Genomic DNA, 57,651 nt, shown 5'->3' with positions numbered 1-57,651 from the left:
GTTCCGAAAGATACGTGCCGAAAAATAAAACACTGAATAATACAGGAATAATTCCTGTATTATTCAAATTGTATTATTCATCCCGAAACCCTACCTAAGACCTCGAGTAACACATGGGTGGAGCATGGAGGGAGCATAGCAAACAGGAAAGAGTCGGGACAGAAAGGATAAAAGGCGCGAAGCACCCTCGGATTCCGGGAGGAAGGAGCTTTGCAAAAGATTTCTTTTGGACTCCGGCACTTGCTAAAGATTTACCTACCTAACTTAAGGAAAGGCCGACTTCTTCTTTCCCTCGGTGGTTCTAAGCTTGCTAGTGCAGTGCAGTGCAGCTTCTACAGGTACATACTTGAGCTCACCTAAGCTAACCGGGTTAACTACCTATGGACGCTGCGACGCTGAAGCTTCCCTACATACCGCTGCAAACTGTACCGAACGGCATCCCGCCCGATTACCTAACCTTCCTTGCTTGCTTGCTTGCTTGCTTGCTTGCTTGCTTGCTTGCTTGCTTGCAGCTCGACCTTCGATCTAACTTTTTATTTTTTTGGCCCAGTGGCCAATAGGAGCGCTTACTTGGGGCACCAGGATTAATACCGATCACCGCTTGAGAGGCACCGTACCGGCTTTTCTTACTGGCTTTTATCACCCGCCCCCCCCTACATACAGCGCAGCGCAGCGTATGTATGCCTGCAGCCACCTGTTGTGTGTATCCAATTTCCGTTGGGAATTTCCCGGAAGGATTTCTTTGGGGGTGAGAGGAAAATACCTACATGGGAATGTGAGGTTGTGGGTCGCACAATGCGAAAAACTTTTTCGAACCACTCAGGTTCCCGGGACGCCGGTACTGCAAGATGCCCTTTTTAAGCCTCATTGCCTTAGGATGAAATATTTCCTATCGGGTACCTAACATCGAGTTTCTTTTTACCACGAAATTGACTATAATATTAGCTTATTCTAACTCTAGTAAAAAGGGGGTCTTTGACTAATTGGTAAGTACTAATATCAACAGAAATTCTCAATTGATCGTCAAAATTGTATATCGAGATAGTGTTTAGGTCTTGAAGCGAGATGGCGCAAATTCTTTTTTTTTCATTGCATGTGACCTGTTGTGTGATGCGCTGGTCTGTCTATTGTTTGGACCGCGAATTTTCCGAATGTCCTGCGGTCTGAGGTACTAAAGTACTTTATCCAATTCGGCGGTAAGCAAGTCACATGATATATGAATTAGTTACCAGTACCGATTCGGAGTACACCATCTTCTGTCTTGTAATCCGTACATACGCGCCAATACTATTTCATATGTAACCAACCTGTCAAGTATATGTATTAAATTTTATTAACGATCATCAGTTGGCTTCTTCAATCAATTGGATATTGTTTCAATTTCAATCTCAATAAGGATGGTTACAAATGATGAAATAAATACCTAAGACATCAACTGTCCGTAATCCTATCGAAAATTCTACCCCAGCCAGCCAGCTACGTGTACACGATACCCCCGGGGAGCTTGGGCCATATTTTACCCCTTAGTGTCTGTTACATACCCCGGCGTGTTACACGTGTAGCTGCGTATCTGGTGCCTTATGGTGCCCTGTCTCCAACCGTTCATCACCGTCTTATGATTTTCGAATATACAAGTCAATAACATTTTGTTCTTTTCTCTTCTTCGAAACTTCTATATCACCCAGCACCTATCATTCTTCCAATATTGCTAGCATTATACACGCAACAGTGCCTTAGGTATGCAGCCGGTTCAGGTTAGGGACCTCCCCTCTTCGGCCTCCTTTTATGCCGCTATCGTCCAACCACTCAAACTCCGGTATATCTCCGCCAACGCCTCGTCCATAGTCTTCGGTGACAGTACTTCCGGTGCCCCGGTCTTAGAAGTCAAGAGGCTTGCCCCCGGCCAACATCTAAGACCATCTCGCGTAATCCTTTCCGCCCAATCACCCTCCGTTGTATCTGCTTTTCGAACCGCTGCATTACGAGCGGAACCCGATATACAAATCGACACGTTCGACGAGGGCCGCGTAGAGGTCACCGACTTTGACGGAAACAAGATAGAGGCTGTCTGCTCCGCTGGATATCGTTCCAGCTTTGCACGTGCGAATTCCAGCGCTTCCCTTTCTTCACGAGAACCTCGGTCCATGATGAAGCGGAGTGCCACTACTTCCGCCGTGGAGCCCCCGCCGCGTGAGGCATCCGGGGGGTTCGGCGCTGGCACCGGCATGGGCACGGTCCTCGGGGCCGCAGCCGTTGGTGTTGCCGTAGGTAGCGCTTTAACCTATGCCTTTATGGGTAACGGCCGTCAGCGTGCTACCCCGCGTCAAGAATACGAAGCCGCATTACAACGGCGCGCATCTTATCCAGACCCGCAGCCGAATGTTCAGCCTAGGTACATCGAGGACAAGAAGTATCCGCCGCTTAGCTACGGAGCACGGTATGCCCAGATTGAGGCACCTGCAAGGAGTAGGGTAGTAGAGGACCTCGACGACCGTGCGAGCCGATACTCAGGCCACTATACCACGGCCAGCCGATCTCGTCGCCTCAGCGAGGCTGGCTCCACAAGGCGGCCGCCCATGACCGCCGACGTAGAGTACATAAGCAATGCCGGTACCAAGTACGAACAAAAGCTCCTAATGGACAGGGAGTACCGCAGCCAGGTAGGCGAGGATGACCGTCGCAGTTACGCGCCATCCAAGTATTCAGCAGCCCCATCAAGGCACACCGCAACACCATCCAAATACGCCGGGGAGTCCGAGTACCGCGGTCGCAGCAGCTCTAAACACAGAGCTCCCCGACCAACTCAAGCCGAGACATACGTCTCGACGCGCAGCAAGCGACCCGTCAGCACGGCACGTCCTCCCACACGGTCGCACAGCCGGGTTTCGGCGCGGGATCTCGATCTCCCCGAGAGCCGCACCGGCTGGGATGACGACGACGATGTAGAGAGTATCGCGCCCGACGACAGCATCAGCTGCGTTGGCGACGAAGGGTACACCAAGCGCACACACCGCCCCGCGCCGCACGGAGCCCCATCGATGGTCAGCCGCTTTCGAAGAGTTGTTAATGAGTTTGACGGCAAACGCAGGCCGTTGTACGGATCCGAGGTTAAATAGGTAGATCGATCGGTGACCCGCATGCTTGTCTCTCTCCCGTGGCAGGGATCACCTTGCTACTTTAAACCACATCTTTTTTCCATCCACCTTTATTTATCTAAACACATACATCATCTATCTCATGACACTCCATACGACAGAAATTAAAACGAACGATACGACATCAGCAATGATAACGATATGAAAGTATGATGCCTCATGGACACAGGTCTGCATACAAGCATGGGCTTTTGAATTTCTTCTACTGGTACATGTGGGACAGCATAGGTACATACCTAGTTAGGTACAACAGCATATGTCTACGGCACAACATTGGGCGGGCTTTTTTTTTCCCTCTTTCCTTTTTTTTCCCTTGATGACAAAAATGAGCGAGCGAGTAAGCAAGCAAGCGATATGAATGGGCGGTCTTTTTCAAAAATATGATTGAATGGTTGCATGAATCGGTCATCTATATATATATTTTCCTTTTGGTTCGGTCTCGGGTTTCGGGTCTCGTCTGGGTATCTTTCACTTCTTATAGCATATTTTAGCAAATCATAAAAACACTATTCCTCTTTTCGGTATAGATATAATTTTACTATTTTAAAATCAGTGTTCTGTTGCTGTTGATGTGTTTTCATTTGGATCGTGTTGAGCTGTGCTAGCTTAGATGTAACACATATAGAGTATCCTTAGAATTGGTGATTTGGTTTATTGTTCTTTCAGGGTATGCCCGACTAGGGACCCTCAGGGGGGTCTTCTAAGCTCACTTTCACTCTTACGTGACACTAATGAGCCTGGTGACCAAGTGCTTTGTGTCACTACCATGAGAACCTACTTCCGCTGGGAGCCATACCGGCCTATTCAGATACAAATAATAGAGCGAATGGAATAGATCTATCAGCCCCTCTCATTGTCTTCTAACGCAGCATCGAAGCGTTTCTACATGACGAGCATTTTGAATTCAAGCAACACTCCTCTTGAGATGGACTAGTACGTTATATACCAAGAAAACGCAATAATACAGCAGTGCTAAATCCTCACGAGAATGAGAACACCCTAGGTATACCTTGCGTATGGCAGTTAGGAATATTTATTAGTATAGATATACAGCAACAGAGAAGAACTGCCTATCGCTCCCTCAAAGTGGAACCACTCACCACGGGCATGTAAAAAATCTAAGCTATGATGAGTTTGTATTGTAACGACCTTTCAAGACAATAAAGGCAAAAGCATCTAAAAAGAGTAAGAAAGAGCAGGTTCGTAATATAATACCAATGGATCGGAGATAGCAGAAAGAGTTAGCAGGCGATATCTACGATCCGAATAAATTTGATTAAGTCCTAGTTAGAAAATACGAGCAAATGATATACTAGCATACAGACAACAATTGAGAGTTGGAAATATAGGTACCTAATCTATCACCTAAAAGGCTACATTTTGAAGGCTATGATTTGAATACCGCTCTAGGAGAATTATGTCGTACTATAGCCCCTGGTTTACGTGTATGTAATTACACCCCGAGCGAACACATCGACAATTATTCACCTAAAACCCAAACATAGCCCATCTATCAAAAGACTCGTACTAATGTATAAAATACAGGAAGCGTTGGTAAGTACGGCGGTCAACTACTATAAAAACACAAATACGTAAACACCATCAGAATAACTTTAGCATTCGAATATTCGCTATTCAGCTGTTATACATTCAAAACCTAAAGCAAAGGGGTATCTTATATATTTCGATCCATCTCTTCTCCTTCTCCATTACTCTCTTACTCTTCATCCACTTCCTCGCTCTCTCCCTCCCTAACCGCGTACCCCTCGACGAAGCCGTCCGGGTCGCACGTCTTAGTGAGGTCGATCTTATTCGCGCTAACCCAGCGCCTGACAGCTTCCCTATCGAGCCTTACGCGGGGAGCCGTCTTCGCCTCCTCTATTTCAACATCTCCATCACTGACGCTACCGCCGCGTCGTTCGGTTGACCCGTTAGCAGTGGCTGTCTCAGTGGAACCAGAACCCGCATCTTCTACAACGCCCATCTCTCGGAGTACGGCGAGGCAGTCCTCGGGCACGATCCACGTGGCTTTGGAGACTTCTTCGACGGTGATTAACGTCCCTTTTTCACCTTCTATATCGTCTTCCCCTTGCCCCTCCGGTATTTTGAGCTCTAGAAGCCACCGTGCAATCTCGCCTGCCCAGAATCGCTTGTACCCCTTCCTACCAAGTTCGGATATAGGTTTCTCAGGCCCCCCTAGAATACCCTCGCGCCGGGAGATTTCGTATGATACACCCATGAGTAGAGCGCCCAGACCCTTGCGCTGCCATGGCGGGAACACTAGGATACACGCCAGATTATTATTATCCCAGGACAGTTTCTCCTTCGAGAAGAAGCCTACTACCTGTGGTCTCGTCGGCGACGTTGGGGTATGTTGGGAAGCACTAGAAATAGTTGTTGTGGATGATTGAGAGTTTGGAATTATATCGGTAGACGTAGGGGCAAGAGAAGGAGACGGTTGTGGGTCGTTAGTTGGTGGGGGGGTATAGACGAGAAGAAAGTAGTTGAACCCCGTCACGTCGAAGAACACCGATTTGTTATCTAGGAATAGCTTCGCGAACAGGGATAAGTTCTGACAGAATAGCTATTAAATAGTTAGCATCAAGTCGTGACAAACTCGGAGTTTGAAGGAAATGATGGCGTACCCTATCTTTCTCCCCGTCAACTTCCCATACACTCCACTCGCCGTCATCACTAACAACTTCTTCCACCGTCGGCACACCTGCGCCTCCGTCGCTCTTCTTCCTCCCCTTACCCTTTCCAACCACCTCCGCAGCCGCAGCCGTCGTAACACTCGAGAATGCCGAAGGGACCTTCACCGTCCGCGTCCTTAAGCCCTTAGGATGTTTATACACCTTCCGCCCAGGCATCTCGAACGTCTTCTCGCAGCACCTAACATGCTCCCACCACGCGACCAATTCTCTACTATACTTGAAGCAGCACGGGCAGACATACAAGCGTTCGAGCATAGGCGGTGGTTGTCTCTTGCTACCACCTATCCTGCCTCCCATCTTTCCGCCGCCGTCTCTGCCATCCTTGCCGCCCGGATTGGTATTATTCGATATGTCACCTAGCACCTCCTTGCCGTAGTACGAGGGGTACCACGCCTTGAAACAGATATTACCTAACACGACCTTATCGATGTTGCGATCTGAGCGCGGTGTGGGGGGAGGCTTTAGCAGCTTTTCGGAGGTAGAAGGGCGCTTTGGCGTCGATGTCACGAGTGGTTTCGTATGTGTAGTTGTTTGATTTAGGATTTGCGGTTGCTGCTGCTGCTGCTGTTGCTGTCGCTGTTGCTGTCGTTTTCGCTGTAATGGTGGCTTGGGGGGCACAAGTCTAGTTTGTGGAGGGGATGAGCTTGTAGTTGGCCGTCTCGTCGTCGCTTTCCTTTCTTCATGCGGTGAATGCTCCAAAGAATTAATCGGCTCATTTATTCTATCATAATATTGCGCTTCCTCTTCTCCTTCTTCACTATTATTGGGTTGTATATTTTCTTTTGATACATTGTCCGCCACGACGTGCCTTGTCGTTGTGGTGCTGTCTTGTTTGCTAGGTGGCCTCCCTGCTCTCTTCTTGATCTCCCCGTTTTTTTCTAATATTTTCTCTGTATGTGATAACATGTGAGACCTCTTGATCGAACCGGCACGTACACGACCGCTTCGTAGTAGGTGTTCATCGCTATTGGGCGCAGGATGTTGTCTAGTCGCGCGACGCGGTAACTCCGGTTCGGCATCGTGCGGTCTCTTGCGCTTCTGAGGCGCCATTTTTGATTGATCAGTTATTTGGAAGGAAGATTTATATAAGCTGTCTTAAATCATATCATGTAAGTCAAGAATACCTAAACTTTTAGCGAAAAGCGAAAAGAGAAAAGACGAATGGTTTAAAGTTCGTTGTCAGTCGCGACAACTGCCAATGAAGTGCTTACGTAACTGGTTGCATTGAAGCTTATACCCCAATATGTATATTAGGTACCTAGGTACATAGGTATTGGGGTAGATTCGTCCCACGTGATACCCTTTAGCTTGACCAACGAAGCACCAACAGGCTTTGGCATGAATTTGTTCGTAGGCCATACCTAGGTATCTTATATATTCGCAAGATGTAGGTAGCATAGTGTCAAAGAAATCAGCCGAGCTCAGCCGAGCGTACTACCCACAAAGCTCTTGTATCAAAGCACAAACAAATGACTCTAAGAGTAATTGTCAAAGTGTCGTCAAATCCAAACTCAACCATAACCAAATCCACACCACACTGAGCAAACCATAAGTCAAACAAGCTATCATGTAATACGTAGTAGCAATATCAGTGTAACTATCAAACACGTGCTAAAAAAACGGGAGCGGTCCTAGCCAGCACTTGGATTTGCTGTTAAGTGTCCTGGCTTGCTAGGAAAACCTACTATCTCACACGCTTCTGTCCCAGCCAACAAAACGAGGCTTTCTCTCCGTCGATATCTATTACAATAGGCCGAATGACGTTGTTTATATTTGACCGCGCCAGTATTGCGGCCTCTTAACTTCTCTTGGTCACCAAACTACAACTTTCACCGATGCAAATAAGCTGGCTCCCCCGTTCTCGCGTGCCAAACCATTATAGACCGGTAATGGCGGAAAAGGTAGCGCCCGAAGTCCTTCCCATTTCAGAATACACGAGTTAAATTATGTTACATTCCCTCGAAATCTCCACCGAGGTCATCTTCGTCCAGGTCACCTTCTTGTATCTCCTTTGCCATCTCGCGTTCTCGTTCGCGTGCCTCCTGAGCATTCTTCAACTCAAGTCTGTGCTGGTTCATGGGGAAACGCATGGCCTATTCATAAAAGAGTTAGTCTGACTGGATTCGAAGTAGTTAATATGATCGATAACAGCATACCTTCACACTCTCATCGTGTAGCGCAAGACAAGCTCTGATACGATCGTGGAACGCCTCTCCCGGTTCCCTAGTAGCGTAAACGTCACCAACCTCCTTGCTCTTCATGAAACCTCGTTCCCGATCTAAGGTCGCCTCGATGACGCCGTCGCGGATCGCCTTAGCGACAATGTACTCCGCGCTCTCTTCACTACCAAGATGCAGGCGGATGCATATGTCGCGCAGCGAGATACGGCTGTAGCTCAAACTCATCATGCGGATGCCAGTCTTGATGACATTCTGGCGAAGGCGCAGGATGAGCGAGTACGTCCCATCGCGGCGGAACGTGTCGGCATGGTCAGCGATCGTCACCTCGAAATCCTCCAAGTTACCTACTCGCACGGCTTGAACGAGTAAGAAGTATGGGTGAAGGGCTTGCTCCATATTGGAAACGCGGAATGTAGCACGTTCGGGGATATCACCCATCAGCAGCTCTACAACGAGCAGGAGCTTCGTTGCAGTTTGCGCGAAACCTAGGGCGCATGAGCTTGCCGGCGCTTTTCGTGTGGCCGCTGTTAGATGCTCATGTGCCTCAGTGTAGCGCAGCTGAATGGCTCGGATCCGACCGAGGTAATAAAGGAAGCGTGCAACCTGGTTGTTGGCAGCATTGTCGGGGAACTGAGTGTGAGATACGAGGAGATCCGCTTGAGAGATGTGGGAGGTCAGTAGGTAGCTTCGAAGAAGGAGAACGATAACCGAGGCCTGAATGTCGATATCCTTTCGCAAGACGGCAGTCCGGAGAGCAGTCAAGAGGGTCGGGCGGATCGCAACGATCGGAGACTGAGGAGATGGGGGTAAAGGAGCAAGCTGCTCGCAGAATAGAGAGTAGTAGAAGTAGGCCTTCGCGGAAAGCGAATCTAGAGTCCGGCGATTCAAAGAGTGGATGCGCTCCGAAAGGTATTTGGAAAATTCCGCTCCCTGCTGGAACTGCTTCGCGTCAAATAGATAGACTTGAACCAGGATGCTCAGGAAGATATCGATCTCAGGAATGACGTCCTTATTCTCCTTCTTGTTTCCGTTCTTAGCGGGAGCCTTTGGTTCGCTATCAATCTCCATCTCAGAACTAGGCTGGCGACCTAGAGGTACATCTTCTTTTCCGATAGCAACTAGAAGTTGCTTAGCCACGTTGGTAGATGTGCTCGAGACCGAGAAAGTCTCTGCGATAACCTGGGCTAGGATATCCGGCGTGAGACGCTTCCGGAGGGAAGAGATGGATCTTAAAGCCCTTAACGAGAATCTGGCATCGAACAGGGCTACTGCGCGGTCGAGGAGGGCGAAATTACTCTTAATATCTATAACAGAAGATAATATGTTAGGTTATTACATGCACGAGTTTATATAGGTGATGGTATTAGCTATACCTGTGATGGCCTGGGTGACGGGGTCGACCTTGACCTCGAGATCCTCCGGCTTATCCACGTCCATTTCGATGTCTCCGTCAGCGTCAGGTGGAGGTGGTTGAGAAGATTGTTTTGTGGTCTTTGAAGGGGGGACGACAACTGTCATATCTTCGCCTTCCTTGACACCCTTCTTGCCCTTTCCCTTAAGCGAGGACTTCTCGTCGGTCATGTCAACGTCCTGGTTGTTCCTAATACCGTTCTCGACCGGCTCTTTCCCGTTTGAATGAGGCGTTTTCCCTGGCATATCGGCTGAAGGAAAATGGAGTTAGAAAAGGGGAAAGTCGGCTGGGATCGTTGATGGACGGATGGGTCGACGTTGGGTAATATGTCGACTTTAGGCCGTGGAATGGAGGGTTGATGACGATGACGATACTGGATACAGCCGACAGGTGATATCGCGAAGCGCGCTCACGTTGGGAGACCCTGCAGGAAGAATCTGAACTGATTTGGGGTCGGCTGGCAGCGGGAAAAACACAAACCGGGTGTCTAAATAAAACAAATGAGAAAAAGAGGTGTGCGTGATATAGATACACGCAACGGAAGACGTGGTTGGATTGAGGGAGTTGGTTAAAACTGGCTGATTATGAGAGAGGGAAAGAGTAGAAGGGAGGAAATTGATGTCGTTTGTTCAGTCACAAGTTCCAAAGCAAGACTGGTCAGAGTGATGCAAGTGAAAAGCCCTGGGGAAAGAGTTGTCGCCTGATTAACTAACGAAGAAGCCGCTGAAGTACCTGGAGCTTTACCACCGTTTAGGTCTGTTTAGGTGACTTCAGCGGACCCCGGAGCCCTAGAAGAAGCTTGAAGATGTACTCCGAAAAGGACCAGTTACGCTAAGAAAAGGTACGAAAGCTTGGACCCGAGAGTACAAGGATCTTAGCTGTGATGTTCCGCAGCACACTAAGTATTTTCGGTACTGATCTTTTTTTGGGGCGACCTTATGTCGGGTATCCACCCATCCAAGAGTGACGTTTGCGAATTGGTGCCTGTCCAGACTCCAGACTTACCTAACCACCAGAGCTCCGACCGAAATCAAGCCTTAGAGCAACCAATCTGCGCCGCATTTCCAATGCACGGCATCTGCGGCGACATGTCTATTTACGTGTACCCGGAAGCCACAGGCCATAATTTTAAAGATTTAACTTAGTAAAAGTCGATAAGAAATAAAATATCAATACTACCCGCATTTAAATCCTTACATTATGATTTCAACACCCGCACCCCGATATCGCGCAAACAGCATTTTTATACCGGCCTCCATATAAAATTCATTAACGACTTCATATGCTCGAACACGTTGATGTACCATTGCTTACGCGGTGGCCCAACCATTGGCCTAGACTGCCACATGTCCGTGATTGACAGGTGCTATCTTGTATGTATTCCCCTCCCACGATGTATCTTTCTCCCACTCGTTCTAAAGAGCATTTTGCGAAAACTCTACGAATATAGATAAGTACCTAAGCAGCGGACTAGGACGGCCGTTTCTTACCTGCCGTGCACACTTGACCTAGAATACGTTCTATAGGTGGATAGTAAGAGCGGGCATATCGCGCATTTCTACCATTTGTTTATAGTCTTTACATCTCTTTCTGTCATTTTTTATAAATGTGATACCTAAACACTAAGGGAAGTAATGGTATGTAACGAATTTCACTCATATACCGGCATGCCATTGCCATATAAGCTGGCCATATAAGATCCCGCCGTATCCAGAGATCCGACTTGTTTTCCGAGTCGTAATAAAGTTCACATTGCCTTCCGCCACCAAATCACCAATATACTCTAGATATCTAATCCGATTGGTCTGGGATAATCTAGATTTAAGAGCTTGTAGGCGTAAGATATGTTTCTGTTTGAAATTGACGTCTAGCAAGTCGACTTCAAGACGGTAGTGTAGGTTCTTGTGAGGGAGTTGCATCTCTATAACTGATTCCAAGCTCATATATATCACAGGAGATCGAAGACAGGTAAGAGAAACCATACTCTGATTCGATTAAAGTGCTGTCCGTATATAGAGCTACGTATGGGACAAGGAAGATGCTAAATAAGGGGCAACGACAGGAAGATCAATTTTACTACGAATGAAATCCACGCGTAAGTCGAATAATATCGAGGTTTGGAACAAAAGAAAAGGTCGTATGGTAAAGTATGTTCTATAAAAGCTACTCCCTTGTTAACCTCGAAAGGTTCGTAAGATAGGTACATACCATCATACTACCACCCCCTTTAATGCGAAAACGGCACCTCGCCACTTTCTCCCATCCGGACGCCCACGGCCGTAGCCTCATCTAAATCCTCGACAGGCAAGCCAAGCAAGTCATTATGGAGCTCCCCTTTGTAGTCACCGTCACCATTTGGGAAGAACATGCGGCTATACAGCATCTTAGTAAAGAGCTTCCAGTTCCCCTCCTGCAGAGCAGCCCTGCCCTGCCCCCAGCGCTCCTCAGCAGATTCACGGGTAACACTCCAGTCGGTGTCCGCGGTGCGCGTGACGCGCTTCACGCTCTCGAACATATCGCGCTGGGCGAGGCGGAAGCTCGAGACATACACACAGCCGTTGCGGAACTGCGATAGCGTAGGCGACGTATCCGCCTCGTCGTCCGGAAACTCCTTGAGGCTGAGAAGCGCGGCGACGGCCCGCCCGCACTGCGGCCATGTGCTCGTGCGGATGGGCACCGTGCCATCCCCAAACTCGACGAACGTGCGCTTGTTAAAATCAAATCCGAAGCGGTCGGGTCCGCCGCCTAGACTGAACTCGTACCAGAAGTTGCACACGAGAAGGATGTACGAGCTGACGCCAAGGCTTTTGATCTCGGAGGTGATGCTGTCCCGCGAGGCTTTTAGCATGCTATCTTCGCATAGCGTGTCGTTGGCGGCGTCGTGCCCGAACCAGTTGGGTAGGATGTACGGTACACCGGCCTTGGCGGCTGCGCGTACTATTGCAGCGAAGTTAGTACTTCGGCTATCACTTCGAGTAAGAATTTCCTAGAGGGAGCCGGAGACTCGTTGGGAAAATATGGTTAAGGACATGATTCTCAAATCTGGGTTGATCTTTTTCAATGGCATCTCTGGGTATATTCGGAGGGATATTGGGAAATTCGAACTACGAAGGGTGCTTGTTTCCGACAAATTAAAAGGGGTTATCAATGCTACGTACCAAGCTTGCTAACACTGTCCCTTGGAGCGTGGACTGACATAGAAATGATCAAGACCTGCTGCCCGCGAAACGCCTCTACAAGTTCGGTGTCGTCATCACCGCTATAGTCGACAAGAGCAACTCGGAGGCCTTCGGGAAGCTTTTTAGTGCTGTTAGGCCGCGTTATGGCTGTTAAGGTATGCTTGCCATTCTTGAGCAAGTGCTCGGTCAGGACACTCCCTATCTGACCGCCGGCCTGCTACTAGTTAGTGATATCTTTATCCTGCGTAGAGTAAAGTTGAAATCCAACGTACCCCCACGATAGCAACCTTCTCGATGCGGTTGGTGAAGCCCTCGGGCTGATCCTTAGCATACTCTACAGTCATGGCTGCCTTGGTCTTTTCCCAGTATTAGAAAGTGAAGATTTATGCTTGCTATCTATGGCCATTTCGACAGAAAGATGCGTGCTACGCGGGATATATTTATCTACAGATAATGAAAAGGCCGACCATGAAATATCGTAAGTCAAAGATACGTGCTAGACGCCGTCGCTCCTCCGGAGTTTGTGTTTCCTAGTTCGGTCCGGATTTAATCGATGACCTGCCGGACCTAGGTTAGGCCCGGAATGCCAACCGAAACGGACAAGATGAGATCGGAGATATGGGCTTCAGGCGGCGTCTATCGGGAGATAGTGCTAGTGATTAGCAAGCAGCAGTACACCTTATTCCTCCTTTTCTGTGTTGTCGTATTCCTAGCTAACAACTCATAATTTTGTCACTGTAACCTTAAGCTTGCTTACATTCTTGCTTTCATACTTGGGGACTCTCGCGCCTTAATTCGGCGCTTTTAGCCCTTTAAGGCTAATTCCCAATCAGAACTAACTTTTCCTACAAGCTATTATAGAAAACGTTTATGTGAAGCTACTGTTTTACGTTAGGCGTAATTTATAATCTCAAAACTATATCACCATGTGGAAGATATACACGCTTATAGATATAGGATTGCACATTAATTATATTACTCCGTTAAGCGTTCTCCTTTTCGCACCCATTTTAGAATCCTAGCCTCTTCCATTTTTCAAGCCTGCCAACAACCAGTAGTATTGAGTGGTGACTACTAACCATGACCCCCCTTCCCCCTTCCCCTTCCCCCATACCCAATTCCTAACCCCGAATCCAAATCCACACGTCACTGAACTAGCCTAGACAAAAAGGAACCAACCGAAATACCCTTGAGAGATGAGATTGCTGAAAAAGGAACATGCTGCTGATTTTGGTGCATTTTGTACCCCGAAAATGACGCCCCGGATAATAAAGAATTGTTTCGATCCTAGTCTGACCAATCGTTGATGGTGCCGCCACATGTAGAATCCATATCATAGTCGTCGTACCAGTAATCAGACTCCTCAGATGGTAACGCCCTCTCGAAGATCCTGTCTCCGATCTCAGTCTGCACCCTCTGGTAACCAGCACGGAAGCATTTATGCACGACCTCGCTCGTCTCCGCCAACTCATTATCGTCGATGGTAACCGTGGTTCTCTCGGAAATATTGCTGGCGAAGTATTGTAAGATCGGTTCTAGCCAAGCAAGCCATTTCTGTAGTTCCTCATCAATACAATTCTGGAACTTCTCCTTACTACCGGATGGGTCACAATGTCCCCGAGCCTTCCACGGCTGTTGCAGAACGAGTGAAAGATGTGTCAAATCTGTAAGAAGCGGATCCCATATCCTGGGGTCGAAGTTGACAGGCTCCATGTACCCAAGCTCTTGAGGGTGCGTGACAAGTCTCAAGGAGCGGATGCGCCGTATGTTGACGGTTCCGAACTTGAGAAATTTATCGTGAGAATCAGCGTGCGTATGTATGACGAAGGTATTGCGCTGGTACAACACGTCGAGGGCCTCCTTGCTGACCTGCTTAGATACGCAAAGGATACTGGTCCTTCCCCGAGGCACAATGTCATTCTCATCGCCACAGAAGGTCGACCCGGGATCATCCCACATCGCCTTGATCCACCTGTCGAGCTTGGGAGTCAGAGATTGGACACCGACGTCGTCGCGGAAGAGCAGCAGTTGGAGGTAGATCTCCTCACGGATCTCCAGGGGGAGACGGAGGAAGATGCTTGATTGGCTCACCATAGTGGGACGAGGCGTTAGATGCTATCGAATTATAAGACAGTCCGGACAATGGAATTCCAGGGCAAGATCCAAGTTATTAAGAATTCCGTAGAGTGCGGGGAGGTTTACATGGAGTTTTTATATTGGACGGGAATGGGCTCCAGGTTCACGTGCTCGTGCTCGTGCTCGTACGAGTAGGAGTAGGAGTAGGAGTAGGAGTAGTTGTACGCCCTCTTAAACCGGACGTCCTAGACTCCTAGACTCCTAGGGCCATATGCACGATGCCGAATTACGAATGTCGGGGCTTTGCTATGGAGGTGTCACATAACATTTATGATTCGTGCTTTCTCTCGAAAAATATGTTTCTGTGTTGCTGTGTTGCTGTTCTACTTTACTCTCTTGATATTAATTGGCGTATGAGATTAAGGTCGGGAATAGTAGAGGGGTAGAATTTCTCGGTGTACAAGCCGTGTCACGCTTATAGATATCAAAGCTTAGACCTTAACGCCTCTCGGTCTGCATCATGTATGTTCTGATAATAGTTACGTCATCTGTAACGTAATTCCGGACTATTGCATGCTATGCTCTCCTATCTGCCTATATGACACATACATTTATTTTCTTTTTTCTTTTCTTTTTTTTCTTATAGCCAGTCAGTCATACCTATCATATCCTCCCTTCTTATACCGCCAACCTACCGTAGACTTTTATGGGAAAACACTTGTAAGAACATCTCCGTATGCTGTGTACGACAACCCCATTTTTTCAATGTCGTAGTCGTTCCAATACCCTCCCCCAGCCACGGCGCTTCCTGAATTCCAACCTGTGAACCTAGACCGTGCTTGTGTAGCCGTTGTCCCCTGCGACGGCTTAGAGTCGTTTGTAACCCATACGAGCGGTACGACCTTCATGTCTAGAGTGTTTTGCCAGCTCCCCGGATCGTTGCCTGCACCACCGTCATCTGCAACAAGAGTCAGCAAGTTCCTCCTTTAGGCTTTAGTAAAACGTTAAATGAGGTTAGATATGTCACGGGAGCAATAGCCCCTTAGTCAGTTCGACAATGAAACGTCGGCTCCCGAGACGACCCAAAAAGTGGAAAGGGGGAAGAGGGGGTGGCTTCGATGTTACATACAGCATTGCAGATACACCCTATCTAGCAGCAAGTTCGGTTCTTGGAGACCGTTATTAATCTGCGTCGTGACGCTTCTCCAGAAACCTGTGTTTGTATACGGCGCGGTAGTGTATTTATATCCTATCGTGCCGAGCATTTTCGCAAAGGCGACAGTACTAGTGACATCGTATATAGACTCGTCGTCATTGTTAACGGCGTCGAGATCCCATGCTGTCTTTAGCGCCTCGAAGTTGCGGTAGAGCGTCGTCTCGGCACCGGTTCCCGGGCTGCGCGTCAGTTCGAGGACGTGCTGGGAGTTCATCGAGATCTCGATCCGGTTAATGCCCGTGTCGCCTGTCTTAAACGAGCGGACCTTATCGGAAAGCGCTGTACCCCCTACATATCCACCGTTAGATGCGATTAGTATGTCCTTGCTTCCCGGAGTGTTCGAGTAGTACATGATGTCGCCATTTTCGAGGATTCCGACACCGAAGATGATGACAGAGTTGAAGCCTGAGGTCTTTAAAGATGTGGTGTTTGACTTGAGCACGTCTTTGAATAAGTATATAGCCCTTATGCTACTTGATGCGGTCGCATTGAAAGTAGCGGAAGCATGCTGGAAAAGAAGCTCAAATAGTAGAGCTCTTAACAAGACGTGGAATAGCATCGCTATTGGCTTATGCAATGTTTGCGTCCGACGGAGTATTAGTCGTGGTAAGCATTCAAACCTGACTGTTGCGCTTCTTCAGTTTATAATACTTTTATTCTTGTCGGGGTATTGCTATTGAAATATTCTTAAATCGAACTATTAAAAGGTCGAGACTACGGAAGACCTCATGCGTAATATATTTCCCCGGTTTATGGTAGCATTCAAGGCTTCCGGGGAAAAGGGCAGCGAGTTTTCTTGAGGTAATGGTACGATCACTCAAAGCCTTCTTGTTTTCGCCAGCGGCTAAAGTGTGCAGCTGTTATAGCTAGTAGAATACGAATGCTACCGCAGCATACTCTCAACCAGACCGGCGTTTACTTCTGTTTCGGGAAGCTCTTCAAAGACATGCTCTAATGCGTATTCTTGGCGCTTAAACCGAAGTGTTATCGTAAGCCTGTCTCTAATTCGTTCAAGAATTACAATGCCACGCTAGAAATATAACCTAAAGGGAATATAAACATTTCCAAACCAAGCTTGGCTACATGTACCTATTTAGACGGATACCTAACAACTAGTTCCATATTCAAAGAGGGTTAAGAGAAGCCGTAACCCTATTTTATAGCCCCAGTCTCTTATAGAGTAGAAGGTACATGGGTCTCGCCAAGGTGATAAGGCCCCTGGTTTTTACAACTCTGCTAACTTAGTATACTATGAGATCAGAGAGACAACTATCCCAACCCATAAGTCTGAAATTATAATGTAGGTAGCAGCAACCAATGAACTCCAGAGGTGTATGATCGCGGTTACTACAACCTTCTGTCGAATACCCTTGTTGGTTCGCTTGGCTATGTGTATATTGAAAAGAATCCCGAACAATCAAGCCGGCGGTTGTCTGATTCCCTGGGAGATCTCTCTCGGGTGTCTTCATTTTCGCGTCTATGGCGCTGACCCTGTCTCCTTCGCGTAAATCTGAAAACCCTATACCTATAACGCTAGTCTTAAGACATGGCCTGGCATTTGTATTTGGAAGGGCGACGAAGAAGCAGCGCGTCGTCGCCTCTGATCTCTTCCAAGTCTCTTCGACCTGTATATGTCCATTTGATATGACACCGGGCCAAGATTTCGTCAAAAATTCACGAATAATGGCTCCGAGCTCATGTCTCTTTTCAGGTGGCGAACGGCTAACCGAATCGGTTAAAGGGATGCCTGCCAATGCCCAGGGGAGTAGGTTGTTGATTACGCGATGCGTGACCCAATACCAGAGCTGTTCATCATTTATCGCATCGGAATCTCTAGTAGTGTTGGCAAGATACCATTCCCAAACGGCCGTAGCTGATCGTGCAATGAAATCAGGAAAATCTTCATTTTCACCACGGAACACTGCCCAAGAAACAGTAAGCTGAACCTCAGGCGTCCCATGAACTGACGGGCCCCTGAAGAAATTCATAGTCAGAGAATATGACGCATTGCCCGAAGATCTTTGGACCGACTGGCCCTCCGTGAAGTGCGGCTCGAATGGAAGTCTACCAGTGGATGGTATCCGCCAGTCTGGGACCCAAGAGGGCAATCCGTCTACCCTATTTCCTCTCTGCCGTGTGCTTGTCTCGGACAATATCCAAAATAGCAGATTTTCTACCTCGCTCTTAGAATTTGCATAGGCTTCCGCAAAGCCAGTAAATACTTCTCCCATCGAATAGGAATAATTTATGTCAAAATTTACCCCATCTCTTCTGAGACCAGATATCGAGTAGATTCGATCTCGAGGGTCTGCGCAATCAAAGTGTTCGAAGGCATGAAGTAAGTTTGTCATATTAGTGGAGTTCCCTTTCTTCCTCGAATCGACGCGGGCTGGGTTCATTGAGGACTCAATTTGAGGCATTGACCATGTAAGCCATAAGTAGTAAAGAGAAATTGCCGATGTAAGCGATGGTGTTGGTTGAGCGATTTCCCTAGCCATAAGCAGGACCCTGGAGAGTTGCTGCCAGGATAGCTCTACAGGACCACAGTGTAACGACACACTTGGGCTCATGACAAGCTCTTGGATAACCCACCGTCGAGTAAACCACGCGAGCTGGGTGACTGATATCACATGAGATAGCGCTGAAGCATCTAATACCCCCGATTCTTGAATGCTCTCAGAGATCCTGGTAGCGATCGTCCGCATAAATTTCATTGACTTGATACTATGATCCTCGTTCCCAAGCCAAACATTGGTATACGACGCATTACGGTATATCTCTGTCATAAGCGGGATCTGAAAGCTTTTCTCTTCGTCATCTTGCTGGTTAATGCATACAGCATCTACCCATATCCATTTTAGGCAACCAACAAAACGGAAGCGTCGAAGGGCATTAGCTAAATTTGGAGTTATGAATTTGATAGAGCCGTCTAAGAATAATATCTCGGAGAAGTCGGGCTGGCCCCAGGTATATGATAAAGCTGCATAGGGTAGATGCATATCATCATCGAGATCAAGATTCCGAAGACTTCCCTTCAACGGCTCAGAGTCAGTGTCACCATGTTGTATCTCAAGCACCCTAATATGCCGATTTGAAGTAAGGGGTGGGTAGCGGTATGTGAGTAGCGGTGAAAATGCCATTAGGGTTGGGTATCGAATCGTAGTTTGTACCCAAGTTCGAGATGGCAGAAAGTAATTAAATTATAAGTTTGGCCAATTACGCTGCAAGGGAAAAAAAGGGAGGGAAACCTTAGTGGAAAGGAATTATAAATTTTCTGTGATATCGAAGTTGCTGGGCGTAATAAAGGAGGTAAATCCTTCATATTACCTCAGTTTCGGGTTACTTTAGTTATCCATATTAAATTTGTATCCTATTTTAAAAGATACCCCAGAGGTGTAGTTTTATAACTTAGATATCTTACTAATATGATCAGTTATAAAATTGTTTACTATGATGTAAAAAAGAAGTATTTTTGTCATATTGTTTAGAATGAAATGTTTTAACATGAGATGAAATTGGCTGCAGTTATGGTGGACGGTTAGGACATTTGTGCCAAAATCAGGAAAATGGATCGGGGCTTTCCAAAAAGGGTAATATAACAGGTGCACAGTATATTATGCAGGGAATATATAAAGTAAAATATATTAAATAAGTATAATTCGGCCAATTAAATTAAAAAATTCGATTATTAATTTAAATTTTTAATTATTTTATACATATAATATATTTAAATAACTTTTTAAAAATAATAATTTAAACGTTATAATTGGTATTATTTTATAGTTTTAATTAATGCGAAAATAATTATTTAAATTATATTTAAATCGGCTTTTTAATTATTATGTTATAATAAAATTAAATTAATTGCGTTATTTATTTACGTAAGCGTTTACAAAAAGTGTTTACTTAATTTTAAAAGTGTTTTTTACGTTATATATAAATTTAACTTTTTTAATTAATTAATTATATTTTAACGTATGTTTAATAAATTTTTTGTAAAATTAATTAACTTATTATAATATTATATAAAAATTTTAATAATTAATATTATTAAATAAAACGCATTTTACATGACTTTTTTATTTTATTTATATGTGTTTTAAATTTTATATAATAAAATAATAAAGGAAAAAATTATTAATTATAAAATAATTTTAAAGATTTAATTGGTTGGAAAAATTATAATAATATTAATAAAATATAAAAAAGTTAATAACATTTACTTTTTTAAACGTTTATTTAAAAAAACAAGTACGTAATACTTTTTAAAAGTATTTTAATAAAGTTATTTTAAATAAATTTTAAATATTTTAATAATAATATAATATTTAATATACATCGTATAAACATATAATTTAATTTATTATTTTCGCATTAATTAAAACTATAAAATAATATTAATTATAACGTTTAAATTATTATTTTTAAAAAGTTATTTAAAAATATTATATATATAAAATAATTAAAAATTTAAATTAATAATTAAATCTTTTAATTTAATTAATTAACTTTAAAAATTAATAATAAAAATAATTTAAATAATAAAACTTATATAATTATATATATAAAAATATATAACTTTTTAATATTTTTACCAATTTTAGTTTAAATTATATGTAATTTAAATTAAAATTTTTATTATTTTCCAATTAAAATAATAATGTTTTTTAAAAAATATTTAAATAAATATTCGTTAAATTATTATAATATAAAATAAATAAAATGTATATATTACTTTGTAAATTATATACATAAAGCAAATAGTCGAGTTTATACTATATCCTTAGCGTTATTATTATCTGTCAAACAATCAGTACGCACGATTAAGGCAATAATGATGTAATTACTAATGATCTTATTGTATGTTGTTGTGACTATGTTGTAAAAGTGTAAGATCGTGAGAACGCGTGGAACGCGAGTAATTACAGGGAAATCAGAGATTTCAGGTCACATGACAGTGCTGACTAATCTGACATTATCGTATTAGACATAGTGCCACCGACTTTTTCGATTTTGGCATAAATGTCCTAACCGTCCACCATAGCAGCTGTAGAATCTAGCTTAAACCCCGAATCAGCTGTTGACGGGCTGGCGGGAGTTAATGAGTAATGACGTATTATCCTAAAGATTTCAGTCAAAAAGGGCTACCAGGTTTACGCCACCTATATTTTGAACGGGATTCTATAAGCTTGTACAGACATGCCTCACCATAAACGAGCGGATCTCCTTAACGCCGCCATAGCTTTCTGCGAGAGCTTTGCGCAGAAAAAACCACCCGACGAGATACTAAGCCATTTCTCGTCCTCCACCAACATATTGGCATACGAGCATGGACTCAAGAAACTCGCCCCTTTCCTCGGTCGAGAATTCCGGGGGCACGACGGGGTACAGGAATACTTCAGCACCATTTCCTCGTGTCTAAGCTACGAGGATATGTGCTTCGCGGACTACATTGTCGATGCTGTTGAGAATCGCGTCGCAGTCCGCGGCACCGCCAAGTTCACGTGGACGGCTACGGGCGAGAGCTGGGATGAAGTCTTCGCATATGCGCTTAAATTCGATGGTCAGTACAAAGTTCTTAGCTATCAGGTCTGGGCCGACTCTGGCGCTGCATATCTTGCGAGTAAGGGTCATCTAAAGGAGTTAGAAAGTGATTAAAGGCAATTCACTAGTTTATGATGAGTGTTCCAAGAAGTTACGCCAATATATCTAGTGCGCCCAGAGGCCCTAGAAGTGAAGAAATATAGTATTTAATATGCCATATCACTTGTCATTTACACTACCTAATCTATGCTCTAAGTGCTTTCATCGCTCGCTTAGTGAATCCTTAATGACTGGCATGCCAATTGCTGCCGTGTAGAATTTCAGAATACCGCCGTCTTCTATACAGACGACTTTGGGCAACTATTTCATGTCCATAAGCTTTATAAGGACATAATCCAACCCAGCCCAACAAGCAACCCACATAATCAACTCTCCTTTTATAGTCATTGAAGACAGCACGTCTCCAGCGATCGAGTTAAACGGAGTGGAGACCAACTAATATTGAGATGGAACTCCCCATCCCCTTTTAACTCGCATCGAGATTCTCCATCCTAACTCTTCATTTCCTCTTCGCGTCGTTCTCGCTTTCCTGGACAAGCTCGTCACGCTCCCAGAGCAGTGCAAATGCACCAGCTACGAATCCACCAAGGAAAGACCACTTTGCGGCCGTCTGTATGGCCTTCGCCGGAGAGGATCCGGTTTGTTGAAGATACAAGTACAAGGCCCATATAAGCATCGCTCCGTTTCCTAGGTACAGATCGAACAGGTAGAAATCGGCGACCAAGGGACCAAACCTACCAGGTCCGTTGGCGAGCGGGTCTATGGCCGGCTGTCCGAGGAAGGGGTGGGGTAGCCACGTCTTCGTGAAAGTGATGTCCGTGAAAAAGGAAGTAAAGCCGGGGAATGCGTAAATGAGAGCGGAACGTAAGGGACCGGGTAGCACAGATGTAGCCATGAATGGCAAGTGTGTTAGCACGGAAACCGCCATGTTGAATTGGTATACTGTCGACACAGCCACATAAAAGCCCTTGCCGGGTGTAGTAGGCTTGCCATTGCTGTCCTTCGGGCTGAGAGTGCCAACTGTGGAGTTGGCCACGCTCTTGAATAGGTCCATTGCAATCACCGTCCACTAAAGGAAATATGATTAGTATTTAGAAAGGTGCAGGACAATCTCTATCTACTTACCGGCCCGAAAGGAATCCAGAACGCAATCCAGCTATAATGGCCGATGGAAGAGAAGAGCGAAGGCAAGCTCATGAAGAGAGTAGGAATAAGGGTTCCTAAGGTCAGGGAGATGGGCATAAGTGCTAGGTCCCAGAGGTCCACGAATAGGAGCTTCGCAGATTCGCCCGTAATTCTGCCACCCTTGCTTTCCAACTTCGAGATGGGCGACGTAAGAAGATGCAACCCGAAGTATAGCGGTAAAGAAAACGCCCACGAGATCGCCTGGAAGACCACGCCGAGGGTTCCAGCCCAACTAACGGCGAGACCGCGGTTTCCTGCTCGCCTACACTCGAGCAAGAGAAGACCCCATCCGACGCAGAACTGGCCCATGGACTCGATGTAGAGCGCCCAGGTATTCCAGCGGAGCTCAGGATCGTCGATCAGCGCCGCCACGAAGGCCGTCCAATGCGAGATTATCGCGTCCACGAACCAGATGCCGGTGTACTTGTACTTGAAGGGTACCGGGCCACCTATCAAGACCACAGCTTCTTCACTCCCGCCGGCGATGGCTCTTAACAGCTTACCTAACGGACCTGCGAAAAGCTGTCCGTCGGTAGCCATGACTCCGAAAAGTCCCATCCCCAAGAAAAGCGCGGAAAGCGCAAGCCTCCCTTGGGACGCCTTTATCAACGAGTTAGCCCAGTTACGAATGTACTAGTTATATAAAAACCTAGGCGGGAATTCTTACCATGAGGGATTACGTAGTAGGGCTGTATTCACAACTACAAACTCTCAAACTACAAGCCTAAGAATGGGAAGAACACCTTAGATTCTCGTTAAGTTTTTCAAAATTTGCGATATTCTCCAAGACCACAGGACATTGCGAGCGATAATATATGTACATGTAAGCTCTTTATAAATAAGATCCGTCCACGGGGGTGTAAGAACGGGAAGACGGGGCCGTTCCGGTCCGTTTAATGCCGCTCATCAGGTGCTTTCCCCTAAGGGGCAGAGAGCTTTCCCCTAAAGGTAGAGAAGTGCATTCCTTCGGGGGTGTAAGACGGGTAGACGGGTCCGCCCCGGTTCGATAAATCCCGCTTATCAAGATCTGCTGGGGGGCTATCACCGTACATATGCACATATTTTCTAAATGCAAACGCTGATTACCAAGTTTGTGACTAATTCCGTGCATCGGACGCCCGTATCTTTCGATTCGAGCATTTCTCGCCAACCACCAGGACTCTTTTAAGCTAAGATGCGGCCGCCCGATCGACGGATTTCGGCCGTGGAAATAGTGCGGGTACCACTGCCGCAGGATTGCGGGGTTAGGGCTAACGGAGGGGAGTTTAACAGGTGGGGTTCCTTCTAGATCTGCCTTTCTTCCTGCAAGCTTATCACATCCACACCTGCCATTCTTCACTTCTTCAGCAACTTCTTCAGTAAATTGGCCTGACACAACAGCTTTAGAGGTGTTATACATGTAACCTTATTTAAATAAAGTTTCCCCCAAAGAGAAGGCACCTGCAATTCATACGAAGAAGGTGCGAGTCCTACTGTAAGGTATATTTAAGATCGGCGATCGAACAAGACATCTGCATTCTTCCAAAATATATCGTCACCCTATTCGTCGAACTTTCAATCTCCTCATTACTCTTCCACGGCGATAGCAAAAGGCATTGGTCGTGGTGTCGTCCAGACCTACGACCAAAAGTCGTCTTTCTCTACATATACATCTCCGTTACGAGCCCTTGAGGAACCCGATGCTCTCATATGAGTAAAAAGCCATGCTCGGTCCTACCGGTAGAGAAGACGTCCCCTCCCAAGCCCGAGTGAAGGTATGCCCATTCTGAATACGCGCATTCTCTTCCATGGATACGTCTCCGTACTGGTGGCCCTGCCTTTGGACAGACTCAATCGCCTTTTTCATGTCATCATCGATGCCTTGCACAAGTTGTTGCAAGTGCCGCATCGTGGACCCTTGATCGGCAATGGCTGAAGTAAGCTGTCTGACTTCTTCTCTAGCCATTGGATAGATTTGCTGCAGCAAATCGATCAACGATGTGATATCGCTAATAAGTTGCATCGCATGTTCTCTGCTGTACAGCACCCAGCGCGTAATGTTGATCGGGTTAGCTCTATTTCGTCTGCGCCGCGCAAATATCTCCCGCATTTTTCTGCTTAAAGAATGTTCATTCTTCTCTCTTCCCTCATCCCGTTCCGAGCGATCTCCGGCCTGGTCACATGATGGTCGGAACTTTTGAGACAACTTATTTGATTCCTCGAGAAGTTCGAGGATTCGAATAAGCGCATCTTTTGCAGTCCTGATTCGGTCGTTGGTTGTTAATGGGTTGCTCAATTATGGGTCCCTATCGACTCCTAACGCTTCTCCCCAGCGTGAGAGCCGCAGCTCGAGCATTCTCAACCGTAGTTGAAAGTTCTGAAAATCAGATCCAAGATGGCGTCCGGCTTGGATGCAGCCAATTCCATCGATACGTGCGCCTAGGGCTGAAGCGAGGCCTACGGCGCCTGCTACGATACCAAGGACTTCAGCCATTTTGAAACTTGCTTTATAACGTATCCAGGTTAAGTAAGAGACGAGGAACCCAAGGCTTTTGAGCGCTTAATATAGATAGTTTATACAAAAACTTTTGGGCATCTGTCTGCCTTACCTTATTGCCTTGATCGCTAAGCCCTGTTACTTACGTGTCATTCCACGGCATAGGTCGCGGCCATGCAGCATCCAATGAAGCATTTCAGCCATACACCCTACTAATGAGCAAAGAGCGTGAGCAAATCTAACATCTTTCCCGCCCGTTAGCCTGCCTCTCTTCTAGCCATTTCCGGTTCCAAAAGAATTCGCATTCACATACAGAGCCAAACATCGCTATAAACTCCATCTAGCTTGATGTCCGGGCAAGCGGAGCCTTCATCCTATATCCAGTTCATTTCTGGGAACAGCCGTGTTCACAATGGCCATACGTTTTCTCAATCCACAAGCGGACAAAACTCTGCTCACCTAAATGAGCCGATCAGCGAACCTCCCGGCCGCCTTTGCGAGTTGTTGCGGTTCGACCAGATTCATGCCCGTCGACAAAACCTTCGATTGCCCAGCCCAGATACTTGTAGTTGGGTTCTGGATACTTATGAATACAAGGCTTGGATTAACTCAGATGAAATCAGCCGCCACCATGGATTACTCTGGATCAAAGGAAAGCCAGGCGTGGGGAAATCTATACTTATGAAATATCTCTTTGAAAAGTCGGCGATTAAGGTGCCTGATTTCAAGATAATTTCATTCTTCTTCAATGCGAGAGGTCATGAACTCGAACGGACAGTAAAAGGGCTATATCAAGCCCTTATATGGCAGATCATGAAGACCTTCCCAGACACCAAGAGTGTCTTCGGCTTTACTGATATCAATTAGAGAAGCGCTGGTCCTACTGATTGATGGTCAAGATGGTCATATGATCGATATCCAGCGTTATATCGACTCTACTCTTGCCATCGATTCATCACAATCCAGCGAAGATATCAAGTCTCAGATTCTCAAAAAGGCTTCTGGTGTATTCCTTTGGGTAGCTCTGGTAATTCCAATGTTAAACAAAGCCTTCGATTCGGGAAAGACAGATGCTTTGAATAAGCGACTTCGTGAACTACCAACCGAGCTCAGCCTCCTATTCCACGATATGCTAATGCGGGATTCAGAAGACTGCGATTCCATGTTACTCTGTATCCAGCTCGTACTTCTTGCAAAACATCCGTTGAGCTTACAGGAACTCTACTGCGGTATCAGAACTGGTCTCAATGACCCGGCCCCGCATAGTTCTCTCCCGGGATATTATACGATGCGCCGGTATATTCTTAGCTCTTCAAAAGGTTTAGTAGTGGAAGTATACCTTAATTCTATATCTTCTATGCAATTCATCCACGAATCTGTTAGGGAGTTTTTTCTAGTTGACGGCCATAGGCTGCAAAGTGTAGTCCCACAATATTGGCCTCATCTAAGCAACAACTTTATAGGCATAAGTCAAGATGCTTTAAAAGAGGTTTGTTTTAGCGAGATGACGACCAGAATACCAGATGTTGATGTAATGGTCAATAACTTTACCAGGGACTACAAAAATCAGAGAGTAACAAGAAGTAAGGTAACAAAAGCTTACCCATTTCTTCAGTATGCCGTCTCCAATGTCCTTTTCCACTCCAACGAAGCGCAGTCTTATGGAGTACAGCAGTCGGATTGGATCGAGCAATTTCCGCTACCTAAATGGATCAACCTTTACAATATTTGGCCGGACGGTGCTACGATCCATCGGCCCGATGTAAACATGCTATATGTTCTTGCGTGGCAGGACTTTCCACCTCGTCAAGCAATCCCCTGATAGATTACGGCACATCCGTATTAGGGGAGGTATCTATGGTACACCTTTAATCGCTGCATTAGCATGCGGTTGCCGCCAAGTTGCCCGAGATCTTGGCTTCCAGGTTTTCTTAGACCAAGGCCTCGATATTCAAATAAATCAGCAAGAATAAAAGTTCTTTTCACAGCTAGAGCGTAATTATTTGTATTATGGAGTGAGTGATCATTCGGAGCAGAGCTTATTCACCTGCTTAGCAGAGCTGGACTGTGTGGTGGCCATGAGGGCCCTAGTTCTACTAGGGGAAGATATCAATCAACCGAACGAGAGAGGACAGACGCCTCTGATGTATGCTAGCATATGGGTGTCTGCTAATGTAGTTCGATGGCTCTGGTCGCATCAAGATATTAATAAGAACATTGTGGATAACCGGGGCCTGAGTGCGTTAACACATTGCTGCAAAGTGCTTTATTATAGAGTTTTGGGAACGCACAAAGCAGAACTTTTTATCGACATTTGTCGTATATTTCTCGAAGATGATAGTTGGCTCAATTTTGACCTCCCGGATGTGGAAGGGAGAACAGCGCTTTCGCACGCAGTTAGTTCCAACAAATTAGAGCTGGTGGAAATGCTCTTGAATAAAGAGGCAGATCCTAACTCTAGGGACAATTTAGGTCGTACGCCCTTATCTTACGCAGTTGGATTGGGCACGTCAGGTATGACTGAAAAGCTACTCGCCCGGCCAGGAGTTGACAGAGACGCGAAAGACAACCAGGGATTAACCCCATTGCGACGGGCATTGCGGTATCCTGAAGTTGTCTCAATGCTACTTGAGACGGGGGAGGTGGACGTCAACTCAAACGCCGATGACGGCTTGACGCCGTTAACTGCTGCAAAACTATTGAAGGAAAAAACATTCAGTATCAGCACAATACGTGATATCAAATCTACCATCGCAATACTGGAAAGATACAACCGGTATGGAAGAAGCTGGAAGGACAAATCCTCTAATTCCTAGTCCTCGGGTGACATAAACATGGTCTATTATCATATAGATTAGCTAGGTATAGGTAGTTACAGTAGATCGATCTTAAACCTCGTCTCTAGATTAATAAGAAACCCATCTAGGGATAACATCTTATACCGTCCAATTTCATCATCACATATAGGCACTAGAGCAGGCCCGTTCGCAAGACGGCTAGTGAAGCCGGCAGAAAGCAACAGGCCCGTGATCCGTGCAAGTTTGATAGTTTGGACGGTATCTTCGTCCACTCCTCCAACTTGCTGCACGAACGTGCTCCAGAACACATCCTGTAAAGTGGCATGATCCTCGTATCGGCTCCAGCCGTCTCGAAGACGAAGTTTCCCCGTTAAAGCCTCGAGAGAATGAAGATTTAGTCCGAAGGGACATATCTCAGCTTCAGCCCAATCGACGACGCCGACGAGATGACACGATGTCTCGTCGACTATAATATTGCACGTGCCGAAGTCGCGGTGTAAGAGCACCATAGGCAGGGATAGAATGGTATCTATCGAATCGATGCAGTTCTGGATAATAGGGCGGAAGCGATCCGGAAGTGCAGAGTATAGCAGCCGTAACTCACTGACGTATGTCCCGCGAAGCTTCTCGCGATCCTCTGGACTGACCTGCTGAGGGGCGTTCCACGAGAGAGCGAAGAACCTAAGCAGGTTAGATACATCTAACCTAGTCGCGAAAGGTGCAACGCAAACAGAAAGCCAACCTACCGCGCAACACCCACCATCAAATTCCTCCGCCAACCAAACCACTCCTGCGAATTATCAGGTCCATCATACGCCAGGATAAAATCCAAATGCGTAACCCCCCGGACCCGACTCATCAAGTACACACAAAGCCCTTCCTTCCCATTCCCATCCCCATCCGCCCCCATCTGCCCTTCAAACGAAACCGTCGGCGTCAACTCCCCATAAACCTCCCGCGCCAACACCGCAGTCTCCATCTTAAGCTCCAGAGACCGGAGCCGGAACTGTACGACGTACTCCTGGTCCCGCCCGGCATACACGGAGTAACTACAGACGCCCTGGACCTTGACCGGAACGACGGTACCGTCCCCCGCGAGTTCCGCCGCTCGGGAATCACATTGGGCTCGGGTGGCGGAGGTCTTGGTGAAAAAGGTGGTGATTTCAGCGTCTACTGAGTATTCCAGATTTGCGGTAGACATGTCCGGTTACATAACCTAGCAAAGTGAACCGTCAAAATATGTGGGAGTTGTAATAGATAGACGTCTGTATGATCCAGTAATTAGCATGAACAGGTTATATACGGTTAGTGTAATAACTCACGAACCTCAAAGCAGACAATATTCGCTCACCGCTACTGAAGGTATCCGATGGTTTCGTTTTGTGGCAGTGCCACCCCTTGCATTTGCTAGACTTGTAAATTTCTATAGAATCTAACCTTGGATATAGCCTTATCCAACACACGCTTTATGTTATGCCATGATCTATAGTAACCTTTATATTCCCAATCTCTAACCTCTACCCACAAACTAGCTCATCAGCCGTAAGCGCCGGCTTCTTCGCATCCATAGGGGGCTCCTTAATCCTCGCTATGCCGTCCGGCTTCGGTAATTCCGCATCGCCCACGTTTATATCCCCTTGGGCCCCGGCTTGGGTCTCTAATTCCTGTTTCTTCTTCTCCTTCTTACTAAGACTTATGCTCCCGTTCGCCAGGGCCTCCTTCGGAAGCGGTCGCACTATGGGTTGTGCGATCCACCACGGCCGCTTGCATTTCTTGACGGTTGCTACCGAGCTTTCCGGATCGAAATCCGTGTCTTCGGTATCTTCTGTCTTTGTCGATTCTGCTGACTCCTTATTTTCTACCGCTTTGGGTTGTGCTTCTGGTTCTTCTATGCTTTTACCTCCAGTCCTCTCGTATTCGATAAGGCCTTCGGCTACACGCCGCTCTACCATATCGAGGATATTCTCGACAGCTGGAACGTCGCCGGCGTGGCACTTTGCTAGAGCGTCACGGATATCTATGTGTTTCGATATGAAGTGTCTTAGGAGATGGAATAAGTGAGGTCGGACCGCAAGGAGATTCGGCGAGGTGCATTTCTCGTTCCTGCTGCCGCCATCCTTCTTCCTTTTTTTGCGCGCCGGGCCCTCCTCTTGCTCTGCATCCTTGTCTTTTCCTTCAGCAAGCCAACTCTCGTCATCCCCAATAATGAATAAGGGCCTTCGCGCTGGCGGATCCCGTTGTAGGACGTATTTGTGTATGATGTCCATATAACGTCTAAATACGGCGTCTATTCGATAGCCACCCTTGCCGTCTATACCTCGCCAATACTCTCGTCCCTCTTGTCCAGGAGGTGGCGGTTGCGCAAAGATGGCCGGATCGCTTAGATTTCCCTCCGCGCTCATGACGGCGTCTGCGCCCGTTACCTCGAGACATCTTTCCAGATCTCCGTGCTGGAGAATATTGCCATTGGCGAAAATGACCGTTTCCTTGGGTAGGTTCTCTCTTAGATAGCGCAGGTATTCCCAGTCTGCGACACCGGTTATATGACCCTTTTGCTCTCGTCTTCGTCCGTGGACGGTAATGATACTTGCGCCCGCAGCCAACACGTTCTTAGCATAAGCTAGAGTGTCCTCCTTGGTCTCCAATATACGGATCTTTGCTGTAATAGGTACGGGGAGGTTCTTATGAAGGGTATTGATCAGCTTGTAGATAAGTTCCTGGTCCTCTTGCAAGAATGCGCCATAGTGACCTTTGCGCGCTATACCCTGGGGACAGCCGAGGTTCAAGTCGACGGCGTCGCAATAAGGCGCAGCAAGGGTTGCTGCACCCAGTAAGTGTTCGGGATCATTGGCGCAGAACTGCACGAATAGAGGACGATCGAATGCCGGGTTACCATCCAGGAATGGGGGTAATTGTTCGGTGTTCGTAGATGCAGGCGTAGAATTCGGCGTTGTCGAAGCAGGAGTAGACGGAGAGGGTCGGGTCGCTTCGAAGTGCGATTCTCTATATTTGGCTGTTTCTTTAAATAATCGAGCATGGAACATAGGCGTATAAGCTAAGAGTTTCGAGTTCTCGTCTGGAGTGAGAAACGACCGAGTAAGCATGCGCCAGGCCTAAGATTAACGGCTGTTAGTATTCGACGTTCTCATTATAGGATGACGATATAGGAGACATACGAACTCCGACTGGCCGACCATAGGCGCAAGCACAAACTTTGGGCTACCTATGCTTTCATAGAACACCCGCCCATGTAACTTGGTCTTAGCCGCGGTCGTTGCCCCATTGGCCGCGGTTGAAGCCATTGCGACGTGCTTTCTGGCTATTATTTTCCAGCCAAGGCCGGTAATATTCCAGCGCGTACGCAATTTCGTAACAATCTCCAGGATGACGACTGCGGGCGTTACTAACTTGCGGTTGAAGAGTATCACAAGATGAAGTTCGCATAGGAAATAGGAAATGATTGGTTTAGCTAAGAAAATCTACGATAATTTTGGCGGGGCTTATCTAGCTCCGAAATACGCTACGAAGTATATATTAGGTAATGTCCGGATTGCGCTTTCCTCGCAACTACCAATGCCAAGTATCATGCTATAAGAATACATGTATAGTTGGCATTATATGTACGGAATACATGCATCTATAAGTATACTATAATCCTTACTAAGGCCTATTGCCAAACCTAAAGACTCATACTAATATAACCAAATAAAGAAAATAAAAATAAACAAACCTCAACAACCTACATAGCTCCCACAAAATACAACAAATCTTAGATATCATCTCAGCCTTGCATAAGACCCCTCAAGACCCCGAGGCCAGGAGTTCGCATAAGAAAAATAATCTTGGCACAGGAAAATGGAACCAAAGCGCTGCGCCTCATTTGTACCCTCTACATCTCGTATTAATCGACCGAGTACCTCTACATAGTACTCTTGGGGAGATCGCGCTTGGCCGTTGCAACCTCTTGGCCACCCTCCTAACGCTCTCCGGTTAGGCTAGACCGTTGCTAAGAGAGGAAGACCCTGGAAAACAAGTGGAAAACAAGCATCTATGCATCGTACTGGTGCCAGTTTACGTGCGAGAATATTGGCCAAGAGGAGAAACCAAGGCATAGTATGCCCATACGTATGCATAGCGCCGAAAGAACTTGGAAAATGCTGGATACTGATATTCACTCTTGTCCCGGTTCAAATACGTAGGTAGCCATCGGATCTTTCCTTAATAGTACATTACTTCCATCCACTAGAGCAAACATCATCATAACACCTCAAAGTCGTGAACGATAAGACAAAATAGACTGTTATTCTCTCGTTCAAACTTCAACTGATAACTCCCTCATGTCCTCCGGCTAAAAAATTAGGATGGCAGAATACAACATAGATACATAAATCTATGATTGCTTCCAAAAATTCGATCTTGCTTAGCTGTGTCGTCGGGGATAATTATAGCTTCAGTTCAGATAGGCAAGAGAGATGATAGATAGGTTGCCACCGTTTTCCATGATCCACTGAAGGGATCTGCCTTGCCTTCACATGCTAGTCCCAGTGCTGTAGTATTCCTCCTCCGCTCCGAAGGACGCGGGGTGTTTTCGGGTCAGCATATCTCTACCTATTGGGGATGTCACCCTCCAGATGTCTGACCGCCTCCTGTCATACGCCTGCCACACCGAATGCACTCCTACCAACTCAAATCCAAGCCATAGCTTCTTTTACCCCTGAATACGTCAGGGCCGGGGGGCAAGTGCCTGATGCAAATATGTTCCGACGAAAGTGATGTCCTCAATAGAGCCATCGGGTCCCCGCCGTTACCAGTACTGTGTGGATATTATAGCAACGAACAGGTTCTTTTGTGCTCAGAAAATAGCTCCATAATGTAAATTCGAAAAAACGCCGCGACACCTTACTATGCTAACCATGTACAAACGCCGTAGACTCGAGTGACAAATACATGATCGCAGGTCTATAGGCCTTTAATCGAGAAGGGAACCCATTTTTGCTGGAATATCGTGGTGTAGCGCTCATCGTCGTTAGAAAAAGTGCGTATAGACCTTGGACGTCTCATGAACCTCCATTTCCTGTAGTTACATGTAAGCGAAGCTCCCAAAAGCAAAATCGCGGAACATTTCCGTTCTTGCTTACCATCTTGAAGGTGTTCAGCTCCTCCTTGATCTGTTGAGCGAGCATGGGCGTTAGACGATTGCAGGTCGCAATATCACCACGGCGGTCGTACTCTCCGCTCGGCCACGTGTCGTAGAACACGATCCGCGGGCTAAAGGTCGCATTTCGTTTGCCAGATGATCCTTGAGGCGTCGTGGGCGCACTCTTCGTGTCTTGGCGAAGGCGTAACGCTGATACAAAATAATCCTCGCTACCAATGGTAAGGGTTTCGTTTCGTTTATGGGCTTGGCCTTGGTCGTCGTTTGGAGTACTAGGAGTGGTAGAGCTAGGAGAGTTAGAGACGTTGGGAATTGCCGGGAGATCAAAGCCGGGGCCTCCAGCGGAAGGACTAGGTGAATTGCTACGAGCTACAACCGTGTTAGATAAAGCAGTTAACAATCTTGGCATTGGACCTACTCTTCAGAATACCCTTCCGGATAGTAGCGAGGACTTCGGCTCGCTCCCTCTCGCCACCGATGATGCTTTTCCTCGAGGCCGAGTTGTCCAGGTTCGAGTTCCCTAGATAGTCAGAAGGATGACCATCTACAGAGATCTCCGCGTTGCCAGTCTCCAAAGGAGGCAAGGTAGGGGCCTGTTGCGAAGCGGTGGAATTGGCATTGACTCGCTCGCGCTCGGCTTCAACCGTGACCATCGACACAGCCGCTTGAGAACCCTCGGGTATTGTCATGTCCTCGCCGGGTGCCCCGATAATCGATTTGGGCCTAAATAATCCAACCAATGATCTACCACTTTTCTTCATCCCCCGTCCCATCTTGCGGAGCATAATCGACGCAGAAGATGCTGTCGAGGAAATCGAAAGGTTATCGGTTGATCCCGCGAATAGTCTGGTACCGGCGTAGATGCTACTACCGATACCGCTCTCCTCCTGTTTTTGTGCAATCCGTGCTTGTTCCGCCTCGTAGAGGTCCATGGGCTGGGCATCCTTGTGCAACTTCGACGGCTCATTTTGCGATGTCTTTCCCGCTTCAGAAGTGATATCCTGACCGGTAACTTTCCGGAGTTCGGCAGCGCTCCCAAAAGAGAAGGCTCGCCTTAATCGCGACGTCTTGGTCTTCGATTTCCCGCCTTTCTCGTTGATTGCAGCGAGATGCTTAGCTGCGGGACTATCCGTCATCAAGCTAGGAGAAGGCGTCGAAGGCTTAGTTGAAGCCGGCTCCGGTGCACGGGCAGGCGCTGCCGAGTCATCAGGAGAGGACCCGGGAGCCATGGTTACCGGCTTCGATAACGGAGATGGATTGGTAATTCGTTTGCCGACATCAGTTGATGATGAACCGCGAGGCGGTATGTTCACCTGCTTTGATTGATCCTGTCCAGACTTCCTTTCTGTAGAGGTGGAGGAGGCGGGGCTGGCCGTGGGGGCAGACGCATTAGAGCTTCGATTGGCAGACTATATAACAGCACTTTCAGTTAGCATCTCACTGTGGCAATTTCCCCCCTGGGCGTTTACTGATTGGGTGATCCCTGGGAACTTTTTTTTCGCTCCCTATGGTGCAAAACTCACCGAAGATGGCCTAGAACTGCTGCTCCCACTCGAAACGAGACTTTCAGAACTGCCGTTGCTAGTCCGCACGGTATTTTTATCTATAGCAGAACCGCTCCGTGCAGCATTTCTCTGGTCCTTATCTAAAGCACCTTGTTTCCTCGAGGCGGCTAGTGCTTCTAGGCGGAATGTCTCCTCCGCTTGCTTCTTGAATTCCTGCGGGGTCAGGGGGGTGGGGTAATCGGAAGAATTGATTGAGTGTATGCTACGCCGCCGATATCTTCTAGCTTCTTCTTCGGTGGGATGTCGGTATAGCTGCATGTCGTCCATCGCTACCCCGGTACCGTAGGCACTATGCGGCCTATTCGAAAGGGAAACGGGATTTCTGGTCGTTCCTGCTTTCCGATCTGGCATGGCTCGGGGATTATAAAGATGGACCACGGTAGCCATGCCAGAGCCCGATGGCATTGCCGAACCGTGTGGTTGTTGCACCTGCGGAACGCTAGGTGACGAGTCTGTATACCTTGGAGATGGCCGCCTATATCGTTCCGGCGAAGGTTTCGCAGCAGCGACTTGGGCGAATGTCGGCTGGCTAGCTGAAAGATTCAACGCGGGCAATTGAGGTCGGGGTCCAGGAGTAGACATAGTCCGCGAGTCATCGTGAGGATGTCCGCCAGACATTGCAGCTTGGCCAGAGCTACTGCTGCCCGACGAGTTCGAGTTTCCGGGATAACGAGAGCGAGCTGCGGCGTTCGGATCTACCATCTGCGTATTGGGCACATTCGATGACGAACGATAAGCTCCGTATTGTTGCCATTGTCCGCCATTAGCCAGACTGGGCGTCGCTGTAAATGCATATGGTTGAACAGGGGCTGGTGCGTTGCCACGATAGGTATTCGACCCTCCTCCAACACTGCCAGACAAGGTATGATAGTTGTTCCTCTGCTGGTTGCTTATGTATGCCTGATTAGGCTGGTTTCCCGAAGGGGGCGGCATTATTCCTGAAGTCGTGCCGGGTCTGGTCTGAAGCAACGTTACTGTTCCACTTTGCTGAGGGTAAGTTTGGACCAGAGCAGCCATATTCAAAGACTGAAGGCCCAAACAGTCGGCTGGACGGGCTAACGAGCGAAGTAATTCGATTCGATTCGCCTGGTTAACTTGTTTTTTTATAACTTAGATGGGGCTTCGATGGGAAGAGGCTACCCGTGAACCATGTAAAAGGATGACCCTGTGGTATTCATGTTAGCAGGTAAGATAAACTCGTAATAATGATATACTAAACAGCCACAAATCATGATAGCCAAATTCCTACTTTACCAGGCCCGAGTTGGCCAAAGGGGACAATCAACACCAAGTAGAAAAATGCACACCTTGAAAATATCGACGTCTCGCAAACTGTACGCTTAATCACGTAGAAATTTCGGTCGAGAGATGACGAGAAGCGTAACGGGATGTTAACGATGGTAAAGTCGGGAAATCGGAAGGGCGCCTGCGACCAGGGAAAAACGAGTGATGATCTCCAGTAAGAAGCCCACTATTACCATGAGCTATCTTTTTTTTATCTAGACTGCCGAGTATCTCACGGCAACTAGTTCTGGAGCGGCCGGTTCGGGTTCGATAGGGTTTCGGTGCCACGATTGACACGAAGGGGAATAGACGAGACTCTATTAGGAGGACATGGGAAGATGTTGTCACGATCACCCTATCCGTGCTGCCGGCCAAGAAAAGAGATAATCTGTTTTTGGGAGTTTCTTGTTTTAAGAGATGCGAAAGCCTTCTAATCTGATGGTGCTGGATAGTCTAAGACAAGCACCAAAGGAGATGGCTCGGAGTAGACGTAGAAAATCTAGGAAAAAAAATTGGAAAGGGATGGCAGAAAAAGGGCTGTTGACAAAAGGGGAACCGTGGGATGATGACAACAAAAAAAAACAGAGTGCAATTTCTGAATAACGCTATGTACTATGTAGTCAAGTAAATAGAGAATATGACGGGGGGATAGGAAGAAGGAGAGATAGTAAAGGGGGGGAAAGAGAGTTGATGATATTCAGAAGGGCATAGGGATAGAAAGGGAAAGAAGATTGGAAGTTGAGGTTCGAATTCTATGTTTCTAGCAGTGCCAGCTACCTAGCGGATAGCGCACATAGAAGCATAAACGTAGCGTTGGATCCAATTCTGAGCCAATTCAACTAGGAGGTAGGAGGTACCTAGGGTACTGCTACTACTGTCAAATGTAGGGATGTTAGCTGGAGGGATGGTACCTAAGGTATGGGGGTGGGTGTGCATACAAGCTTTGTACAAGCATATCAGGTAGCGAACAGTGAATGTGGGCCGTAGCCAAAGCTACATACATGTACATAGAACGCGTTGCAACTGCAGGTTCGCTCAGCGGAACTAGCTATATGTGGGTACCTGACTGTATTCTGTATTGTACATAGTACGCCCGACAACGACAGAGTGAGTACCAGCTTCCTCTATCGTAAGTACTTACATTACAAGCGCAAGCAGTTTTAATGGGTCTAGCTTCCCGAGCCGGGACATGGAATAGTACAGACGGATGTACCTAATGTATTAGGTAGTCAAGTCCGCTATATACATTTCTATTAGGCATTATAGCATTAAATTCGTTAATAAAACTACATCTACCAAATCAGCAATCCAAATCAGCAATCCAAACCAGCAGCACCTCGCTCCCCTTTTCGACTGCGACTCAAAGAGTGGCACAGGGTCTGCTAACAACGCATGTAGGTGTGTGAGCTCGCAACATTCTTATACGAAAGAGGAGAAAAACACTGTAGATATGGGCCGATACGAATTCCTTAACTGCATGACATATTACACATAGTTATTACAACTAATCCGTACAAAGCCTTCGAACACCGCTCATTCAATATTTACAAGTACTTAGCGAGTACGCACAATCATCAAATATGTAGTAGATGATAAGGGGCGCGCTAGCAAGCGTTGAAGAGCCATTGTTATTGTTTGTTCGTAGCAAAATACGTGTTTGATACCTACTCCAGGTACCGCGACCGTGCTATCTCAGATTGCAGGGCTCTCTTCTAGACAATCTGCTAATCCGCTTTCGTCTAAGCTCGTATGCCAATTAACCATTAAACCTCCACCCCGGCGGGATTGTTCTGTTGATGAGACAGGGGGAGCTATCAGATGGTCATTGGCTGTTGCCCATGTCTTCTATGTCGCGCTAGACAAGAATGACAAGGAATCGGGTCTGCTTTACAGCATGACGCGGCAGCCATACGAAATATTTTTACAGAGTACGGAATAGGTACTTAAACATAAAGGAACCCGGAGAGAACTCGCCGCACATCATTCTGCAGCCATGGTTCGATTTGCTCATAAGCCCAAGAACTTCATGGTACTGCGACCGCTATGTCGGCGTGTCGGCGTGTCGGCGTGTGGGGAGTGGCAGAGGTGGATTTCCCTAGCGAGCTTCGAGAATATTTGGATCTTGCGGAGCAAGCAAGCAACCAACCTGCCAGCGTCGTACAAGCGGTACATGAGGAATCGAAATCTCGGTGGACATAGCGCACTCTTTATTTTGTCGATCCTGGACAATGAATGACGTGACTTGTCATACGTGGGAGGCTTATACACTAGCTCACTCACGATTTGAAGACGATCAAGACGATCAAAACGATAGAGGCTCAGTATATGTTTACATCTAACGTTCTGCGACACTGTGTTGCTTTGTGCCCCTCCATCGCTACTGATTGAGTTCAATGTCATCTGAAGTCTTCAAACCTTGAAGGGCCGGCCCTGTACTGGCACTCCATGCAAAGTTTCCAACCTCCTCCAAGGAAAATAGGAAATAGGAAATGATGCACCCAACCGATTCAGGTACAGATTCCCAAATAGTGTAATGAGAGTGGATCAGCAGGAGAAAAAGAGATATCTTGATAGATCTACGACAGCAGATACTGGAAGTGGTCACGACATAGGTCGCTCCATACATACATAGTAGTTCAAAAGCCCATGTCTTGAACATGCCCTGCTTTCTGCGGGCACAGTAACACAAAAGATTGCTAATACCGTACGGATTGTTTAGGAGTCGCGGGACCAGCGGAGTTCGCTCATTTCAAGCGCCCAAAAGGAGCGCAGGAACCAACTCTCGCTAGCGATCAACGCCATCCTCTACTCGTTTTAGCTGGTAACTAAGAATTATGCAGACGCAACTGTATGAAAATGGTATGGAAATAGGAAATAGCACGGACAACTCATAACAAGACACCTTAAATACAAAGCCTCACTTCAATAACCGAGGTACCCGCACCGTTGCCGAAGTTGTAGCTATGCGATAATATAACATGGCAAGCTGGCAAGCTGGCAAGTTGGTCTGTACTATGTTCTAGAATACAATGGACAGCTGCTTCTCGAAAAGGGTATTACCTTTCTATGTATCGCGATGATGTCCTCCCATATTCATAAACCGGTGTCCACATGGTCAACAGCAGGTCCACTACGATATGATCATCGATCTGACGATCTATTAGGAGCAGAGGCCAGTATGATCCAATCGTTATTACAAATCGGTTAGATGCAAAAGACTCCAGCATAAACGGGTCGATTTCTGTTTTCATCATCCGTGGAGAGACCCCCTTTTTCCCCACGTCCAAGTAGGTGTTAATGGAGCGAGCCCCTATATTTTTTACGAGCAAGATCTACTAAATAGTACATGCCAATTCGTATATCGTATACACTAGTTGTCGGTCTATTCTAATCGTTAGCTTGTGAGTTGATTACATCATACAACTCAGATATATCGTCTCCCAGTTTAATCCCAGTTTAAAAAAGGAAGCATATTCGATTACTTACCTTAGCTCGATCCCTATATGTAAGTAAGGATACAATACAATCCTACAACATCAAACATGCAAATGTTATATATTCACGTCAGTGGTTGAAGATATAGATATTCCTTGCCTCAAAGAGAAGGTATCACTTTCGAAACGGCAGTTCGACATTCTGGATGTATCAAGTGTAACCCAAAGCTGTGTCTTAGAAGTGAACTTAGCAGCCAGTAAGATGCCACCCAGCGTTCCAGCAGGGAAGGTCTATCTGTAACTTTAAGCTTGGCGGCATGCGACAAAGATGGTGCCAAGTTAATGCTTTCAGAATTGCCATTTTTCATCCTACCCATCCAGATGATGAATGGACAAACACTCACAAATGATTAAATTACTAACAATAACCACAATCCATATTGTAGGACTAGTCTTTGTTCTAATTTATTACATACGGGAAAATAGGAACTAATTCTACCCCCGCATATCCATGGCCTAGGTAAAGCAGTACTTCCCAGACAACTCTAATAGAACGGCTGTCCTAATCCCAAGAATATGGAAACCGGTCTTCCCAGCAAAGACCCCTATGTCTACATTGGGGAATCTGACATGTCTAACTCTCTACTAATAAGCTCTAATAAAGGTACTCCATGATCATTCTGAATAAATCCAAGTCATATCATGGTGTCTAATAGCTCATTTTCTTTCCATATTTTCGCTACAGGTATCACAGTCTTCTAGCGGCGGTAACAGGACAACGTCTACAATCCAGGGAGCTAGGAACTTTCATAGAATCTAGAATGCCAAGGGTCGTAACAATCTTACACAGGAACTTCCATGACCTGCTTGTAGCCCCATTGGTCGCTTATAGTTTTACAGCAAGCACATATATTTAAGACCCCATCATCGTCACGATCACTATTTCAATCCTTCAATCGGCAAACAATGCATGTTAAGACAGGGGGTCCACGCTTAATCGAATCTCGACCCAGACCGCAAGTTGCCTCTCTAGCTCCCGAGTCATGTGAAAGGCATCATGTTTGTGGCTCTGTGTTGACACTCCTTTGCGAGCCGCAAATAAGGCCATCCACGACGCTTCGCGAACAACTCGGCTATTCGATCTAGACCCTCACCACGAATGTCCCGCGCCAAGGTTCGGGATCATGGATTCTCGGGAGTTCTGCGTAGTGGACTAGCTTGTGCAACTGGGCCAGGGGGAAAACCCGATCTGGGAGTCGAGACCTTTCGAATCACCACGACGTATTCCAGCCACTCGGAGATCAAAAAATGGGATTTTTGCTAGTAAAGTGTCACGGCTCGACGCCGGTGGCCCGGTCACGAAGAATCCTGTCGCTCTACGGGCCTCTGCGTTCTGTAGGTATTCTTGGGGCACGACATAGAGGAGCACTACATATCTTATCCGAATCCGACGTTGCCCCAGGCTCTTCAATCTAACTACGTGAGAGGACTGTAACAATATCTGGCCTTTTCGCTAGTTTCGCGTTTCGTCTTGGATGGGTGTGCTTCCGTTTCGTTTCGTTTCATTTCATTCACGCATGCGATAGCAACGCCCATCAAGATCGCACCGCAGACAAGCCTCTGCTTTTTGTTCTCGAGGTTCGCCCCGAGCGTCGGGCCCGCGTAGTAGACGCACCGATGTATTCCAGGATCAGGGAGTCGGGTAGGGGCATGAAGAATGGTGTCGCCTGCCGCGCGTGCATTAAAGGAATGTTAGCACCCGTTACTGACGGCCCAAAACTGCGCTATGTCGGAGATAAATTTGCGGCAGCCATACGTCCCTACTGGTAGGGGTGACTATGGCTTCTAGTACCAGGACACGGGGAACCGGGCCTCGGAGTGTGAGAAAAGACGCCGTGGTGTCATATTCCGGCAGACCTCGATCCACGGGCAACCTTTTACATTGGAAAGGACCATTAGTCAATCTATAAGCACTTTATCGGCCGCAGTTAGGCACGGAGCGTTATTTTGAGGGGTATGTCGTTGGGCATTCACTACACTCTAGATTCACCAGGAAGCTGATAATCCCTTGGCCCTGCCTCATAGTAGAGGTACAACGAGAAGTATTGATGAAATATCTACACAGGTACCTAATGCATCAGGATTGTTCAGGGATATGTACGAACCCACCCAGATCGCAGGTATCATGCAGGTTGGAAGTAAAGAAGCAAGTACAAGCCGAGGCTTGGGGATAATTAAGTTGGAATTGAGAGCAGCTACCCGCCGCTACGGTCTGTCGCCTCCAAGTACCGACCGTGCGTCACATAAAATGGCTGGTATCCAGGGTCTAAGTAGTAGGCACCCGACGATACCGACTTTTAGAAGCATGCCGCCGAGCCTCATTTCAAGATAGATACATACCTGAGATATATTACCGACGGGAAATAGCCTAGAAAGAAATTTAACCCTAAAATATGGATATCGTAAGGAAGATTCTAGGAGCTGTGGCCTTCCGGTCCCGAGTATGAATTCCCCTAGGTCATGCCGCATTGGGGTGTACTTGGTGTATGTAGTCATCGACAATATGATGACCACGATACTCTTGTAGAGATATGTCATGAGAAACCTTTCAAATAAACAATTTACTCTATAGCCCTCATTATAGTACTAGGTAGTATGTCTATAGGTAATTATAGTCTTTAGTATAGAAATCAAGTAGTCAAAGTCTGGAAGAGAGACTGATATAATGTATACCATTTATGGCGACCATTTTTAAAGCTATCAATGACGCATGTTTCACCCGTTCCCCCAATAAGACATGTTTAGTGCTGCGGCTCATGGCATAATACTTAGAGATCAGCCCATCTCATGGCTTGATGAATTCCCCTGAGATCTTACTTTCAGGTACGATCGAGTCTATATTCAGATCCTCTTACCGTAGGAAGTACACGAACTCTTTATATGCGCAACAGCATAGCGGTGTAATTCTTATTGGAACCTAAGTGAATGATGTAATCTGACTGAAGAGACGATGTGACGTCTAGTCCTTAATTACAACGCCCTTGCTTGGAGGTTGAATACTAAATGGAAAATTTTGGCGATAAACACGAATCATCACTGCCGATATCCGAGAAATTGCAAGGCAACATACTATCTACTTCTTTACGCCTGTGCCTTTTTAGCGCCAAACAGACCTACTTGACTCCCTAGAGGATAATTGTTGAATAGACCATTGCATTCTTCACCAATAGGACGGGTGCGTTTCCCTACGTGCTCAACTAGCCGGCTATGACGGCACCCAGGTCCGCTGACCGGGGGTATTTGCAATCGAGGTCCCCGTGAAGATGCATCACTAGGTCGATATATGATTGGGAAAGGGGATAATGGTATTAGGTGCGCTTGACCAGCTTTTATTCGTATCTCATTTCTCATTCTAATTATATCATTACATGAAGCAAGTAGTGGTCTAAATATGATCCCATCCCGCGTGAACTATCTGAGTGCGCCGCTTTCAATTAAATCCCAATCATGCAGTCGTAGAGTAGAAACTGTATCAAACAGAACTGCAGTTATCGACAAGATTATCTCAGGGCCGACCTCGATCTGGAAGAGGTAGACTAATGCTTCTTGAAAATGTTGGACCAACCGCCAAAGAGGTACTGGTCGGTGTGTCGCCCACAATGAGTGTAGAGATTTACCGTCGGCGCGTGGTGCTTCGGGTGATGAGACTTGTGATTCGACTCATGACTGCCCAATAATTTGCGACGCTCATCAGACTGACTGTCCCTGGGAGTGTCCTGCGGGGAGTTAGAATTAGGGTTGGAGGCGGCAGCGCGTAATTGCGAGTAACAAGTAACTCTACTGACCTTGTCTTTTTCTGAATAGTAAGAACCAATGCTGTCCTGACGACGATACGTAGATTCGCCAGAGTCCCTGGCTGAAGATCCACTTTGAGACATCTCGAATTGAGGCTGGTGTGAACAAGTAAGTGGTCGAGGTTGGGGAATTGGTATTCTGAGCTGTACACAAAGTAACTCGTAATTCCACCAGACACGAGCTTATCGGGACGAGGTTCTTCGGATGTCGTAGGGAGTCGGGTCTGAATTAAGTTGTATATAGGTAGGTATGTAATTATGTGGTAAGCTTCAAGCTTCAGTAAGGCTGCCGACTTAACAGCTGTGTTAAGGACAATATGTAAAACGAATGCCCCCCAGGGTAGCTAGTCTCGCACGCCTGGTGCAGTTATTTATATGATGACCGTAGAAGAAGCCCGGCTATTCGGAACGGATTTGGGTCTCGAGAATCAGAGACAAAACCTCGCTGCCTGGGGTTGGCCTTATATACATGTATTCTTGACAGGGGAGCTTGGCGGCTCAAGTCAAGGATCACTTGGCCCAACATATCGTCGTAGGGAAGGATGCTGGTTAGCGTGTGTACGAGAAGCACGGGCAGATAGAGCAAAAAGACAGGGTCCTCGGCTAGACGGCCTTCTGTAAGGCCAATTGAAGAATGAGCTATCTATCCTCGTGGCCAATGGGTCTGCGGCTCTAATGCGGGCAAGGCAGGGAAATGAGCAACAGACGGTGTATGACTGAGGCCAGAAGCACCGCTATTACTCACCCCGCAAGTGATCTTCCGTTGCAGGTGGGACAAGCCCAGTCAGCCCTATTAAAATCGGCGGTGCCGTGACACGCAGCCAAGACATCATGTATGTATGTATGTAGGTAGGTATGTATATTGATCAGGTCGGTATCGAAACCTGGTTAGTGGTTTAACGTTGGGATTTATCTGTACGTTCCCACGTTTGCTGCCTGAACGAAATGCCATGTTCGAATGAGTTGCCCTGTATTGACCGAACTGATAATGTTTTGTTCGCCTGAATTCGCCTGAAACGACACGAGCGCGGGGTATTCCGAAGAGTCGAGTGGTCGAAGACTTGGCTTGCCGAGAGACAAGATATTGAGTAATCGGGGGGCACCAATAGCGTTTGTAGGAGCTGAAGCTATTCTGGTGAGCAGGTGAATGAAAATAGGTTGCGATGAACGCAATATGCTCCTTTATTCGAAATGGTGGAAGCATATAATTATGTGATTGGTAACTTGACCCATCAGAAATACCTTCTCATGACTAGATCAGGGCAGATGAGCTACATAGATAATTTGCCGGTCCGCATTGTGGATAAATGACTTAATGTGCTCGATTCCTTCGACGTTCGCGAACCACTTGACGCCTAGGAATACTAAAGAAATCCCCATACGAATAGAGTGTGGGGAAGCGGGAATGGTCTATCCAATAGAATCATCTTCTATTAACTAGATACTATGAGGTAGTTATGTATTTATGTAGATGATTCTTACCTGAGATGACTTACATATATCGGACTGATACTTGTATGCTGTACCTGAAGGGAATATAAATACGTATAGGTATTTCCCGCGAGGTGATGAATGGTTATAATCTTGAGTGATATATCTTCTGATTCAATTTGTGTAAGTAGTTCAAAGTTGAATAGCTTAGTACCTATATTGTTGTGATGCTATGTTGGGTCTCTGTACTGTCTTGAAGTTATGTGATACTGTGAGATAGCACTGTAATATAGATACTGAAATGATTATTACCTAATGCTGCTTGTTGTGGATGCCTGGATGCCTCAGGCAGCACAAAAATATTGGGCCCGCCACGTACACATGTACCTAGCAAGCCGTACCCACGCAACCACGTCCCTGGCCCCTTTCCAACGGCTCATAGGGCTGACCTTGAGTTTTGAGCCGCATGGTAGCGCCGTTGATATGATGCAAATCTGGGGATGGACCTTGGAGATATTTAAAGTCGAAGTTGATCAACTTATAATTCACATTTGATTTTACGTAAACCTGTTACAGGCTGCAGATGGGTTGAAAATTAGTCAATTGAATACTATAAATGTAGGCGATCCGATAAAAGGTCACGGAGAATGCGTTTTAGCATCATGGCTAGAGGATATCCGGAATCTCGAAGATGTCGAGTTTCGATGTTGAGAAATTGGAGTGAAGATGGATGGATTGTCGGAGTTGTCAGGGTTGGAGTTGTTATGGTAATTTTTGGTATGACACGCCAGATAATTCTTGGCAGATGAATCTTGATTGGACAGAAGTTGCTGCACTGTGGGACAATCATGTTTTGCAGTGGACCGTGCATAGCACCCGCCTTGTTGCAGGGGGGCGTAGAAACGCGCGACGAGTGACTACCTAAACCTTACTAAACCCCCGAAGCTCCTTCATCCTTTCAGCTTTTGCGCTTTTCACGCAACGCCTCGTCTTTTTTCACTACAAATTCCCATCCCACACTTTGCCGCGTCTCGGATACGTAAATTCACCTCGTCTTACATCCGTCAATGTCTGACGCGACTCTGTTTCTCTTTCACGTTACCCCATAGATCATCTTTTTGCATAATACCATTCGAGACACCCGTCGTCCAATTATTCTTTAGATAGTTATTGATTTCAATCGGCGTGAAGAGACCTCTAGATAATCCATCCTGAACGGTCCTCCAATCTCGACTCTATGTCCTGCCCTTCCGAATCTATCGCGTTGCCGTGACTTTCCATCGAATCCGCGTCTCAACTTGAGCTTATTTGTCCGTTCCGTGTCGATCCTCTTGTCTGATAGGGCGGAATAGGATAAACTTAGATACGCTATTGGAACACCGACGGAGACAATCTATACCACTCAGGCAACCTCTCCTAGACGAGTTGGTTGACCGTGTTACCATATGCCTTGATCCGAATATCTGGGATCTGTTGCTGTCTTGGGCTTTAGGCGCATTCCGACGTGAATGGTGGTGATGGTCTTCTGGACGTTATATTCATCTTAACCCTTGAGTTGCTACCAGGTACGTTCGCTCGGCGATGGGGAGAGTTTTTGAAGCATCCGCGTCTGCTTCAAGTCTAACCTTGTAAAAGCTGACAACAACGCAAGCTTTTAGCTCTGCCTATCACCTCCGAGACAACCTCGAGGTATGTTTGCTCTGTCACTTATTCGCTTGTTCTAATTGTATTAGGGTATATGCTAATCCCCTCGAACTATAGCTTAGGCCTCCCACTGCCTTCTTCTCGCTTTTTTGTGTGTTGCTCCCGGTTGAGGCCGCAACAACGTGTATCCGCTTGTTTTGATACTTCAAGTAAGTGCTAGCACTCCTTGCTCCCGCCACATCACATCATCAACTTCACCAGCTGTGCACTAACCTTGTGTTTTGGCACGCGGGTCCCTGCCCGACTTACTTTTTATATCTTCCCCTTCTTACCCTTCCCCACTTTCTCTTAATAAACTTGCAAACCCCATGGCAACTTTGAGCATATATTTCTAACTCTTTCATCTTTGCAGTCTTCGCCTGCTGCTCGAAGACACAATCTTCAAAATGGCTGGCAAACGAAAGCGGGACATCCTCGACTTTGACCCTAACAAGTCTGATTCCGACGACGAGAACTTCGAGCCCGAGGTCGACCGGCCCCGCTCGCGCAAGAAAACTCGCCCGCCCGGAGCCACCAAGTCTAGTACTCGTAGTAGGAGAATTAAATATCGGGGGTCTGATATTGATGATGACGAGCTCGGAGATAGCGAGCAAGAGAACTCATTTGGCGAAGACGACATAGAAGAGGAGCCCGAACCTCCCATCAACGAAAATACCGGTCGCCGCGTTCGAAAAGCAGCTACCAAACACCAGAATTATAAGGAGAGTTCGGATGAGGACGATTTAATTCGGGATTCGGACGAAGAGAAGGACGATCTTATCAAGGAACCACCTAAGAAATCCCCCCGGCAGAGGAAATTGATTACTCTCAAAGTTCCCCCGCAGTCGCAGTCGCGCAAAACGCGCGCAGCCTCCAACGCGACTGCTCCAATTGGCATTAGAAGAGTCACTCGAGCGCGCACAGCCGAAGCAGAAGACGAGCTGGTCGAGCTATCAAATTCGGGTAGACATGCGAGGCTAGCCCGAGGTTCTAAGAGCAAGAGCCCGGAAGCCCTAGGCATCGTTGGCCGACCAACTCGTAGCGGAAAAGGTATCAAAATGACGATTCCCACTGTAATTGAAGAGGATACCCAGGAAGAGAGCAAACCGTCTGAAGCCGAAGCTGAAGTTATGCAAGACCCTATCGTCCAAGATGTCGATCCAGCCGAGGAAGATGCCATCGGTCAAGTAGATGATGAAGTGATCGAAAATACCGTTCTAGATCAAGAAGAGCCTATAAAAACGGTGGAGAAAAATGACGCTATGGAGGTGGATGACGAAGATGACGATGTCCCCGTCGCACGTAAGACGCGCAGCGCGAGGGCTAACCAAACTGCGGCAGCCACCGAAGACGCTCCTGCTGATGATGGCAGTCCGGTTAAGAGAATCCGCGGCCGACTCACACGAAAATCTCGGTTCGGAAAGTCCCTCCAAGAGCCTAGCAGTGATTTTGAACCCGGAAATGAGTCCGCAGAAGAGAACGAATCTGGTCCCGAAGCTCATAAGGGTGGAGATGTCGGTGATGACGACGATAATTCAAGTCCCAGTGCCCGTGGTCGAAGATCATCGAGGGGCAAGGGAAGAAGATCTGTGAGAAGATCGCAGCGGCGTGCCGAGTCCGGAGACGAAGACGAGGTTGACGAAAACGAAGTAGCAGAAGAACTCAGAGATCTTCGACAAGATTCTCGTTCGCGCAGAGAACGCCGCTCGCCACAAATCCTCTTTGAGAAGAAAGCCGAGACCAGACGCCGTAGAGGCCAGCCGGTAAATTATGCAATTGCGCCGCTCAATGCATTCACTGTTGAGCAGGAAGAAGATGACGACGACCCGGCTCCGACACCAGCCCGTCGACGTGGACGTGCAAACGGAGGCGGCGGTTGGGACCATAGTCTCCACACGACTGCTGGCGCTTTAGGCGGCGTCGGTCTTGTCGGCTCGCTGCTCGGCGGACCGTGGGGTACTGGTGCCGCGGGTGGTGCGGATTCTGATAGCAGCGACGATGAGATGAATAACCGAACAGGAATAGCTGGAATGGTGGGTATGACGCCAACCTCGGCGGCTCCTCCTGGCCCGTCGCTCGCAAATGCGGAGGGAGGTGGTCTCCTTACGCCCGCGCCAAATGTCGGTAAAATTAAGAACCCGAAGGCTCTTGCTGATGCGGACCCCCTCGGTGTGGACATGAACGTTGACTTCAGTCACGTCGGTGGCTTGCAGAGTCACATCGATCAGTTGAAAGAGATGGTACAACTGCCGCTACTATACCCAGAGTTGTTCACTAGATTCCACGTTACGCCGCCGAGAGGAGTGTTATTCCACGGTCCACCGGGAACAGGAAAGACTTTGCTGGCTCGAGCCCTCGCAAATACGGCTGGCATCGGCGGCAGGAAGATCACCTTCTATATGCGCAAGGGTGCTGATGCCCTTAGCAAATGGGTCGGAGAGGCCGAGAAACAGCTGCGTCTCCTATTCGAAGAAGCTAGAAGAACGCAACCTAGCATTATCTTCTTTGACGAGATTGATGGACTCGCCCCCGTACGGTCAAGTAAGCAGGAGCAGATTCATGCGTCGATAGTATCTACCTTACTCGCTTTGATGGATGGCATGGACGGTCGCGGCCAGGTGATAGTCATTGGCGCTACCAACCGACCGGATAGCGTGGATCCTGCCCTCCGCCGACCGGGTCGCTTTGATCGAGAGTTCTACTTCCCTCTACCCGACGTGGACGGTCGCAAGTCGATCATCGATATCCACACCAAGGATTGGGGCCTTACCGACGAGTTCAAGCTGTCTCTGGCTAAGGACACGAAGGGTTACGGCGGTGCTGACCTGCGTGCTATGTGCACCGAGGCTGCTCTCAATGCAATCCAGCGAACGTACCCGCAGATTTATATGTCCAAGGAGAAGCTTGTCGTCAACCCGGAGAAGATCAACATACACATGACCGACTTTATGCTCTCTAAAAACAAGATTGTGCCTTCTTCAGAGAGATCCGCGATATCCGGGGCCGCGCCCTTCCCGAAACCTATCGAGCCTCTCCTTCGAGACCAGTTTAATACTATTACCAATCTTTTGGATGGTGTCTTTCCGCGCAAGAAGAAAGTGACAGCCCTAGACGAGGCCATGTTCGAGCCTTACGACGATGAAGACTTTGGTTTCAGTCGAGAGGCCCTGCAACAGGAGTTCCATAGATTTCGCGTTTACCGACCGCGGCTTTTAATATGCGGCTCGCAGGGAATGGGACAGGTTTATGTCAGTGCTGCTATCCTCCACTACCTCGAAGGTGTCCACGTTCAAAACTTCGACATAGCAAATATACTTGGTGATCCCCTGGTAAGTGGTGAAAGGCATCTTTAAATAGCTTCTCTTGGGCTGGCAGCTAACTTGTATATAGCCTGCCGAGCAAGTTTTGTTCGGGCTTTTCGCCGAGGCCAGACGCCAGAAACCGAGCGTCATCTTTATCCCGCATGTTGACATGTGGTATGAGACATTAGCTGGACCGGCGCTCACCGCGTTCATGTCCATGCTCAGGACCATACAGCCTACGGATTCCATCATGGTCGTAGGTACCGCAGAGAAGGAGCTAGAACAGATCAGTCCCGATCTCAAACGCGATCTCTTTGGATGGTCTAATTCCAACTTTGTGGAGATTGCCCGCCCAGCGAAGGTGAGTCTAACCTATATGTAGAATGGACAGCGCGAGGCTAACAGAACATAGGAGAATCGACGTGAATACTTCGATAGGATCCTGGGGCATATTCGAAGACTCCCTAAAGACTTTCCCGAACCGACTAATCGAAAAAAGAGAGTGCTGGAAGTGCTTCCCGTCGCCCCGCCGCCCCCGCCTAAGCAGATGACTCAGGAAGAGATCGATGCCGAAAATCTGCTTTACAGAAAAGCTCTCAACTTGTTGAAGATCCATCTGCAGCCTATCATGGACCAGATCAAGCGCAAATATAAGGTCTTCCGGTCCCCTATCATACCCCTATCGCAGTATCAATACCTCTTCGACGAGGCAAATCCGAACTATGTCAGACCCGACGTGGCAGATGCCCCGCCGCGTCCCTATGTACTTTCTCAGGATGCGGAGGGAGCCCCGGGTCTCCTCGAGACAGCGACGGGCAAGTTTTATTATAATCTCGACACGGTGACAATCGAGACGAGGCTCGCTCACGGTTACTATGTTAACCCATGGGTATTCTTAAAGGACGTAAAGTCTTTTGAGCGTGACGCAAAGAACCTCGGCGACAAGGCCCTCTGGCTTAAGGCTGACGAACTTGCTACTAACGTGAGCGTGGACGTCTCCGATATTAACGATAAACTCCAGAAGATCGATTGGGATGCAGAGTGGAAGAGAGAGCAATTTCGGAAGAGGGAGTCGAAGCGAATACAGAGAGCCCGCAAGAGAGAAGCGCTTGCCAACCAAACCGGTGGAAAATTCTTGCAGGGCCCTCAACAGGTAGAGTTGCAAAAGTCCCATACGACAACAGCCCATTTCCAAGTTATCGGCGAGGAAGCTATCACGAATGGAGGGAGCTCGCTAAATCATGACAATACGAACGGAACATCCGCACCGTCCCGAGTTTTGGACGACGATGCTACCATGACTGATATTGATAGCCAGCCGCCGCCCGGTGGCCTAAACATGCCCATGCAGCCACCCTCTCAGTGGCCCCGCATGTCTGTTCAATCCCTGCACACATCCATACAAGCGACGGCAGGAGGTACGAACCAGTTCTCCCAGATCTCAGCTGTTCAGTCTCTTCCTCCGGGTGTATCGCCGTCAGCGTTAATTAACGACGCGTCCACCACGAAGACATCAGATCCTTCCAACCGATCATCCAACTTCAGCACACAGGCTACTAATGGGATCCATCACGAGCAATCTAGCCCTGGTGACAACCTTCCGGATACCCAACCGTGTCCCGGAAATAGCCAGGCCACGTCCAGCGACGAGCAGTGGCCTCACTCTCAGGCTCACGGCCTCTTGCGGGGATATATCCCCCAGCCCGGGTCGTTCCACGGGTCGCGCGCACAGGCATCGCCTGCAGGTGGAAAATCATCACATGCCCCGAGTATGGTAAACTTACTAAACGACCCTCCCGTTGACGAACCGTCGCAATCGCAATCGCAATCGCAGTCGCAATCGCAGCGCCAGTCGGGCATATCGTCAGCTTCTCAACAGGTCGAGCTAGACGATTCTCAGGCCTATTACTTCTTGGAGAGACTCACCGAACGCACATCGGGTTGCACCATCGAGCAGCTGCAGCAGATCTACCGCGAGATGATGGTAGAGCTCTGGAGGACGAGAGGCGAGAATAACCGCATGAAAGTACTCAACTCGGTCACCCGAGTTTTTAACGAGGCTATTAATGAGATCGAGTCGAGTCAGGGGATGCTCCAACCAAGCCAATAGTTGATAGGATCAACGATAAGGGGTTATGAATTTCGTGGATATATCTGAAAGAGGTTGGCCAACCTCCCTATGTAATTATAAAAAGACTACTAGAGGCGAGGAGCCTAAAGGAACCGCGTGGTAAGGTGGCGGAATATTGCATTGTCTGTAAGGCGATCCGGACGCAGGAAACGTTTATGGCTTACTGCTTATGAAGGCTTTGGCTCGCGCCTGATTTTTTTTATAATACGCCTAGTTCACGCCTTAGGTAGGACTGACACATTTGGTGTACCGAAAATACGATCGTCTTTTAATCAAGTTGATGATATTTTACAACGTAGCTGTCTTGTCGGTTACCTTCCGGCGCTACATTAAACAGGTATCTAAGGTACCTCCTAGCCTATGAGGTAAACGTAGTACTTATCCTAACACAAGCCACGCGTAGCATAAAACTTAGGGCATAGCGGTTCTAAAAACGCCACTCATTAATGAACCTTAGTGCTCTAGCCTGCTCCTTTAGTTTGAATTTAAACACTTCTCACATCTGATTCATATACAGGATGATTTGTAGCCCCAACATCTTGACGACAAGACGATCACTTAACAAGAATAAATATGTACTCTATTGATGTTCTTCCAATGTATATACACTTGGTCAATCCATATACATAACTCATACACCACCACCCGCCAGTCTTGCTCACGACTGCAAAACCGTGCCTGGCTCTGGTAGCGTCAAGTTCAAAAGGTACGCGTTAGCCGCGGCCGCCGTCGCGCCACCTGACAGGTAACTCGTGTGGCCAGTGCCGTTGCGCGTAAGCAGCACAGAGCGGTCGCTCCCGATCTCCGCGTGCAGACCTAGTCCCCAAGCATAGCTTGTCGAGGGATCGAATGTGGACTGTAGCATCAGGATCTTCACGTCGCCTTTGTATGATACGGGCTTCGGCGGGTTCGTCAAGGCAGCCGGCCACCCGATGCACGAGGTCTGGATCTTGTAGCTCTGGCATAGGACCCCGGTTAGGGGATTGAAGGTCGCGCCTAGAGTTGCTTTGGCCTGCACGTCGCTGAGAGAGGACGAGGCGTGTGTCCAGTCTTGGCAGGCGATTGCCGTGCCGGCGAGTAATGAAGAGTCCTCGTATGCGTCGCCTGTTACGAGGGGCTGCTGCTGCGAGATTAGTGTTGCGTTGTCGGCGTCGGCGTCGGCGATGGCTTGGCCTAGGGAAGGCCATAATGCCGGCGAGATCAGATATGGTTGGATGTTGAACCGTATATCTTCCTCCGTCACGTTGGAGCGGCAGACCTTGTCGTCACAGCCAGGGGCTGGGATGGGAGATTTAGTCGCCTTGGCTATTATGCTTTCGAACTTAGCCCGGACATCTTGGCCGCTTAGCGCGCACACATCCTTCGACGCATCGGCGCACCAAGTGAAGAAATTTTTGAGTGTGGCCTCGTACGTGGAGCCCTCGATGAGAAGGTTGCTAGCCTCCGATTGAGAGTGCTGAAGGTTGCCGTCGAGTACTAAGGCGCGGATACCGTCGGGGAATAACTCAGCATACTGACTGAACAACTGCGTGCCGTACGATAGGCCTAGGAAATTAGCCTTCTCGCCGCCCAGGGCCTTGCGCACGGCCTCGTGGTCCCGGACAGCACTTATAGTGTCGACGAAATCGATCAAGCGGCCCGTCTTGGCACGACAACTCTCGCCTAGGTCCTTGTTATACGCGACGAGCGCGTCATACTCGTCCTGCGTCTTGGGGGCCCAAGTAATGCGCTTATTGTACGCAGCTGTGTCACATTGCACCGGAGTGCTGAGGCCGACTCCTCGAGGGTCCAGACCGATCACGTCGAAGCGGTCGAGAATCTGCGGGTCTACGACGCCTGGCACCGTGGAGAGTGTCGCGACAAGGCTGGTGGCCTGCCCCCCTGGGCCGCCCGGGTTGATGAATAGGTTTCCGATCCGATTGCTCTTGTCGCGAGCCTCGATGCGGACCAGGCCTAGCTCTATTGTCTCATTGCCCTGCGGGTGCTCCCAGTCTAACGGCACGGTGTAGGTCGCGCATGTGATGTTAGGGGGAAACGAATCTGGACATGGACCCCACGAGATGCTATCCGTAGAATTGGATTTCACGCTTCTCTTGGGAATTAGCTTCGACCCGGTTAGTTTTAGTGAAGGTGCTCCTGGAATAGTCACAGTGAGCGCCGAGCTCAAAGTCGCAAACACGAGGAACGCCTGCGTAAGTACAAGTGAGTGCCCCATGGTGATGTCTTTTCGTCTTGGATGGTCAGTGCAAGTGCAAAGCAAGAGACCTCATGCGAGAAGAGCAGGCTCGCTTGTATATGTATACCTCTCCCGTCTTACACGAGCGACGTTAATTACTGTCTAGGTAATTAGGTCCTACAGAGAGGCTTAGGACAAGCAAGCTAGAGCAGCCCAAGACACAAGGCGCGGCGTCCTGGCCAAGCTTTGTCCAGCTGCGACGTTTCCTTGTCGATCCTTACCGGGGACGAGGGCTATGAGCCGACCGCATGCAGCGATTGGGCAACGTTGTAATCGATAACATCTCAGACAGAAGCAGAGGATGTTGCCAAGTTGCTATGCTACGGTGTAATTTTATAAACCCTGCCACGTCTTCAACACTAACGACACAGCCGCAATTCATCGCGGTACATCTATTCATTCTTTCGCTTCTCCAAACTTCCGATACTCACCTTTGAGAAGTTACAATATCGCCCATAGAAGGGACGTTTTAGACCTGATGTGTACCATCCAGTCTCCGGATTCCTTAACAAAGACAGGGCGTTGCGAAACTTATATATATAAGTTAGTCAAGTAGCGCTCATCATAGATCGGAAATATAAAATCTCGAGTTAAGAGGCTCCAACGACAGCTTATCAATAACCAAAGTTGAAGTATTATCCTATAGCACATTGAAAGACTACCTCCTAACCTATGCCAAGACGGAAAATGAAAATCCCTTTACCCTCCTAGACATCGCTGGCCATCATGTCAGCAGCATGCGGCTGACTGCCGACTGTCTCGGTGCTAGGATTTAACGTCTTCTAAGTCGGGGTGCTGTGTTTATCAGATGTTTTGATCCCATCTATCATATTTTGGAATTAAAGGAGAGCACTTCGGGGATAAACTCTCTAGCTCCATGCAAATTCCGGATCTTGCATTTTATCAGTTCCAACCGCCAGAATGTCTATCCACTAGGTACGCAGTGGCGGTTAATATCTCGAATTTTTATATCTGAAAATACTCTGGGTACATGAGAGCTTGGTGAGTAATTGGATATCTAGCATGGATGAGATTGGTGGTAATAGATGAAGAGCGAGTCTTCTCCCTGAGGCTATTATGTAGTTACCCAAGATATATTTGTCAAACAGCTACAGTCAATAAATATCTATCCAGAATTCCCATGAACTTGTTCTCCCAGATAATAAAACTGAACACTGCGAATTTGTCTTTACGTTCTTACGAAACAACATGGCCACCCAGATCCGCGATACGCAGTTCGGTCACCTCGTACGCTTTCTGTCTAGAAATAAAGTCTTCCGATACCCTGATGAAGTTGACCCTTCCCTATGGAAAAGACCTCTACAAGGCGATACAGGCCCAGCACCTATATCGCCGGCAGAACAAGCCAACGATACACAGGGGTTTGACAAGCAGAGTCCCAGCACAGCTCAAGTCGGTGAAAACGACCGAGAATTTAATCTAATAGATTGGTATGGACCTGGTGATCCAGAGGTATCTGCTCCTAGCTTTAATTATCGAGGGGGAGAAAACAAGAGTTCAAGCTAACACTCGGTCCAGAACCCTCAAAATTGGTCTGGCAACTGGAAGCTACTGGTCGCTTTCCTCATGTGCATTCTCAACTTCTCATTCTACATCGCAAGCTCAATATACGTCCCTGGTATACCTAACATCATGGAAGACTTCGGCGTTAGCGAGATAGTGGCTACACTAGGACTCTCCCTATTCACGCTGTGAGAACTGCCAACATCCCCGCCTCAACCTCACCCCTAAAGAGAACAGCACTAACTCGTACTATTACTGTTAGTGGCTACGGGCTAGGTCCCATGCTCTGGTCTCCCATGTCCGAAATCCCCCAACTTGGCCGCAGCCCCTTTTATTTCTGGACATTCCTCGCCTTCATCCTGCTCCAGCTCCCCACGGGCTTCGCCGTCAACATGCCCATGTTTCTCGTCTTCCGCGTCCTGACCGGGTTTGTCGGCAGTCCGCCTCTAGCAACCGGCGGTGCTACTATTATAGATATGTACGACCCGGCCAGCGCCGGATACGGGATTTGCATATTATCGTCGTTCGGGGTCCTCGGTCCCGTCTTCGGCCCGATAATCGGGGGGTTTGCCGCGCCGGCGGAGGGCTGGCGGTGGACGATTTGGATATTCACGTGGTTGTGCGCGCTGGTGGTGGTCCTGCTGTTCTTCTTGCTCCCTGAGACTAGCGCTGCGAATATCTTGTATAGGAGGGCGAAGAGGCTGAGAAAGATAACTGGTGATTCCAGATTCAGGAGCCAGTCTGAGATCGATGCTGCTCGTCACACGTTGAAGGACCATCTGGTTGTTCTAGGCAGGGCTTTCACGCTGACTTTCTCTGAGCCCATTGTTTTCTTCATGGATTTATACTCGGCACTTCTCTACGGGATTCTCTTCCTTTGGTTCGAGTCGTTTCCTCTAGTGTTTGGAGAGATCTACGGGTTTAGCACTGGTGCGCAAGGGTTAGCTTTCCTTGGGATCTTCATCGGCGCTTTTGTCACCGTGCTTATCATACGGACAATAATACCAAAAGATTATTAGTTAAAAAAGATAATTAATAAGAAATATAAGATAATTATTTTAGGATTTATTAAATAAAGAATATTATAAAACCATGTAATTATATATAAGTAAAGTTAATATATTAATAAAAATTTGGTTAAATTAAAAAATATATATTTTAAATTATTTATAAATAAATTAAGATTTTTTTTTAAAAAAAAAAGGAAAATTAAAGATTTTAAAACTTTAAAAAATTATTAATAATTTTAATTATATTTTAAGCTTTTTATAGTTTTTATTATAAATAATTTTTTATTATTTTAAAAAAATTTAATATTTTAAAATAATATATGTATTTTAAATTATTATTTATTTTATTTTATATTAAAACTTTAAATTAAAGTTTAATAAAATTTAAAAGAAACCTTTTATTATTTTTTTTTATTAATAATTTTTTTTTTATTTTAATTATTTTTTTTTTATTATTATTATTTATTAAAAAAAAAACCGAATTAAGGTATTTTTTTATATTAAATTTTATACTTTTAAAAATTATTTCTTTTTTTATTTAATTAAAAAAAAATTTATAAAAAAATTTAAAGATTTTATATTTTATAAATATATAATTAAACCAATTTTTAATTAAAACTTTTTTAAAAAATATTTTTAAAGTAAATATTGGAAATATTTTTCAATTTAATTTAATATTTTAAAATTATTTTCGATTTAAATTAATAATATAAATTTAATATATTTTAATAATAATTATATTTTTGTTTTATATAAATTATAAAATTATAAAATAATTATATAAAATGTATTTAAAATTAATATTATTAATTTTATTATTATTAATTTATTTAATTAATTAATTTAATTATATAAATAAATAGAAAAAATTTATAAATTTTTTCGATTTTTTGTATATTTAATAAATAAAGATTATAAAAATAATTAAAATTAGTTTAATTAGTAATATTAAGTTTTATAAATAATATATAATATTATAATATAAATATATTAAATTAATATAATAGTTTTAATTAAATAAATTATTTAATTTAAATAATAAATTAAA

General features: G+C 46.8%; 19 protein-coding genes across 19 annotated transcripts; 6 read left to right on the top strand and 13 right to left on the bottom strand.

Annotated features, from left to right (window-relative positions):
* The first annotated feature begins 1,274 nt into the window (after positions 1-1,274).
* Positions 1,275-3,237, top strand: F4817DRAFT_30475 (uncharacterized protein). The gene has a single exon (XM_049299834.1). The coding sequence runs from the start codon at positions 1,740-1,742 to the stop codon at positions 3,114-3,116; it is 1,377 nt and encodes a 458-aa protein (XP_049153553.1). The 5' UTR covers positions 1,275-1,739; the 3' UTR covers positions 3,117-3,237.
* A 1,516-nt stretch (positions 3,238-4,753) lies between these two features.
* F4817DRAFT_354725 (acyl-CoA N-acyltransferase) lies at positions 4,754-7,064 on the bottom strand. Its single transcript, XM_049305563.1, has 2 exons — positions 5,801-7,064; positions 4,754-5,739 (listed from the first exon to the last, which is right to left on the bottom strand). The coding sequence occupies exons 1-2, from the start codon at positions 6,917-6,919 to the stop codon at positions 4,873-4,875; spliced, it is 1,986 nt and encodes a 661-aa protein (XP_049153552.1). The 5' UTR covers positions 6,920-7,064; the 3' UTR covers positions 4,754-4,872.
* An 82-nt stretch (positions 7,065-7,146) lies between these two features.
* Positions 7,147-10,309, bottom strand: F4817DRAFT_354724 (proteasome regulatory subunit C-terminal-domain-containing protein). Its single transcript, XM_049305562.1, has 3 exons — positions 9,423-10,309; positions 8,026-9,353; positions 7,147-7,962 (listed from the first exon to the last, which is right to left on the bottom strand). The coding sequence occupies exons 1-3, from the start codon at positions 9,703-9,705 to the stop codon at positions 7,819-7,821; spliced, it is 1,755 nt and encodes a 584-aa protein (XP_049153551.1). The 5' UTR covers positions 9,706-10,309; the 3' UTR covers positions 7,147-7,818.
* Positions 10,310-11,687: 1,378 nt separating this feature from the next.
* F4817DRAFT_362770 (uncharacterized protein) lies at positions 11,688-12,983 on the bottom strand (the record flags this gene model as incomplete). The annotated part of the gene is made up of 3 exons (XM_049306567.1): positions 11,688-12,397; positions 12,619-12,853; positions 12,912-12,983. 3 exons carry the CDS (start codon positions 12,981-12,983, stop codon positions 11,688-11,690), a joined length of 1,017 nt encoding a protein of 338 aa, XP_049153550.1.
* Positions 12,984-13,747: 764 nt separating this feature from the next.
* F4817DRAFT_354717 (uncharacterized protein) lies at positions 13,748-15,184 on the bottom strand. The gene has a single exon (XM_049305561.1). The coding sequence runs from the start codon at positions 14,731-14,733 to the stop codon at positions 13,927-13,929; it is 807 nt and encodes a 268-aa protein (XP_049153549.1). The 5' UTR covers positions 14,734-15,184; the 3' UTR covers positions 13,748-13,926.
* A 235-nt stretch (positions 15,185-15,419) lies between these two features.
* On the bottom strand, positions 15,420-16,490 carry F4817DRAFT_362768 (uncharacterized protein; the record flags this gene model as incomplete). Its single annotated transcript, XM_049306566.1, has 2 exons — positions 15,420-15,673; positions 15,845-16,490. The coding sequence occupies 2 exons, from the start codon at positions 16,488-16,490 to the stop codon at positions 15,420-15,422; spliced, it is 900 nt and encodes a 299-aa protein (XP_049153548.1).
* Positions 16,491-16,759: 269 nt separating this feature from the next.
* Positions 16,760-19,462, bottom strand: F4817DRAFT_30357 (heterokaryon incompatibility protein-domain-containing protein). Its single transcript, XM_049299821.1, has one exon. It carries the CDS (start codon positions 19,069-19,071, stop codon positions 17,173-17,175), a length of 1,899 nt encoding a protein of 632 aa, XP_049153547.1. The 5' UTR covers positions 19,072-19,462; the 3' UTR covers positions 16,760-17,172.
* Positions 19,463-20,959: 1,497 nt separating this feature from the next.
* On the top strand, positions 20,960-22,118 carry F4817DRAFT_30300 (uncharacterized protein). Its single transcript, XM_049299815.1, has one exon. The coding sequence runs from the start codon at positions 21,131-21,133 to the stop codon at positions 21,587-21,589; it is 459 nt and encodes a 152-aa protein (XP_049153546.1). The 5' UTR covers positions 20,960-21,130; the 3' UTR covers positions 21,590-22,118.
* On the bottom strand, positions 22,035-23,260 carry F4817DRAFT_362766 (uncharacterized protein; the record flags this gene model as incomplete). Its single annotated transcript, XM_049306565.1, has 2 exons — positions 22,035-22,604; positions 22,661-23,260. The coding sequence occupies 2 exons, from the start codon at positions 23,258-23,260 to the stop codon at positions 22,035-22,037; spliced, it is 1,170 nt and encodes a 389-aa protein (XP_049153545.1).
* Positions 23,261-24,248: 988 nt separating this feature from the next.
* F4817DRAFT_363571 (uncharacterized protein) lies at positions 24,249-25,193 on the bottom strand (the record flags this gene model as incomplete). The annotated part of the gene is made up of 2 exons (XM_049306657.1): positions 24,249-24,960; positions 25,021-25,193. The coding sequence occupies 2 exons, from the start codon at positions 25,191-25,193 to the stop codon at positions 24,378-24,380; spliced, it is 756 nt and encodes a 251-aa protein (XP_049153544.1). The 3' UTR covers positions 24,249-24,377.
* A 799-nt stretch (positions 25,194-25,992) lies between these two features.
* On the top strand, positions 25,993-27,146 carry F4817DRAFT_30278 (uncharacterized protein). The gene has a single exon (XM_049299811.1). It carries the CDS (start codon positions 26,104-26,106, stop codon positions 27,016-27,018), a length of 915 nt encoding a protein of 304 aa, XP_049153543.1. The 5' UTR covers positions 25,993-26,103; the 3' UTR covers positions 27,019-27,146.
* On the top strand, positions 27,147-28,012 carry F4817DRAFT_363567 (ankyrin repeat-containing domain protein; the record flags this gene model as incomplete). Its single annotated transcript, XM_049306656.1, has 1 exon — positions 27,147-28,012. Exon 1 carries the CDS (start codon positions 27,275-27,277, stop codon positions 28,010-28,012), a length of 738 nt encoding a protein of 245 aa, XP_049153542.1. The 5' UTR covers positions 27,147-27,274.
* Positions 28,013-28,035: 23 nt separating this feature from the next.
* Positions 28,036-29,383, bottom strand: F4817DRAFT_30258 (uncharacterized protein). Its single transcript, XM_049299807.1, has 3 exons — positions 29,321-29,383; positions 28,741-29,259; positions 28,036-28,675 (listed from the first exon to the last, which is right to left on the bottom strand). Exons 2-3 carry the CDS (start codon positions 29,193-29,195, stop codon positions 28,069-28,071), a joined length of 1,062 nt encoding a protein of 353 aa, XP_049153541.1. The 5' UTR covers positions 29,196-29,259; positions 29,321-29,383; the 3' UTR covers positions 28,036-28,068.
* Positions 29,382-31,483, bottom strand: F4817DRAFT_30267 (FMN-linked oxidoreductase). The gene is made up of 2 exons (XM_049299810.1): positions 31,171-31,483; positions 29,382-31,107 (listed from the first exon to the last, which is right to left on the bottom strand). The coding sequence occupies exons 1-2, from the start codon at positions 31,294-31,296 to the stop codon at positions 29,512-29,514; spliced, it is 1,722 nt and encodes a 573-aa protein (XP_049153540.1). The 5' UTR covers positions 31,297-31,483; the 3' UTR covers positions 29,382-29,511.
* Positions 31,484-32,893: 1,410 nt separating this feature from the next.
* On the bottom strand, positions 32,894-36,144 carry F4817DRAFT_30201 (uncharacterized protein). Its single transcript, XM_049299798.1, has 5 exons — positions 36,022-36,144; positions 34,673-35,879; positions 33,568-34,558; positions 33,133-33,518; positions 32,894-33,068 (listed from the first exon to the last, which is right to left on the bottom strand). Exons 2-5 carry the CDS (start codon positions 35,729-35,731, stop codon positions 33,021-33,023), a joined length of 2,484 nt encoding a protein of 827 aa, XP_049153539.1. The 5' UTR covers positions 35,732-35,879; positions 36,022-36,144; the 3' UTR covers positions 32,894-33,020.
* Positions 36,145-43,028: 6,884 nt separating this feature from the next.
* Positions 43,029-43,370, bottom strand: F4817DRAFT_321439 (uncharacterized protein; the record flags this gene model as incomplete). The annotated part of the gene is made up of 2 exons (XM_049301289.1): positions 43,029-43,208; positions 43,278-43,370. 2 exons carry the CDS (start codon positions 43,368-43,370, stop codon positions 43,029-43,031), a joined length of 273 nt encoding a protein of 90 aa, XP_049153538.1.
* A 2,803-nt stretch (positions 43,371-46,173) lies between these two features.
* F4817DRAFT_30107 (AAA-domain-containing protein) lies at positions 46,174-52,110 on the top strand. Its single transcript, XM_049299791.1, has 6 exons — positions 46,174-46,282; positions 46,353-46,406; positions 46,479-46,570; positions 46,774-49,729; positions 49,791-50,063; positions 50,115-52,110. The coding sequence occupies exons 4-6, from the start codon at positions 46,808-46,810 to the stop codon at positions 51,810-51,812; spliced, it is 4,893 nt and encodes a 1,630-aa protein (XP_049153537.1). The 5' UTR covers positions 46,174-46,282; positions 46,353-46,406; positions 46,479-46,570; positions 46,774-46,807; the 3' UTR covers positions 51,813-52,110.
* A 263-nt stretch (positions 52,111-52,373) lies between these two features.
* F4817DRAFT_30077 (alpha/beta hydrolase fold-domain-containing protein) lies at positions 52,374-54,183 on the bottom strand. Its single transcript, XM_049299789.1, has one exon. It carries the CDS (start codon positions 54,046-54,048, stop codon positions 52,492-52,494), a length of 1,557 nt encoding a protein of 518 aa, XP_049153536.1. The 5' UTR covers positions 54,049-54,183; the 3' UTR covers positions 52,374-52,491.
* A 1,095-nt stretch (positions 54,184-55,278) lies between these two features.
* On the top strand, positions 55,279-56,612 carry F4817DRAFT_321436 (major facilitator superfamily domain-containing protein; the record flags this gene model as incomplete). Its single annotated transcript, XM_049301288.1, has 3 exons — positions 55,279-55,542; positions 55,609-55,781; positions 55,856-56,612. 3 exons carry the CDS (start codon positions 55,279-55,281, stop codon positions 56,610-56,612), a joined length of 1,194 nt encoding a protein of 397 aa, XP_049153535.1.
* Positions 56,613-57,651: the final 1,039 nt, after the last annotated feature.

The sequence above is a fragment of the Daldinia loculata genome (genome assembly GCF_022478755.1).
Source record: "Daldinia loculata strain CBS 113971 unplaced genomic scaffold F4817scaffold_116, whole genome shotgun sequence".
NCBI classification, from domain to species: Eukaryota; Fungi; Ascomycota; class Sordariomycetes; order Xylariales; family Hypoxylaceae; genus Daldinia; species Daldinia loculata.
The sequence above is the reverse complement of the archived record's forward strand: the minus strand, read 5'-3'. Positions and strand labels throughout refer to the sequence as shown.

Coding starts and splice junctions, on each gene's coding strand:
- F4817DRAFT_30475 (XM_049299834.1), top strand. CDS start 1,740: ATGCAGCCGGTTCAGGTTAGGGACCTCCCCTCTTCGGCCTCCTTTTAT.
- F4817DRAFT_354725 (XM_049305563.1), bottom strand. CDS start 6,919: ATGGCGCCTCAGAAGCGCAAGAGACCGCACGATGCCGAACCGGAGTTA. Junction 5,740..5,800: donor TTGACGGGGAGAAAGATAGG/GTACGCCATCAT, acceptor ACTATTTAATAG/CTATTCTGTCAGAACTTATC.
- F4817DRAFT_354724 (XM_049305562.1), bottom strand. CDS start 9,705: ATGCCAGGGAAAACGCCTCATTCAAACGGGAAAGAGCCGGTCGAGAAC. Junction 9,354..9,422: donor CGTCACCCAGGCCATCACAG/GTATAGCTAATA, acceptor CTTCTGTTATAG/ATATTAAGAGTAATTTCGCC. Junction 7,963..8,025: donor TACACGATGAGAGTGTGAAG/GTATGCTGTTAT, acceptor TTTTATGAATAG/GCCATGCGTTTCCCCATGAA.
- F4817DRAFT_354717 (XM_049305561.1), bottom strand. CDS start 14,733: ATGGTGAGCCAATCAAGCATCTTCCTCCGTCTCCCCCTGGAGATCCGT.
- F4817DRAFT_30357 (XM_049299821.1), bottom strand. CDS start 19,071: ATGGCATTTTCACCGCTACTCACATACCGCTACCCACCCCTTACTTCA.
- F4817DRAFT_30300 (XM_049299815.1), top strand. CDS start 21,131: ATGCCTCACCATAAACGAGCGGATCTCCTTAACGCCGCCATAGCTTTC.
- F4817DRAFT_30278 (XM_049299811.1), top strand. CDS start 26,104: ATGATCGATATCCAGCGTTATATCGACTCTACTCTTGCCATCGATTCA.
- F4817DRAFT_30258 (XM_049299807.1), bottom strand. CDS start 29,195: ATGTCTACCGCAAATCTGGAATACTCAGTAGACGCTGAAATCACCACC. Junction 28,676..28,740: donor TTGATGGTGGGTGTTGCGCG/GTAGGTTGGCTT, acceptor TAACCTGCTTAG/GTTCTTCGCTCTCTCGTGGA.
- F4817DRAFT_30267 (XM_049299810.1), bottom strand. CDS start 31,296: ATGGCTTCAACCGCGGCCAATGGGGCAACGACCGCGGCTAAGACCAAG. Junction 31,108..31,170: donor TGGTCGGCCAGTCGGAGTTC/GTATGTCTCCTA, acceptor CGTTAATCTTAG/GCCTGGCGCATGCTTACTCG.
- F4817DRAFT_30201 (XM_049299798.1), bottom strand. CDS start 35,731: ATGGCTGCTCTGGTCCAAACTTACCCTCAGCAAAGTGGAACAGTAACG. Junction 33,519..33,567: donor CCGGAAGGGTATTCTGAAGA/GTAGGTCCAATG, acceptor ACACGGTTGTAG/CTCGTAGCAATTCACCTAGT. Junction 33,069..33,132: donor AGCTGAACACCTTCAAGATG/GTAAGCAAGAAC, acceptor ATGTAACTACAG/GAAATGGAGGTTCATGAGAC.
- F4817DRAFT_30107 (XM_049299791.1), top strand. CDS start 46,808: ATGGCTGGCAAACGAAAGCGGGACATCCTCGACTTTGACCCTAACAAG. Junction 49,730..49,790: donor ATATACTTGGTGATCCCCTG/GTAAGTGGTGAA, acceptor ACTTGTATATAG/CCTGCCGAGCAAGTTTTGTT. Junction 50,064..50,114: donor AGATTGCCCGCCCAGCGAAG/GTGAGTCTAACC, acceptor AACAGAACATAG/GAGAATCGACGTGAATACTT.
- F4817DRAFT_30077 (XM_049299789.1), bottom strand. CDS start 54,048: ATGGGGCACTCACTTGTACTTACGCAGGCGTTCCTCGTGTTTGCGACT.